We start from the raw sequence: 72,089 nt of genomic DNA, 5'->3' as shown, positions 1-72,089 counted from the left end.
GCCTTGACAGCATCCTTAAGATTGCAAATGGTCCAGGAGTGTTGATATTTTAATTACTTTTGGTTCTTAATTACTTTTGTGCCTCCTCATCTCTGCTGTTACAAGCATCACACGGGAAGGTGCTGGTGAAGGAAATGGGCTGTTCCCAATGCACGTTTCTTCAGTAGTGCTTTTCACCACAATTCCTCTGCACCAAAATCATATCTGCGATACTCCTGTGCTATTCTCTTGGGATGTTTCTAGCAAGAACCCTGCCCCAAGCTGCGTTTTCTGCTTGGATGCAGCAACTCCAATCCCCAAAGGAATGCAAAGGCAAGACTGATCAAGACTGATTTTTGGAAAGGTGTGTTCAAAATACCACAGCAGGTAAGGAAGATGTAGTAAAATCTTATGTTTATCTCACATGCTGCTCTTTGATGCCAAGGACACCTTGAATATTTTCATCTGGCAACTAAAACTTTTTTTTCATTTTTGGAGCCCCAAATTTCAGCTGGCCTTCAGTAGTCGTTCCTAAAGGGAGAAGGGAGGAGTTTCCTCAGCTTGGTCCTCAGTCTCTCCTGGTTAGGCTTTGCCGTGTAGCTACATAGATCTTTTGATGCGGTCCATAACAAAATCAGCCCAGAAGCATTTAAGGCAGGCAAAAAGTACATTATCAAATGCTTTATCAGGAAACCATTTGTCTGATCAAAACTTCCTGAGCACTAAAGAAAAAACACATATGGGGTTTGTAAATCAAAATGAGAAAGGAGAATGCACATTTAACATGGTTTAACCCAGCCTCTAACACGAGCTCTCTTTAGGAGTTGTTTGTTGTTTTGTTTTTTATGCTTATTCAGGGTTGTAAAATTTTCTGTGGATATGCATTACAGAATACTTCCCACCGTGCTGAGTAGTGCTTAATGACTATTAGTCATTACGGTGCTAATAATACTGATTTGCTTTTAATGGGTGCCAAAGTAACTTGAGTGTTTACTTTGTTAAAGATGCTGTGGGCAAGGGGATGAAGTAGACTCAAGAGGATGGCACAAGACGGGGGCTAGTCTGGGCAGGTGCACGGGTGTCATCTCAGATGAAAACAAGTAGGTGACAACTGCACCTCAGAACCATGCTGCTTCTGAGGTAGTGATGGGGAAATCATTTATTAAAAAAACCCAGACCAAACCAACAAACCCTAACTGTCTGGTTGAAACTCAGGCAACAGCCTAGTGTTAAGAGTTGGAAGCCTGAGATGCTTCTGTGGCGTTCCCACCTAGGCTGCCTTTTCCCTCAAAGAGGGTCAGAGCAACCTGGACCACCTGCACACCAGTCACCCCATTGATGACATTTTTCCACCAGCTGTACGAGCGCAGTTTGGTGATAGATGGTGGCGAAAAGGACCAAGACCTACAGCCTAAGATCTGCAGATGCTATCTGGAAAACCCTCAAGGGTGTTTTTAGATCATTAGTCCAGATCAAGATTTGCTGGAAGAATAAACAGGTGACTATGGATGTCTCTTGAACTAGCACTTCACAGAGAAATCTGACAAGAGGCTGCGAGCACGTAAACTAGCAATTTGCAGGGAAGTTTGGGGTTGGGCTGTAACCTCTTATCCTACCAAGGATAACAAGAATATGGTGTTAAAATAATGCAGAAGCTTCTGAAAAATGCTGAGGAGTCAGACTCTGATCTATACTTAGCACTGTGAAATTACAGTACAGCGCCAACAAACCAAAGTTCATTACTTGTAGACCATCTATTTAATGGAAAACTGAGAGTTTGGCTTTGCAATGTCAGGCTTGCAGGAACAGAGCGAGCTGAATGAAGCTAAACAAAAAAGACATTATGATTTAAAGTCCATGAAATGCCACTACTTACTGAAAATGACACATTGTGCAACTAGGTTGGAAAGAAGTGGTCAACAACAGCATTGGTATCACATGAGTCTTCTGAGGCTGTGACCACAGATGGATGTGTACGGTGACTGCCTTCTCCAGCTTCCACAGAGGGTTTGGGGGAGAGCACTGAATTCACCGCTTCCTCAAGGAACTCTGCTTCAAAAGTGCAACTATTATGGGCCCAGATACGTGAGCTCCAGAGTGTTATGCTGCCAGAACAAATCATTGTCTGCTGGCAATAGCAGTATTGGTATTTTAAAGCAGATCTGTAAAACACTAACAGGGCAAGGGGCCACCAGAAAGCAAATGCTGTTGGTAAGTTTTGCTGGTGAGTGCTAGTAGTGTGTTGTCTGGGAAAGGAAGATGCAGAGTTGGAACTGGTGTCTTTAAATGGCTTAGCTTCAGAGATGGGAAGTCTGCCAAGCAGTGGTAGAAGTGTGAGTTCCCTGGGCAGAGCCGCTGGGACCAGTCCCTGAAGAAGAAGAGCTTCTCTGTGCCCAGAGAGACTCCCAACACTGCTCTCTGTGGCCTGTCTTACTTTATCATATAGCCCTTCCTAAAGAAGAAATAGAGATCCTCTGTAATGGAATTGCCCCCCCCAGCAGGGATTGTAATTCCCCATAGTTTACCCTGCTGAGCAATTTCTGTATCCAGTTGATCTCAGTAGGGTGATTTTCCTCTTATTGGAGGAAGGAAAGTGGTGGTGGGGGGAGCTTCTTTTCCTGCTCTGAGCTAGAGGAGTGTATGAAAACATTACTTGTCTTCAAAATGCTGTACCATAAAGAAATCATGGACTGTGGAAAAATTTTCTGTTTGCAAGGTGCTTCACAGGCCATGTCATCACACAGCATCACCCAAGTCAACTGCTTGAAATCTTGGCACCAGTGTGGGGCATTTAAGGCAAAAAACCCAATCCTTTGCAAAAATTCAGTTTGGGAATGCCTCTGACCTCCATTGGGAGGGAGGTTTGAGAAGACTGTTTTGTACCTACGTATTCCCGTATCCAGCTTGCACAAAAGCCACTTCTCTTACATTTGCAGTGTTAATAGTTTGCTTGTGCAATTGCTGCAGAAGTCTTGTTTGCCCAGCCCCCAGCGCACCCCCAGAGCCGCTGGCTTTGCAAAACAAGCACTCCTGTTGATTTACAGCTTTTGTAGACTGGCCAGCTCTAACCCCCAAGCCTGAAGGAATGGGGATCAGAGCTGTTTTCCTATCTTTATGCCTTTTTCTCATAGAAATCTTTTCTCTTTGGTAGTGGGGAAAGGACAGCCCCTGCTTTGGCACTTCTGTAGAGGAGTAAGGGGGGGGATGTGTGATCCCTGTCTTATTGTGCAACCTCTTCCCTGCTTTCCTCCACCCCAACCATGAAGTAACCACACAACCTGACCTGAAGTAAATTCAGGAATCAAGTAATCAGGTTTGATCCTCATATTTAAAAGTAAATGTTTTCTTAAATTAGAATAAATATTTAAGAGGTTTTTTTTTTACTTGTCAGCTTTTCATATTAAAGGACTGCAGCTCCTGGAAGTTCAAAGCAAGCTCGGTTACGGGAAGAGGTAATTTCTTTTTGCCGCAGCCCAGCAATGTTTTGTCAAAATAGGATATTCTATGTATTTTGTTAATATCATGTCTTGTGACTAATACAAAAGGAATTAAAGCCTTGGTTAAAACAAAAGCCAGCAAATAGGCAGTCCCTTCTGCATGATCTTTGTTCTCCCCTCACACCCACACAGCTTAGCATGCCTGGAGTCATCTGATGGCTTATAAAGCAAACAAGGACCCAAATTCATATCACCAGCAGAAAGTGATAAATACAGCTCCACCCCGAAGTCCCCACAAACAATCTGTGGCTATTGAGCTCAGCTGGTACAGTCATATGTAGAAAAGTTCCCTATGTAAGTACGGGTTTCAGGCTTCAATCTCATGGGTATATTATCAAACCTGTCATCACCAAAAATTGAAATAACACGTATTCATGCTTTGGATTGTTATTGTGTGCTCCAAGCAATGATTCGTTTAGTTTTGTTTGGAAGACTCCAGCTTCGGTGACGTGAACCCTAATTTGAAAATGTTTGTGCCTATGAAAGTTAGATGGCTGCAAATCCATACAGTAGTGCTCATATGGGAACATCTGAAAGCTGCTTTCTCCTGATATTTAGAAGAAATGTCTGTGATCTGCTGTGGTCTGGACTAGAAATGTCTCCATCATAATTATTGTTTCTACTGCAACACTTGCATAACATCTTTGAAAAAATGTCAGTGATTCATAAAATAATATGTACTGATGACACTGTATCCTCAACATGGCTGTATTATAATAAGAATGCAAAAGTATAAATAATTGTATTAGAGTAACTCTTAAACAAGCAAACTGAGCATGGGAGAATATTTCACCAGATAAGACATTCTCGTACGGTCATAAACCATCTGTGCAGACCCCACTCTACACAGCCAGCTACTGGGAAGGTGAATGGTGGTGTTGCAAAGTCATTACAAGACTCCCTCGTACAAATATGGGGCAGGGCTATATAACAAACCTGAAAAAAAAAAAGTAATTTCTTGTCAAAACTATAATGAACTAGGCTAATTTAAAAGTTTTAAAAGCATGATTTTGGGTCCACTCATTTGGCAAGCACTGGGTTAGGGAGTGGTTAGGGCAGTAAACAGAGGAGCAGAAGTAGTGTAGGGAAAAAAGGGAGAGATGGGGGAAAAATGGTAACTCCTGCCCAAGAAAGTGATGGTGAATATTTGGGATTTGGCTGGGAGAGCAATCTTTCTACCCAGCTCAGATGCTGGAACATGTGCCGAACAGGACATGTACAGCAGCCCGAACGTGCTTCAAATTGTACTACATCAATTAAAATATCTTACAATGATAACTTGTCGTTAAACATCGGAATTTAGCTTTCCCATGAAGATTTTTTATTTAAAATCTATGTCCTGCTATCTCCTGCCTGTGTAAAGGCCAGAACGGCTACTGTGACTCTGATGTCTGTTCACCAGGAAACATTGCCCAGAAATTTCTACACACAATTCACAGCTCCAGGTTGAGCTGGCATGTACCTGCAGAGAGGACCATGGGTCCTGCCTTGAAGCCTGCAGGGCCTGAGTACCCACCACATCTTTTGGGAAGCTGGTCAGGCATTTATGGTTACCGTTTAACTTTTCCATACAGTTGTCCTTCTTGCTTTGAAGTTGAACAGCTTTTGCTTTCAGTGATACAGTTGGATGACATCTTTATTTACAGATTATCTTTTTTACTGTAATTTTATCCATAGGTATTTACAGGCCATGATCAACTCATCTCTTACCTCTTGCCTTTGACTCAGAGCTAAGAAATGGAAGGAGATTTCTGAGGTCTTCAGTGAGTCTTTCAGTCATTTTCTGTATATTTTCAGTTTCTTAACTGTCTTTTCAGTGTGTGGATCCTGGCATAAGGCACAGAGCACAGCAATGCTTGCCGCCTTCCCTGGAGGCACAGCCAATTCTTCTCTCTCTTGTCATTTCACACTGGGCGTTTCTTACTCAGTAGATTATTTAGTAAGAAGCCTCAGTCTCTTTCAGCATCACTGCTTCCAGGGTACGTTTTCTATCACGTATCTGTGACTTTATTTTTTAATACACTTGATGTTATGGTTTTGCTTTTTTTTATTCCTTCTTCAAGTCTGCTTTGTGTACCCTGAAGTTAGTGATCCATTACTGACATCACTAATGTCAAGAGGTAATGTCATTTGTTAATTTTAAGGATTTCAATTTCATGGCTTTTTGTCATATTCCTTTCATAGTAACAGTGCTTGCCATTCTAGGTTTGAAACTTGTCAAAAGCATCTACGACCATGACAAGCAACTCAACAAATCCAGGAGAAAAATGCAGACATTTTAACGGTGACCATGTTGAACACCATCTTTTGGAAATCTTACGGTAAACTTACCTTGAAATCAGCAGGCAAGAATCTCATTCCTCAACCTGTGTACACTTTATATGCATACACTTTATTTATAAACTCCACATTTTGAGAAAACTTTCTTCTTTGTTTAAATACAAGCCATCTTGTGTGTGTGTAAATGTTTGGGGGGTGTGTTATATACACAGGAGCAAAATGTATTGCATCAGTTCTAAGTAAAAAAACTCTGCTCAGCAGAGTGCTTGAAAGTTTTAAAGATGGGTATTTTTTTTCCACCAAGGAATGTTTTTCTTCTCAAAAGCAAGGTTACTTCTCCTGTTTGCATTGGGAATTTACCACTGACTTCAGTGGAAGCAGGATTGGGTTCAATAGTTTGCTGTGTTGAAAAATTCTGGAAACTTTTATGTGATGGAGTAACTGCAAGCTAATCTTCATAATTCGTTGGGAAGACAGATGCTGCCGTTGTTGTCCAAGGGATGTAGTACATTTGGCACCCTCTTTCTGCTACATTTTTGTTTCATGTGTGTATTTATAACTTTGACTGGCTATGCAGGCTGTTTGCACAGAGGGTAGGGCATGGGGATACTCTCCACTTGTGCAGAACGACACATCCCCCCAGGGCACCAAGTCCCACCTCCTGCTCGCCTTCTCTTTTGTGTTTGTTCTGCTAATTTTGACATTTTAAATAAGAGAGGGAAATTAAACCCAGAGGTAAGTTATGCTCTCTGAACCCATCCGTCCAGTTAGGAAAAAAAGTAGAGATCGTTCATTTAGATTTAGGAAACTGGATGCCTATCGAGCTTTGTGAAGGCTGCACAGGAGGCATGGTCTTCAGCTTCTTGCAAAAGTCATACAGGCTGAAAACCTGTACCCCCCAGTTGGTTTCTGAACTGTATCCAGACAGAGAACAAGGCAGTGAGGGGTAGGGACCGGGAAGCGCCTTCCCTCCCTCCAAGAGCAGCTGTATTGGCTTCCACACAGTCAAATAAATACATAAGGTGCAGAACAGCAGTTATGGGCTTAAATCTCTGCTTCCAAGATTAGCCGCCCAACAGAGCTTTCTAATGGGAAGAATGGTGATGGATCGGAGTCGATTCTATCCAAAGGGAGAAGGAGAGAGGAGAAGAGAAAAAAATCTGCGCTGATGGACATTGTGAAGGGGAGGCTAGACAGACGTCTCTTAGGTCTGACACAGGTAAAAGGTCATCCTGCCCCAGAGTCAGGGTTTGGCTTAGGCGGTCTCAGGAAGTTAATTCTCACCTGGGAAGTGCATTACTTTGATAAAGACTTTCTTTTTTATTTTAGCCAGTCTGTCTTAAGGGGGGGGGGGGGGGAGTCATCAGGTCTATTCTCAATCTGACAATTATTTGACAACCTGCATTATTATTATGGGTTTTTTTGTAAAAGAGACATTAATATTAAATCGTTATTAACCCATTAGCATATACTCTGTCTCTCAGAAATTTAGTATTGTATGGAGATAGTAACAGACAATATTTAATTAACCAATAAAATCTATGATAGCTTTCTACAATCTTGTTATAACCAGCAAAAAAATGAGTTTAATAACCGTGGTTTTCCAGATTTCTACTTGTGTTTGAAATTAAAAAGATACAGCAGAAAGAAGCAGTTTGACTCCATTTTTTTTCACTATTGTCATTGTGGTGAAAGTCCACCCGGCACTGGTTGTTATTCTTCCTTGGGCCGGCTGGCTTCCTGCACTCTGCCTCTACTTCAAATAAATGGATTTATCTGGCCATATGAGAGGCAGAGTATAGGAGGTACTTTGTAGATGAACAAATATTAGAAAAGAGGAACTATTTTATAGTGTTTAATCCAGCCAGGTGTTTTGTGTAATCATCTTTGGGATGGAATTTTTAATGGGACTATGAGACACCAATTTAGAGGTGTACCATAAACCTCCCCAAAACAGAAGCCTCAGATTCCTCATTTGTTTTGGAAAATTAATGTATGCAACTCTAAATTTTGGGTTTTTTTTTTAAATTTTCAGCTATGGTTTGTTTCTTTCTAAAATATATGCTGTTTTCATATTCATTATATATAATGATTTTCTCATTAATTCAGGCCTACACATTACAACTGTAACACCTGTACATAAACTAAATGTGGCAGGTTTTAGTGCTGTGTGGAATACCCAGGTTTAGCAGATGGTAGCGAGTTCTGGGAAATAAGAGATGCACATTCCCTCCTGGTGCTACCCTGTTGAAGATGCTCCTAGGTGTTGACAGGAGCTGGGGAGCTAAGGGCAAAGAGATGATGCCTCTCTATTGTTCCTTAATGAGTCAATTGATTATGAAGATTTAGCCTGATCATGGGTAGTGACCTAACACCTAATTTACCCGTGCTGGTGTGTTGTGGCATTGAGGCATTCTTGCTAGAGAGCAGCCCAGCAAGAGCTGTCTGTTCTGTCCATTTGTAGGCAACAGGATATCCCAGAGACATAAACCAGTTTGTTTCAGCCTGTTTCTAGTATATCCTGTGCTCTGTGGCACACTTTGGGTTAGATGCCTGCTGGCCGTTCTCTTATGCAATTTAGCTTACACGCAGCAAATTAATGAACATTGATAATACATTACTAATTAATGCAAAGTCTTTTATAAACTACCTAGCCAACGGCAACACCATCTTGCTAACAGAGGGCAACAAGAAGTCTGTTCTCACCAGTGAAAATGAAATTAAGCATCTTTTATTTGCCCTTTTAATTTAATGATTTCTATCCCCCATTGGAATGACCTCCATAAATCCAGATTTTGACATCAACATGATGCAAAAGGGTTGGAGAAGTTGCTTGCAGATCCAGCTGGAAGCTTGTTACAGCGGGAGAATACCTAGGCAGAATAAGCCCACCTTCACTGACAATCCTTTTTGTGTTCATTGTAGGTGGGGGACCGAGAGCAAGAAGGTTTGTGGGTTGAACTTGACATTGTCTCCAAAATGCTGAGCCAGCAGGATGGGGTCCTAGAGAACATTACTACCAGCACAAGTAAGAGGAGATGGAAAATGCTTCTGTCTTGTTCCAAGGCCAAGATTGCTTCAAGAAGAGGAAGGTGGAAATGTTCCACCTGTGCCTCTGCCAGCGCCAAACATTCCCTTGGGCACACACGATGATCCAGCTGCTCTTAAACATTTGTTTAAAGTATTTGACTTAGAGAAAAAAAACTTCAAGTTGGGAACAACTGTTTTGTCTTAATCTACTCAATTAAGGCGGGAGAACAGAGCATCGTGCTTATTTTATTGATGTTTATTGAAGCTGCACTTATGAGAACAGCAGCATGGCCACATAAATAGACCAGAAGTTGTGTATTTGCCATTCCTATGCACTCCTGTGTTTTTCTAAAAAGCTATCCAAGGCATTGACTAGCTCTGAGAGGGGAAGTATCTGGCTCCATTGCGTCTTCTGAAAATGGAAGCCCCCTGAAAGCAAGACGTAAGTGAAAGTGGCAATACAATCTCTCCAGCATTTCAGTATATATTTTTTCTGGAATTCGCTCTATTACTTCACCTTTTGGTCTTTAAAGTTTTTTTCCCCCCTTGTCCATTTTCCACCCCATTTCCCAAATACTTGAAAATTATTTTTACATTCTAAAGTGGAAAGTGCCTACAATTTAATTGATCACTGTAAACACAGTAACAGCACGAAGGCTTTTATAAGTCTTTTTAATTCTCTTTTTATACATTTTATGTACTTGGTTTGCATTTTTCTTTTCTTTTGCTGGGGGTAGAAGGTTTTTTTGCTTTCAGATTGGCATACTGGGGACATACAAATTCTCCTTATGAAGTAACATATATTAATCACTGGAGCTGGAAGCAATGTTTGGGACCAGTGAGTACAGAGGTGGACCATTTCTAACTTTCCATTCTTGAAGCAGCCTGACCTTGGCTCGAGTTAGGATAGTTTTGGAGCGCTCCTGTGCTCCCTACAACCTATGTTTTAAATGCTCTGTTAATCTCAAACTAGTATAAATAAAGACTAGGATGCTTTCAGCTATTCTTATGATGAGTTTGCACTCATGTCAGTTGATGTTTTAAATGACTTGCCTGAGGACAGAAAAGTAAAATCAATGTTAGAAAAAAATTATTTTCCTGATCCTGTGCTCAGGGCACTAGCAGAATGATTTAGCTTTCTTTTTCACACTGGCAGGCTGGTTTCTGCAGACGTTGCCAAATTTCCAAATACCTTGACTCAAGTTCATAAAAACTTCTTACTTCTCTTGGGAGAGAAAATTGGAGGGCAAGAGTTTTATTAGACCAGTTGGAAAAGCCAACAGGCTTTACAGCAAAGAGTCTCTCATTTCTCTTGGTTGTGGTTGTTGTCTTTTCCCTTCTTTTACGAGTACCTCTGCGAAAGGAGGCACTTAGCTGCAGTCAGTTGCGCAGTGTAATGCTGGGAGTTGATTCACAGCAAATGCCACAAGGGGATACTTCAGCCACAGCATTTCTACATGGTCATATCTCCTCAGGTGTGGGGAAGACTTCATTCCCTTTTGTTTGAATTTAACCCAATCTCAGGGTTTTTTTACTTTTCACTGAGTGTATCTGTTCTGGCGCAGATGTTCCCTGAAGAGGAATACCTTTTAACATATGTACCTTTAAGTACCATTTTAAAATGGTTACTTATGCTTTATATATCTTTACTAAGTTAATACATGTGTAATTAAAAGTGTACCTGTCTCTCCATCTGTCTGTCACACACAGGGCATACGCAGTTTAAATGCTTTTTGCATAGGTTTCATAGCAGATTTTTTTTTTTTTTACAGTAATTGCTATGTACTGTTCTCCACAGCATTACTCACAGGTACTTGGTGCCATGCTTGTATGTAACGCATTTGCATGCATATCTTGCAGGACCAGAGAAAGTCCTTACGCAGACAGTGTCAAATGTTTCTATACTAATTAGACGAGGGATGTCTGGTGCAGGAGTGTTTTTTAGGTAAGTTAAGTGGTGTGTTCAAGGGATACAGTCATGTTGTTGCTCTGGATGAAACCCAGTGTCACTGTTGGCTCCAAGTGATTTTTAAGGTTTCTCTCTTACACAGCTTAATTAGCTCACTAGCTGAGGGCCAGCTTTCTTCTGGACAGTCAGAGGTTGTTGTTTCAGCTGTGCTGTGTTCTTTCTTTCCTTACAGTTTTGGGAATTGATGGGTGGAGTGTCTCCTACAGCAAAGTGCACTGGTTTGTATCAAAAAGATGTCTACGTTTTTAGTAAGTTTTTAATGCTTCATAGATCTTGTGCTTTTTTTCTCTGGTATTTGTGATATGAACAAGAAGGTGCCATTTTTCAGTCAGTACTTTAATATATGAACCATGCTGTGCAATGGTGCAAGGGAGCAATTGGCAAGATCATCCTAAGTAACGGTAGTAAGAGATTTTAAAAAGAAAACCACTTGCTGAATCTTTCTGTACTTGGTTAGGCAACTGCTTTCCTTGAGAAGAGAACCAGCAGGATTGAGTTCAGGTGGTAATCTGATGTCGCCCTGTGCTTCTGCCAGCAGCATCACTTCTAGGCCAAGGCTCAGATTTAGACTGTGTTTTCTTCATATGTTTGGTCTCTTAACGATGCAAAAAATTTTTGGTGAAGTCACCAAAGTCTCTTAATGTGAGTTTTGGGAATTGTACTACTCTGCCCACAAAGTGCCTCTTCTAACTCTACTAGGAAAGTTTTATTACATGAGTATTGTTCTTGGGATTATAAATAGCAGCAAGTTGAAAAAGGTTGGTTTTGTCACAGTATTTGTAGATCAACTGTGCAACTCTGCAAAGCTGTTCAGATGGTTTGTTTTAATGGAAAAATATCTGCTGGAGGTTGGAAAGCAATACGGCTGCTATTCCTGCACTTCTACTAGTCTAAACGTCGCCAGTGTGATGGGGTGAGCAGTGCTGCTGAGTGCAGTGCCATCGCTGGAAGACAGGTTACCAGCACCCCCAGGTTTTGCTAAAGGGTCACAAGGGCTTTGGGAATAAGGGCTTCAGAGCTGCTGAGAAGCAGCAGACTGACCCTCGAGCTGTGCGGAGGGAAGATCACTCAATCCCACAGGAGATTTCAAGAACTCGAGTATTGTTTCCATTCCAGCTCTCAGCCTCCAAAATGTCATTTTTCCCCGCAAAAGCAAAAAAAGCCCAGGAGCAATCTGGGGTTAGCTCCAGAGCTGCGGAATAGGGAAGCCCTGGCCACAGGCTTTGCTGACACAGGACACTCGCATGCCGGGCTGTGCGGGGGCTGTCCACCCTCCAAGGCCCCTGCAGCTCCCCAGAAACACTGGGCTGTTTCCCATGAGTGTTACCGCTTTACCAGACCCACTACAACCAACCTCTGGCTTGTCTGAGATACTGCAGTTTGTCCAAGTCACCAGATGATCCTGCTGCTTTGGCTTTTGGCTGAATGACTGGAATGATCTCAGCTGACCCCAAGTTTGAGTTCATTGGAGCCTGTTTGTCAGTTTTCTGTCTGTGCCTGTTTGCTGTAAGAGGAGCAGGGAGTTGGCTGGAGGTGCGGGAGCCGGAGGTCGGGCTTTCGTATGGGGAGATGCACAGCTCTTACTGACAACAGCCTCTGCGGTGCACATCTCCCTACAGCTCTGCTTCCCTCATGGCACCCGCATCCAGGCTGGCTGGGGAACCCTATTTCTTCCTGCTGTGCTGGATGGGATATTCCATCATCTTTCCCTAGGTAACAATATCCCCTGTTGTATACAGGCTTCTAAAATGTTGTCAGCACCATCCTTACCAAACTGAGACATGATGGAGTACTTTAAAGTGAGTATTTTCCATTATTTTGAACAAACGCTTATACAATGCATGCTATAGGAAGCGCTAGTTAGACTTCGGTGACCACTGTTGTGGTTGAAAGGCAGCAATTCTACCAGATGTGTAATTCAAGTGTTCTTTCCGAGGGCAAAGTTGTTGTATGAGCTTGCCATGTCCACGTGATTGAAACTTTATCTCAGGGTTTCTGTTGTGTAAAAACATAGTATATGGTCTTATAAGAAAATTAAGAAAAAAACCTACTTTTAAGAAACATTCTTCATTCCTTCTTTGTCCCTGCCCCCAGGAAACATAAACATGTTCTTTTGTAACTGTCCTAAGGACCCCTTCTTTAACACACAGTTTTACAAAGGGTGCATCCCCCCAGTTGAGAGCTGAGGTCACACCTTTGGCCTCGAGAGGTATCGCGCACTTGCAATTTCTCCTTAAATTAATCCGCATCCACTTGTAGGTGTTAGCAATTTTTTAGAAGAGAATCTAAACACTCAGCATCTCACCATTTTCTATTTTGTCAGTCATCTGAGTTTGTACCTTTGAAGTCTCTGCTGTAATTGGAAGAAAGGTCACACCAATCTATTCCCTTTAAAAATTATTTTCTTTCCACCAGTATCTAATTATTGTTTTTCTCTGACTTCTTATGATGTTTTAGGTGAAAGTCATTTTTGGTGCTTAGCATTTTTTAAGCATTTTCTTTTCTAGAAGTTGTTTTGTAGTTTGATGTATTCCTCACATCACAGTAGGTGGTGATATTCTGGAAGTCCCAGTGATACTTGTGAACTATTTTCATGCAAAAGCCTGGAAAGGAAGCATTCCTAACTTCCCTTATGTACTAGTTTGATTGGTTTTTCATAGAATTAATGTTTGATTTCTGTTGAGTGCCAGGTTCTCCCTCTTTTGTTTAAACATGGACAAAACACAATTCAAACAGCGTAACTTCATTTTAAAACTGATTTCATATTGCTTGGAGCTTTCAAGGCCCCCTGTGACTTCTCGTGGACCATGACTTTCCTGTTTTGGGTGCCGTGCTCTTTTTTTCTTTCCATCCAGATTCGCAGGGGGCCGGGGAACATTCCTCCAACCCCTCTTTCGGATCTTTACTTTCCTACCGCCGTGGCGCTGGGGTTGGCGGTGGGTGCAGTTGCTGCTGCCGGGGTGTTGGGGACGGTGTGGCCAGGCCGGCCGAGCCACGGTGGCACCGGGGACGGGGGGCGCCGAGGGACGCGGGTGGGGTTTTGGGCTGTGCTTTTGGAGCCGTCTCGGTGCAAATCACTCGGGGGGGGGGGGGGGGTTCTCGTTTGCCACTCGCGGAGCAAAAGTAACCCTCCCGACGGGGGATCGCCCGCTTGGCCATCCCTCCGCGGCACCGCGCTCCCGCAGTGAGCGAAGAAGCGGCTGAGAGCTGGGAAGCGCTCCTTTGCCTCCGGGCTTCCTCCCGCGGACTCCTTCCACTGGAGTTCAAGCTCCCGCGGGGCCGGCGGTCCCCGGCGAGCAGCGGGGCGGCCCCGTCCGCCGCCTCCTCTCCGCTCCCCCCGTCAGGAGGAGGATTTTTCGCTCGTAAACGCCGGCCCCGAGCGCCTCTTCGGGCAGCCCCCGCGGGAGCCCGGCAGCCGCGGCGAGCGCACGGCAGGTGCCGCCGGCGCGGCGCGGCGGGGGGCTCGGCCCGGCCCGGCCCCGACGGGCGGCGCGGGGGAACCGGGGGGGGCGGCAGCCAGCGGCGGGCCGGGGCGGGGAGCGAACAAAGCGGCTGCCGAGGGCGCGCTGCCCCGACGGGGCCGGCCGGCACGGTGCCGCCCGCAGCGGGGGCGGGGTGACCGGGGCACCCGGCCCCCCTTCTCCGCGCACACACACACACACGCACACGCACAGACAGAGACGGACGCACACGGGCACAGGCAGAGACACCGGCGGCCGCCGGTGCGCGGCGGGAGGATGCGGCGGCTGCGCCCCGGGGCGCTGGTGCTGGCCGGGCTGCTGTGGGCCGCCGCCGCCGGGCCGCCGCCGCGGAGCTACCCGCACAGCGCGGTACTGGACGGCGCGGCCGCTTACCGCCTGCGCTGGGGCCGCCGCGGCAGCTCCCTCGCCTTCCGCCTGGAGGTGCGCACCCGAGGCTACGTGGGCTTCGGGCTCTCGGCCAGCGGCGGCATGGCCTCGGCCGACATCGTGGTGGGGGGCGTGGAGAGGGGCCAGCCCTACCTGCAGGTAAGGCCCGGCTCCTTCCCCTCGCTCGCAAGCCGCCGGCGCCCGCCGGGGGAGAGCGCTCCGGCAGCCCGCGCCCTCCCCGCGCCCGGCACCTCTTTGTCCTCCCCCCTGCCGCGTCTTTCCCGGGACGCCCCTCTTGCCCTGCCCCTCTTCCTTTGGCAGCCTCCTCGCCCCTCATCTGCGCACCTCTTGGCCTCTTCCTTCCAGCTTTCGGGTTATTCCCGTCGTCCGGCGTTCCTCTCCCCCCCGACCCCGACCCCGACCCCGACCCCGGAGGAGCTCTTCCTTTTCGGTCCGCTCCGTGCCAGCCTTCCCGCTAAACTCGTACGTGGGTTTTGTCAAAGGTGTCGGGTTTCCTTCCTTTTTAAGCAGAAAACGCAACAGCCCTGTTCTCTCTCCTTGGGCACTCTCTCTCCTGCCGGCCCTCCGAGCCTGGACCCGAGGAGGAGAGGGGAGGGATGGCGGAGTCTCTCCCGGCGAGGTGCGGCACCTTTCCCCTCACCCTGCCAACGAGTGGCGGAGCTTGGATGATGTCCTGGGGCCGCCTGAGCTTCCTCTTTGTAATCCCAGTGGTGGGAGGGCACGATCCCACCAGCTTCCCAGCCTGCTGACCTCCTCGTCTGCTCGGCGCGGCACAGCCGGTGCTGCTCCCGGCCCTGGTGTTCCTCCTCTCCTCACCGGGAGGTGTTTTGACCCAGATGTTGAGAAGGACTTACAGAGTAACTACTGGGGCTCCTGGTGCTTGGCCTCGTAAAACAACCTTAGAGGAGCCCAGCCGTATCGGTGTAATTCTCTAGGTGTGTTTCTGTCATTGTCTAGATACTGCCAGGGCTACGGCTGGGAACAGGAGTGCGGGGCAGAGGCTCCGCTGGTGCTTCCAGTGAAGCATCCCCTCCAAGAGGCACTGGTGGCCGGTGGGGTAGGAGCCGTGAGAGGGGAAGGGTCCCACACCTTCGGTCCCCTCTCAGCGACCTGAGATCCAGCCTGGAGGAGTTGCCCTGGGGCTGGGGGAGCAGGGACAGCTTGTCCCACGGGTGAGTGAAAGGGGAATCAGGCTCGCCAGGACATCTGGTTTCCCCCGGTTGCCTGAATTAGAACTTTTAGAGAGGCGATTTAAGAGCAGAGTAACACCCAGTTGTTAGAGTACGGTCTAGGAGAAGCTGTCTGTCTTTTCTTCGTTGTGTTAGAGCTAGTTGATCTTTGAAGCTGCTGCTTAAATTTTGACAGCTTTTACTTTAAGGATATGGATTTTTGTTAACATTTCACCATAAGAAAACTAAATGCTTAATATGGTCTCCCTACTCTTTGTCAAGATTTTAGAAAATCAAAACTTTTCCAGAAAAAGGGATCTTTTATCATAAATACTGCCTTTTTTTCCCCCCAATTAGTTTGCTGTATGAACTTCAGGCGAATATTTGTCTTATCTAAGTTCAGGCTAATGATTTTCAGAATATTTTTTTCTCCATATTTCAAAATGAAGACCATTTTCCCAAAAGCCTCAGTCTAAATGAAACACTAATGATAAAATAACCCTATTCTGGTCATCAAGCAATGAGCTCTTAGCTCACAGAATGTAAGGCTTTCTGGAGCCTTACACTTCAGAAGATACATCTATTAACCATTAAAAGAAACCCAAAACTTGTGCTTGGTTAGTTCATAGATCCTGTTAGGGTAAAGCAAGCCTTTTAGAAAGGCATCCAAAGCTAGTGTAAAGACATCCAGTGATGGAGGATCCATCGCTTCCCTTGATAGTTTGTGGCAATGGCGAGTCTGTGTTATTCCCGATTTCCAGTATTAGTTTGTCTGGGTTCAGGTTCCAGTTATGTATTTTCTCTACTATATTAAAAACTCTACTTCCCCCACATCCCGCCTCCATAAAGTTATTTATATGCTGTAATCAAGTCACTCCTCAATTTTCTTTTGCATAAAATAAATAGATTGAGCTTTTTAAGCATCCCACTGCAGAACATTTCCCCCCAACACTCAAAGCACTTTTCTGGCTCTTTTCAGCACCCATCGCTGGTTTTCAGCATAGTTTTAAAATGGCCTATACAAATTCCATTCTTCTTCTGAAGATTTTATTCACTGGCATCCCATGACAAATACAACTGAGACAGAAGAGAGAAGTCCTGTTACAGAACACCTGATGTTTTTCCTGAAACACTAATTTAGCACATAAACATCTGCTGTGCTAAGTGCTGTGAGTTTTGTTGCACTTTTGAGTAGGTAAGGCACAGAAGAAACACTTCTGTTAAGCTTGGTTGTGACATGAGGTTTTCTCCATCCCCATTCTTTCTTCAGTTCTAGGCAGAAAGGTTTCTTTTTAAACTGGACTGCGGTCTTTTAAAAAGTTGCTCTGTTAAAATATTTCTGTACTTGCACCAGAAACAAAGACGATGAGGAAACAGAATTTGTCCAAAGGCTTTTTCTGGCCAGTCAGCAGGGATTGCTATAAAATGAATAACTTGTTCTAGAATGCTATTTCAGTAATATCTAATTCTTCCCTTTACTGGACACACAAATACAGTTAATATTTTAAAAACACGTTCTGTTTTAAGTGTGTATCATCATCATTTACATTATTTACGGCTGAAAAAGAATTTTTCATAGATAGTACCCTTGAAAGTATGTGGTTTTATGCCTAGCTGCACTCTCTAAAATACGTACACCCTATAATGAAAGAACTTACTTTTCTTTTTGGTTTTAGAAATATGTTTTTATTCCATGGTCATCAGTCGGAAAATGTGCATCGTGGTCTAAACTCTTAGAAGGGTCATTTTTTGGTTTCTTTGAAAGTTTTGAGGTGCTTGTTAGTGGCCTGATTTTCACAAGGTGTTCTGAAACACCTTTATAGCCTTTCAAGTGGGCATAGAAATCACTAGTCTTTTGGGAGAATTTAGCGTTTTTTCCTCCCCTTAAATTCTGTTTCCTCCTTTAAAAATAGAAAGTGTTCTTGGAAGGAAGAGTCCTCTTCTGGGAGCAGACATGTAAGTGTAGTTAGACTACAGCCGTCAGTAAAGGTAAAAGCAGATACTCCTTAGTCTGTGGAATGTCCATGTATCAAGGTAGAGGAAAACTTCCAGATAGTTTTCAGAGAAGAGAGAAGACATTTCCACTGGCATTTATTCTTCATCCTCTCAGAGCAAGTAGATGCTACTCCCACCATCAGCCGGCAGTGCTTGCCTTGAAAAAATCTGGTGACTCAAAGTTCTGGATAGCTGAGATTGGGTTTTACTTTCTTAGTTTTTAGGTGTATCCTGAACTTGGGTGTAATGAGTTATTTGTTTTGGTTTGCTTTCCGGTGTTTGAGCTGTATTTAAGCTGAAAGGTTGTCTGACATAAGCAAAGACTAAAATGATTTGAAAGTCTGAGGTTTAGTTCTCTCTAAATACATCAAGTTGAAAAGTGTTACAATGTCGTGAGGGAAGAAGACCAAACCTTCATGGTGTACCAGAGTAGTTTTTTGGAGAGCATTCAAATGATGGGAGAATTATGCATTTACTGTCGTAACATTTCAGAAGTTCAGTATTTGGAATGGGAACCTAGACATATTTTGGGAGGATGTAGAGGACGTAGCGTGAATACATATATACATACATGCATAGCTTTCCTGTATTGTCGTGAGGGAGGCACCTCTACCAAGCAGAAGGAGAAGAAGAGGGAGATCATTGAACAAATTATTCTCGCATGTTACTGAGAGCCCTGTGGTGACAGAATGGCAGATTATGTGTGGTTTGGGTGAGCGTGTTTGAGAACAAGTAGAAGATACCAGTGGGGGCTGGTGTTGGAAAGCTGGGAGCTGCCTTTGTCTCTATAGAGAGGGGGTGGCCTTGGAAGGAGAGTTCATAGTTAGCAAAATGTTACCTTGAGATTTTGCCATGGTCGCTTGCAGCATGTGTTACTCTTTGTAAAAGTTCTTGGGGCAGCCTTAGCTTTTGCGTCTAGTTTTCTTTCTTCCCTTTTTTTTTTTCTTTTCTTTCTTTTTTTTTTTTTTTTAAATGCATCTCTTTTGTGCTTATGAATTGACACAGCATGCATTTTTCATGCTAGACCCATGCCTTTTCCTTGGTCTCCACCCCTGTCTGGAATTGTGCATCCCCACCCACAGCACGTAGCTGCTGAGAGCCCCATTTTGGGGAGAGTAATCCTCCTTGATGAATGCCTATTTTGTGCAAGTTATACAAGAGGGTTGCATTGTTAGAATCTTCTGTTGAACTTGCACAAAAATAGTCCCTACTCAGGGTGAATAGGGACTGTGTGTCACTAAAAAGTGCTTTATTATTCATTACAGCCTTGCTTGTTAACTGTCACCCAAGCTAAAGAATATCTGTTATCAAATGTATCCCATAGAGTTAGCTTAATTGCTCATAGGGAAGTACTTGGAAGAGATTTTAAAGGACAGAAAACAGTGAGCATTCTCTGTACTTAACGATATGCTGCTTTTAAGTGCACTCATGCCAACAGCAACAAAAGAAGTGTTTAGAAAACAACTTGAAAGGCACCAAGAGAGAGATGCAAAGTGAGTGCCACACTGACATATCTCAGTTGGTGCTCTGTTGGAGGTATTTCATGCCTTTGGGCATTGGGGCAAAGTCTCCAGATGACTAATGAGTCCCTCTTGGCTTCGATGTGGGGCATAAAGAGACACTCCAGTGTACATCTCCACTGGCTGGGGGCTTTGTAGTTCCCTTTCAGAGGTACAATAGTTAGGACAAGGAAGCAACAGTTGGTGAACAAAAGATGAGAAGAATTCTGTAGCTCTTGTATTTTGCGGGCTTTGGGGGGCTGTCTTGCAAGGTTTTTTTGTTCTTTATGGTATTTTCTTTGGTATTTTTTAGCGTTGCCCTTTGGATTTTGGGAACACCAAGAAAATGAAATTTTCTTACAGCTCCCCCAAAATAACTACCTGGGGCAGGATGGAAATTTAGCCACCGGGAGTGATGCAAAGGCTTAAAATAATGGGGGAAGGATTTAATTCTTAATATAAATAGAAACAAGTATCTTAGAAATAGGAGAGGGAAGGGGCGAGATTTTCTAAGGCACCTACAGAAATTTTGGGAAAAAGTATCACTAATTAGTTGTGCTTGAAAATCCCTTAAATGTTTTTAAAAATTCCTCATAATTGAAGTAATTAAAGTAATTAAAACAAGAAAACTTGTCCTGGTTAAATGTGGCTCCTGTGTAAGGAATGTTCCTTGTGATAAAGTACAGTTGTGAGATTGGATCATACAGTGTCTCCTACTTACGGGTTTTCTTTCCCTTAAAACATATTGCTACATGTTTTGTCTAGTCTGTTTGTGTTAGGACAGCCTTTAATCTAGCTTTATAGCTTGTGATATAACTGGAATATAACCTCTTAAATCAACATTTATTCTTGATGTAAAGACTCGGATAGGTTCTCGGGACTCTGCTGCAAAGTCAAATTATCCACGCCAATAAGCAATGTCATATTTCAACTTCTAACCACTCGTGCTTCTTACACCTTTGTGTGGTAAGTTAGAGAGCTCTCCACATTTCAGTGTTTTTCATTTGTGCGTGGAGAAAGCAATATTTTTGTATCTCCCAGGAATGCCACAGAAACCAAGGGTTGTTACTGCTGGCTGTAGGCTACCGGGAAGCCGCCCCAGGCAGCATTTAACTAGATACAAGAAATACACTGAAGTGTATTCAATTGACTTACAGTTTGAATGAGGAAAGACATGTCTCTAAGTAAGTAATTGCATTTCATGTGTAAAAAATTGCACACCCTCTTTTTGGAAAGATAATATATGTACATGTACACACACAGAGATGCATTATCTGTTTCTGTAAATACACAAGTGGAAAATGTATGTCTTTTTTTGTGTATATGTGTATGTCTGCATTTAAAATGCAGACACACCCACAGTTATGTGTTAGAGATAAAAATCTTCTGTCCTTGTCAAAGTTAGTAGTACACCTGACGTAAATAATCCATATTTACTCCAGTGTAATTCAGCCAGTTTAATTGGGCTTGTACCAGGAATTGTGCGCAGCTTCTCGGAACTGCCGGTGTGAGTGAGATCCAGGCTTCCTAGCAAGGACTGAATCACTTCATGCTAATCTTCTGCGTAGGTAAAAAAAAAAAAAAATTAAAAAAAAATCAGTACATTAATTACAGACTGCTCATAGGGCAGCAACTGAATTTACCTATCCCAGTTACTTTAGGACCTTCTTGCAACTGCTTGATTGCTGTTGCTGTACGCTTTCTGTGGATATCGTTTCATTTGCGGCCAATCCCAAGATTAGATCGGTCAACTGGAATGCTCTCAAGGTGTTCTTATACAGAGCAGTGATGCTTTCAGACTCCTGCTTCATGTCAGTTTTCTGTGGGTGGGCTCTGCTTTTCCCTAAGAGCATAGTAAGATCTTTGCCTGAAACTCAAGCTGCAGTTTATTTGAGGATGCAAAAAAGTTTGGTTTGCTTATTTGTAAACTCATGCTTTGTTTGCTTCTTGCCAAATACAGTGTAAAACCAGCTTCTTTTTGGTGGTAACATCCAGTGTGTGCTGGAACCATGAGCAGCAGGATTCCATCTAAATTGAATGCAACAATAAAAAAGAGAAATGTTAACCACAGTTATTTTTTTGGAAACCCGGAAAGGCATAGCTTGGTGCTTATTTCAAACAAACGTTTTGGTCAGTTCTTTTGCATACTGTAGCAATTTATCCATCCTATTTATACTCAGATAGATCCTCTCGTGCGCCAACTTTCTTCTTGGTTACAGCTTCCCGCTTCCTTTGCCAAACTTGTCTTTAGCCCTGGTCTTAGACGTCAGTTTGGGTAGTTTGGGGATGTTCAAAACTGCATGGGTTGGCTACAGACCATAGGTGAAGACTAGCTGCAAGACAGCTTGTTTTTCCCTCATTTCCCATTCCTGGCTTGCTGCTTTACTTGCTCGTAAGTGTTAAATCGCTGCTGAAATGGCAGCGACCTCCCAGTTAGAGAAGGGCAGCATGTATAAATCAGGGCGGCAGAGCTGCTCGCAAGCCGAGCCTGCAAGGCGATTGCTGGACGGGGCCGCAGTTCGCGAGTTATTTTATGCTGCCTGAGGTTGAAAGGTACTGTATATAATTTAGGATGGGAAATGGATATCATAAACAAAACAATCTGGTACATTGTAAAGATCTGGGGAGGGAGTCCCATAAACACCTGCTCAAATCTGCGATGACAGCTGGTGGTGCTTTTGGGGTTAGGCTTCCCTCTGCAGCTGTGCTTACATTCTCGAAGGAGAAACCAGCCTCTTTTCACATCCTTAAGAAATTATTCTTCCCGACTGCTTGTAGAGCAGCAATCAGAAACCATATATGCCGCAAAACATTTTTTTTAAGAAAGAGAGAGGTCAGTGGGATCTGAAAAACAGTATAACATGATCGGCTTCACATCTGGAAAAGAACATAAAATAACTTGTATTGTCAGGAAGATTTTTCATTTTCCATATGTTGTTTCAACTTCTAGGTAATGTGAGGAAGGAGATACCCAATTATTTGACTGATTGCACAACTTAGTCCAGAGTTTAAAATGCCATTTTATGCAATATTATCAAAGGGAGGACAGAAAATTTAAATGTTTCACATGTAAACAGTTTACGTAAGCAAATTCTGAAATAAAAATAACATATTTGTTATTATGTAGCATGACCAGTAACACTTCTGAAACTTTTTTAAACACTTACTATTTAAATAACCAAAATAACATACTCATTCTAGAAAAATATAATAGTCTCACCCTTATCTTTTCTTTCTGTAATGGTTGCACTTCTGTAAAGCTGATGTGAAATTTGAAAACTTTATCTTCATTTAATGCATGGTCTATACTTCTGTGTGTATAAGAAACTGAAGAATCTGGATGCAAGTGCCGAATCAGTCCATAAATCTATGTTGTCAGGTTTGTGCTGTGAGAGTTTCAGGAATTCAGTTTGAAGGACTTGATAATTATCGTAGTTCTCTGCTGGGACCCCATGAAATTCAGGGGGACTTGTATCAGTGTAATTTATCCTACAAAAGACACAGGTTTTCTATCTAACTGTATGGGCTGAAAAAAACAAATCTGTGTAAAAGAGGACGCCACATTAGAGCCTTTTCCTACCTGGTAGGAAGGATAAACTGTTCCAATACGAGGCACGTTTCAGACCATCTGTGATAGATATCGAAGCACTGTAATTCTGCTGCTGAAAACGTCACACCCCTTTCTCTACAGAATTAAATGAGTGAAACTTGTGAATTTAGATGAGTTCTGTGTTACAGCAGTCTGGCCCTGAGAGAGTTTTGAACAATGTTTAGATACCCTCAGTTCAGCTGAAGCCCAGCTGCCTCATGTCCTTTCTCTGGTCTCTGGTGGATCCATCCTCTGTACTGTCACTTTTCAAAGGCCTTCAGAGGTAGCCAGCTTTCTCCTTTGACCAGACACAAGGACTTCAGTGGAGTGAAGGCTGTCCAAATGTGGTGGTTTTGATTGCATTTGTACCATGGGAGCAGGACTTTATTCTTATTTTTCTACTCTGAAATGAAGCGTAGGAGATATATAAAGATACAGACATATATCTATGTAGATATATCTGCAACTAACTTCTTACTTTTCCAAGATGCTCCTGAAAAGGATGTGGCATCACAGTTTGTCAGTGTGTCTTCATTTTTGATAACCTCCTTTTGTTCATTACGTTTTGTACACAAACACGTCTTAAAGGTTTTTAAGCTCTGATGAGTAAATTGAGCAAAGTCTGTGTAGTTTGACTTAAAATCTTCTCTTTGAACAGAAATAGATGAGTATGTTTCCTTGGAAATGTGGCCTTATTTTGTTTTAAAGCTGGTAAACAAACCGTTTTCATGTGAGAGTTGAGCAATCAAATTCTGAGCTGTTCAGAAATTTTTTTGTTACATTATTTGATTTTATTTTTGTGATGAACGTCTGGATAATTTTCAACAAAGGAAGTAAAACCAGTAATAGAGGCAGTTCACTAACTCCTAAATAGCTCCTGGCAAGCATACTCACACTTGATTCCTCTAGGGTAGTCCCCCTGCGCCCAGTGGAGTTGTAGGATCTGGGGAATAAATGGACATCTCTGCTTCCTGGGCACTACATAAATTTGCTTCCCAGGTATTCTCAGCACCCCGATATTCAAGGGCTGTTTCAAGGTGGCGCGTATCAGGCAGAGAAAGTAAGTAGAGGCAAGGAATTCATTAATTCACAGAAATTTTCACATGGGAAAGATTAATGTTAGTTGGTCAGATTAGCATCTACCCACAAAATAATTTAAGGTGTGTCACTGAGCGAGGTGTTGTTCTGCATCGACAGCAGGGGTAGGCAGTGAGCGCCTGGGCAGGCAGCACTGCGAGCGCCCGACATGGCTCTCCCAACGCGGTTCTCCCAGCACGGCTCTCCCAACGCGGCATTCCCAGCGCGGTTCTCCCAACACGGCTCTCCCAGCGCGGCTCTCCCAGCGCTGCTCTTCTCCCGCGGAGAGCAGTGTGGTCCTCTCCTGGGACCTGGGATTTGGGGCCACCTTCCCCAAAGCATTCGCCAGCAGCAACAAAATGAGCCCCTGGCAGTGAGCCAGAGCTGTGACCTGTCTTTGACCGTCATCCAGGCGAATGAAATAATTACGCCGACAATCACGTTATCGAGGCACATCTGAGCTAATACCTTAATTACACAACTTCTTTGAGTTATTTTTGCATTTTCCCCGCAGGCTCATGAAAGTCAGGGCTATATCACAAGAGGTATTTTGTTCCAGCTGTGTCCTCTAGACTGGTTGAGAAAAGGTGAAGTTGACCAGCAAAATATTTGAGTGTGCACACCTAACTGTGCTTCACATTTCTGAGCTTTCCTTCACAGCAGTTTCAGGCAGACTTTCAACCTGTTCGCGTGAGGAAAAGCTGTTCTTGAATTTGTATTCCTCAATAATTCAATGTGTGGGTGCTTTTCCTAGTACAAGGGTGCCTGCCTCCAATTTAATGTAACATTTCAGCAAGGATATCTCACTTTAATAAAAGCTGGTGTTCACAAGGTTACATTTCTTGTCCAGACAAGCCCTTACTATTTTTAAGGTGGAAGCAGAGATTCCATAGAGGAGTGTGTTCAGTGCAGAGATGGTATTGCGTATAGACATACACTACCTCTTCCCAAGCTCTGATGCAGGGTTAAAGTGGAGTGTTTGTATCACATAAAGTACCCATCTTCAAGCACCGTCCCAGAACAGGCCCATTATTCCCCTCTGGAAAAGCAAATCCAAGATTCTTCCTCTATACAAACATAACTCATCAGTCCCCTTTCTTTCAGCATACAACTTCAGGTCCCAGACACCTCTTCTGCTCTTTTGTGTGATTATTTTTCCATGTGTGTACCCTTTCACATATGTACTCATTCCTTTGTAGTTGTGAGAAGTGCTGACAGGAGAAGAAGGACTCTTTTCGGTACCTTTCAACATTTTGAGATTTAGATTTATTCCAGAACTGAAAAAAATGCAAACAGTTTCACTAGTTTTGGCAAGTCAGAATTAAATCGGAATATTTCCGTACTGATAAAAAATGGTCAGCTTTTTACCCTTTTCTTCCTTGAAACTGCATCATGACTGAGATAGTTTTATACAAATTTTCATCCAAATTAATGTACCTTAATGAAATGTTTGGGCATGCAGTTATTTGTACATCCATAAAAGGTGGACCAGCTTGTGAACTCTGACTGGTGTGCACGTGGTCTCTTGCACACACACAGATTTCTAGGGTGGGGTTAAGTTTAAGATTACAGCTCCTAAATGATCCTTTGGGGAATTACTAAGATATCAGCTACTTTTACTGGTATCACAATACTTGGACATAACATTTTACAATTTTTCAGCTTGGTAACCTCCACTTTAACAAAAGGGGAAAGCTAGAAATCTCTCTAAAAGTGAATGGAGGTCCAAATAGCTACAGAAGTACACATCTTCCAGGAACAGCCGGCGCTGCACTATTTTGCCAAGGACACCGCACAATTAATGGTGTCTGCCTGTAGCCTGTTGGGCGTAAGAAATATATCTATCAGTTAGAAGCCCCTCTCCCCATCCCAAACCGGGCAGAAACAGCCTAAAACCCCAAGGAGGGCGCCCAGAGGAGGTGCGTCTGAGGCGGCGGCCAGCCCTTTCCAGGTGGCCAGGGTGGGAGGAGAGGGAGGGCTGGCTCCCAGCTGCGCGGGGCCGCAGGAATTCGGGGTGAGGAGGTTAATGGCTCGGCCTCGCTGCAGCCGCTCCTCCATTGTACCGCGCCTCTGCTGAACCCCGGGCGGGGAGCGGCTTTCTTACAAACTGCTCCACCCCCCCCAAAACCCCAACCTAACCCCAGCCCAGCACCTTTTGGATGAACTGAGCACTTTTCGTGCTAGTTAAGCCACAGGGCTTCTGGTTCCGGTCCATGTTCATTCAAGAGGTTTGCTTTTTGTGGGGAAGAGAAAAACAAAGAGAAAGTCGGGAAAAGAGGGAAGGACAATAGTGTTGATGTGAATATTAAGTGAAGTTCGTTCTCTCTGTAATTTCTCCCCAAGTTCACAACATCCCAGTTAAGATAAATTGGGCTTCTTGGTTGTCGGGTACAGCCTTTATTTCTGCAGTTACGTACAAGCAGTGTGTTGTTAAAGTTGCTCAAGACATTCTTTAAGCTGCTTATCAAGGAGACTTGCTTTCTTGGAGACTTCTAATAAAAAGAGTTCAGTGCTGCCTCAAATTTATCATTTGATACAAAACTCTGGTACTTCAGCATTTTACATAAAGATGTGTTTTAAGGGGCTTCAGAATTGGGCATAAAGTTTCATTTTTAATTTAATATTAGATTTTAATAACGGGCCACCTTTTCTTTTCAACAGGATTATTTTACGGATGAAAACAGAGTACTAAAAAAGGACCCTCAACAGGATTACCATCTGGAATATGCCATGGAAAACAGTACACATACAATATTGGCTTTTAGCAGAGAACTGCACACTTGTGACGCAAATGACAAGAGCATAACGGTAAGAGGCTCTGTCTATATGTAAAGAGATGAAGTAATTAATATAGGCCAAATGCATACGTGGTTACAAAGCTGTTTATTAAAACCTCATCTTAGTAAAAGAACAGAATTAGAGAAATTCACTTTCCAAAACATGTTTGGTCAACTTAAGTTAACCAGGTAAAATATTTGTGCTAGTTTTATTAGGCTCTTCTATTTTAATTTCAGCTTTCTTTGTCCTTCTACTTTAATGCATTATGTTCTCTAATTTCTAACACACCAAGTGAACACAGGATTGAAACAGGTACTTCTGGGCCATAAAGTCCCATATCCCACAGTTGCCAGCTTGAGAAACACTTTTTATGTCTGACACTAACTTGTAATTCAACTTAAAGATAGACTTTTAAAAAAGTTTGGAGCAGATAGATATATTCAAAGTATATATTTGTTTTGTTTCTTTATTCAAAATTGAGGAGTTGAAGTGTTTTATCATAAAACTCTTTCCATGGTAGCGTACTTTTAACAGTAAATTCTTGTATTGCCCTAAGGACTGCTGTACTGTTTCCTAAGCATAATTTTAAATTATATGAAGTTGATGTCTTCTGTATTGGAAATGACAGATAGGTTAGAGAGATTTGCAAGGCTTTCTATGCTTTGGGTTGTTTACTACTCACTTTGTAAGCATTGCTACAGTAGTTCAAAATTATTTTCATTGTCTATGTTTTCACAATTTACACAATAATAACAACATGAGGACCTGAAAGATGCAGGAAGCAAACCACAGCTGTATAAACCGCCAGATTTTCAGGCAGTCAATGGATCTATGGTTTTCGCACCTGCTCCAAATTCTCAGTATAATTTAACATTCTGGGACACTTCAGGATTTATTAGAGTACTTTGTCTGAAGGGTGATCATTGCAATCTGAGAATGGTTTACAGAGAATTGATCTGTGCTGTGGCTGTAGATTGATTTTTAAGATGTAAATCTGTTCTGTAATTGAATGTCTATCTTCCCTAGCATGTAAGGACAGCAGTTCACAGAAGTATTCATATCTTTACAGAGCTGAGCCTGGAAAAGGTTTTGGGGGGAAACCTTCTGTTTGCTGGCCAAATAAGTGATATGTCTGGAAGAAAAATTTTCATGCATTTAGTTGGTTACTTCTTTATGGCTCTGTTCTGCTATTTGCAGATATGATTTAAATTCACGACTTTAGTGAAGGAATCCATCAGAGACAGATTCAACTTCTGCATATCTCCAATGAACCCTATGAGTATAAAACATTATTAATTTTATAGGCAAAATTGTGTCAGTAGGTGACTGCTCCTCTGGTATACATTGTCGTTGTTCAAATACAGCAACACCTACATCATATCTATAATAGGATTTATGTGAACTATGTAAGGAAGATATTATTCCTATTCCTTATGGACTTTTTGGTTTGTGGTTTGTTTTGGTTTTTGTTTTAGGAGAGCACGGTGCGAGTAATATGGGCCTACCACCACAAAGACATGGGAGAAGCAGGTCAAAATTACCATGGGTCTAATCGTGGTACAAAGAGTCTACGTTTACTGAATCCTGAGAAAGAAGAAGTCTTATCTGCCTCTTTGCCATACTTTGACTTGACAAACAAAGACGTAAGTTACTCCGGGTTTTGGGTTTATGTGGAGTTGGGGATAAGGTGGCAGCCAAAGCTTTGGGCTTCCACAGCAAGGTAATGTGACTTTTATAATATGGTGTTCTTGCCCTTTTTATTAAGACAGGTGCCTGTACCAGATAAGGATACAACATATTGGTGCCAAATGTTTAAGATTCCTGTACAACATGAAAAGCATCATGTGACGAAGGTGAGTGATTCAGACCGAGCAAATTTAGAGGAGCTCAGATAACGATTATGCTTCAAATCAATTCTTGCACTTTCGAAATTTGTTTCACTGCTTAGTGGAATGAAAGCAAGACCTCTTGTCTGTCTTCACAAACATGGGTCAGGTGTATGTGTGTGTGTGCCCAGGACCCAATTCTGGTGTGCCCTGACAACCAGCACGTGCGGTGACAGAGCTTCTTCCTTTCTCTTGCCCTATGTCCTCTCTCCCTTAAGAAGATGAGGTTGAAAATTGTTTCTGTCTGTAAACATTTCTGGCAAAGACTTAAGTAAAATTGTCTAAAAGCATGTTCCATCAAGTTTCTGCTTTTATATAGGAATTTAATGAATTTCTTTTAACAGACAGTAATTTTAGATTAAAAAATAATTAAATGGTGAAGTTTGTTCAAATAAAGGGCCAAGTTCTTATTTGATTCCAGTGACCTCTCTTGTGATGACCACAGTGGAGTTATGCCACACTACATCACGTGAGCACAGACTCCGTTATCTTCGCTGTGTAAAAGCCAAATATTATGAAAAAAGAGATGGATGTTGTAGTTTATTTAAACATTAAGATGAAACCTGTAAACATCCACACAAGGTTCAGTGGGATCCAAGGTGATTTCAAAACCCACATGCATAAAAATGTTTTCCTATAACACATTTTCTAACGTTTCTTTCAGTTTGGAATGGAAAGCTTAAGAGTGCTGGGGAAAAGACAGTTCTCGCATTCCTTCCAAGGAGCAATATACTGAAAACCTCCTAAAAGAACAACTTATTATTATTGTTCTAAACTGCTTAAGATAGCACAGTGAGATAGCTCTGGCCCTCATTTTTACCTTTCTTTGAACCCATGAATTAAGTATACATATCTGTTCCATTTTTTGGATTATTGTCAGTCATATTTCTCCAATGCATTCAGTAAGACTGAAATTTTAAATTAACTCAGAGAACTTAACATGTGATCTCCAGTGTATGTCTGAGAAATACCTATAGTTATCCTGAAGTACTGTGCATTTCTGCACTTTATCAGAATGAAGAATTGCAAGGTCCAAATTTCTGCCTTCAGGTACTGGATCTTTAATCACATTTGAAATTTGTGACAGTTACTTTCACAGATCTGTATGAAAAGCAGAATTTGCTTGTAATACAGTATGTTTGTTGGGATTCCTAGCTTTCTGCTTTCAAGTGAGAGAGCTTCAAAATGGTAGTATCAGAATCGTGCTTTCCATGTTAAGTTTGGTGGAAGTTGTAGATACATGCTGTTTTGCTAAAAAGTTCTCTGGAACTATTTATTATTTATAGTTTCTGAATTTAGTTTTTAAATGTTTTGCCTGACTGCACATGCAGTTACTCATTTAAAAAAAAATTGTGGTTGATTGAAGCTGAAACATGATTTTAGCTCAGAAATACACTGACTAGTGTACTTTCAGAATAGTTTTATATTCTTTATTTTTATGATGATGTATAAAGAATATTATAATTTTAGAAATCATATTTTGAAACCAGCAATTTATTTGTTTTTTGTAAAGTTAAACATTAGAGTAGAATCCTTAGCAATTTTCCACCTTCAGAAAAGCAAACAAATTTCATCTTGCCACTTAAAAAAAGTTTAGAGAGAGAAAAAAGATTATAAAAAGAGAGAAGAATTATGTAGGAACACTTCCTTAGCATTTCTTTTCAGGGGCACAACTTATATTTTCATATATGTGACTTTTGTAGGTGACACATAGAGGGTTGTTGTGGAATTGTATCTATGCACTCCCACAAACTGATTAAACATTTCCTAAAGCCTACTGATACACAAAGGATGGGGCTTATGGCTACTCAGGAGGATATTAGCTATGCAAACAAAGATTGAATTTCACAAAAGGAGGACAGATGAATTAGTTGCCCTGATCAAACTGTCTGTGTTATTTAAATACTTACACAGATGTTGATTCTGGATTCCTTCTGTAGCACTATTTTCATACAAACCTACACATCTCATTTTTACAGACAGAAAAAAAGTTTAGAAAATGGTGCAGATTTGTCTCTGGTATAATTCAGTCTACTTAAGTAGCGTACATGTGAGCTGACTTTGGCCATTTCTGTCCTCCTGTATGATTTTGTGGAGCACTTAAGAGCAGTTCAGCCCTTGTTGGACAATATGTGCCATCAGCACCATGGAAGTGTGTGCTAAGGTGTGCATTATGTGTAAATCTGCTGATGATCTGGAGTCTCAAGTAGGTGCAATGGCCACAATAAGAATTTTTTTCATACTGTTCAGCTGTTCTCTGTCATTCCTTTCTTCCTGAAAATTGCTCTGAGTGTTTTGTAATAACGTATTTTTTTATATATCAGTTTCATCAGGAAAGCACATTTTAATGAAGGAGACAGTGTGCAAAAAAATTAGACCTATCATTAAAGGTAGAGACCAAGATTTTTAATCATCTCTGGTTAATGAATGCCAGATTCTGAATCTAGATTCCGAATTAAAAAGGATTTTTTAACTTCCATTGACCGTGCATTATTTTTAAAAAAGAGTAACTATATGCTGTCAGGCAGAACATATTCAAAGCATTTACAAATATATTTTGTAAATACAATCTAGTGGTGCAACAGCTGGGTAAGTGAGAACACTTGGTCTTAGGGTGCATCTACTTTAGTGTTTTAGTTTGGATGAGAAGCATGCTTCTGAAGTGAATCTTCACGTTTTTCTTGCTTACTTTGGCGTGGTGACTGCCATGGAGCAGCCATGGAGCTCGTGAACTGAATCCCTTTCGGTGAAACTCAACCAGAGGGTGCGTGCCAGGAGCACACCAGAAGTCCCCCAGGTGGAAACGAGCCATCAGTCCATGGGACGAGACTGGCGCTTATACAAATAAAACTTTTCTGATGCTGCATAGTGAGAGTGCCCAGAACACGTCCTTTTCCTCTTTTGTGCTTTTTCTTCTCATGGAAAAAGAAGTCCCCCAAATTGAATGACTGTCTGGCAATGAGAAACTTTTTTTGCGGATGTCCCAATAATGCTGCCTTTGCCTTCCAGGTAGCTCAGGTGCAGTCCTCCACCTGATTGCTTGCATGAGCAAGCTTGTGATTTGAAGTGAATCAAAAGCCTTGTCTGGGTAGCGATTGCAAGGCCTGGGTTCTTCTGTTAGCACAAGATAAAGAAATAACTAGCATAAGAGATCTCAAAACCAGTCGAAGGTAAATTATATAAGGCCTTATGTCTTTTCTTTCACTTTACATAATATTCATGCTACTTTCCAAGAACCTCAGGTAATGAGAAACAGCATATTTTCATTGACTGTTCTTGATCAAGCTGCACTACATGACATGTAAATTGTGCAAGAGATAAGATTGTAATCTTGTGTTAATCTCATAGGTAGAATAAGGACATGGATAAGTAATTTCTCGTTATGCTGCATTTACTAATGAAGAGCAGAGCTTCACTGTGATAACAGGGCATCCAGCCAGGGTTAGGACTTCTCTGTTTAATCTTCCTTTGTTTCATATCTTTTGCAGCTTCTTCCCTAGGGAAGAGATTGTGTCTTCCTACATGTTCCTACAATGCCTTCTGTTACGAGATCTTCTCTGATGCCTCTGGGAACTCCCAAAGAAATAACTCATAGTAACATTATGCCTGCTAAGAAATAAAACAAAATAAGATGATTTCTCAATAGCTGGGCATAATAGTGATAAGAGTTACCCAAATTACAAGCCATACCAGGCACCGAGCTGGTTTTGTGCATCACTCAGCTTCAAGCTGTCTACCTGGCTGCGTGGTGGCTGCTTGAAAATGTGCTAAACTTCTTCAGGTTTTCCCTCCCATATGTTTTTTGTTAACAGAACCAATTATCGGGGTAATAGGTCAATTTTGAAAGTAACAATATGCAGAACAGATGAAAGGGATTGCTGGGAGGTAATAGCAGGCAATCGCCTATCTTCAAATCAGCTGTTTGCAGGACGGCTCTGTGGTGGTCCTGGAGCGATGGACCCTGGCTGCTCCTCCCATGGGAGAGTGCCCGTTGCTGCCTGGCTGCAAACTTCTCCTGCAGCTACGTGTGCCTTGGCCTCTTTTGCTGCTTTGAGCTTCAGGCCGTGGTATGTACCTCAGGCTCGCTACCCTAGGGATTTTTATTTTTCTCACATACGGAAGTTAGCCAGCAGCTTTCTCAGAAGTAGCTTGCTTAGAAAAAAAAGCATTCCATTTATTAGCCCAGACTTTCTGGAGATGGGTTTAAGGTTTTTTCTTGCTAGGATTTTTGCAGTTCTTTGTAAATATCGTTACTCTGGCTGGTCCTGAACGTGCCTCTTAATCACATCCCTAGAGCAAGTTCTCTGGTTTCACTGGCTGCACCTGGGGAAGGACCTCTGCTCTGGCAGGACCTCTCAGCGGGAGGGAGGGGGGACCCGCTGGTGGAGCAGACACGCAGGCATGTCCGTGCACCGACCTCTGCATGAAAAGGTTTCTGTCTCCCAGCTGAAGCCACGCTGAGGGCAGCTCCCTGGGTGTGGAGAGCCCTCGCGGGCAGAGTCCCTGCCGCGCCAGGGCTGGCAGAGCAGAGGGGCTGGCAGAGCAGAGGGGCTTACCCGGAGGAGCTACACGCCGAAAAGGGGTGTCTCTGCAGCAACCCCCCTCTTGCCAATTGCCCACTTTAAAAGTCTGTTTCTTATTGCTCTTTCAGTTTAAAATCAAAAAAAGCAAGTTATTCAGTGGCAGCACACTGCCTCTTCTGAAATCCTTTAATTCTTGTACCGCCGAGAGGTCTGATTTTCATGGTTTTCAATGTGTGTGCTGACATGCCTCTCTGTACTTTCACAGTTTGTAAGGCTGTTTGTTGATGATTGTTTTTTCCTGCCTATTTGCTGAATTTATTTCTCGCTTACTGTGAGCTGGCATCATGCAGACGTTTAGCAGCAGCATGAAAGTGAAAATTTGTTTCACATTCATAAGAAATACTTCCCACTATTTCAGTAAATACAGCTTTTGCTTTAAGTCCAAAGCTTGTTTTTACTGCTCTTTCTACTTGTGGTTCTACAGATACAGCTTTTTTTAATTACTGTCTTTAGCTTAGGTTTCAATACTCTGGCTTCTGTTAGTTTAATTTAATTGTATTGCTTATTAATATAACTGCATCTGCTAAAGATTCATTATTTTGGCTTCACATTAACCGCAGGTCTCCCATGTGCTCCACTGTTTTTTCTGCTGCAATTAAAAACCTTGAGATAGAGTATTTCCTCTACTGTCTCTAGACTTTTCTGTGAATTCTCTATACCTGTGGTCTCCCACTACACCTGACAAATTGTTTAATGCTGTGTGTAAACTTCTGAAAATTTACAGTATATACGGGTGAAGGAGTGGTATGTATATTCTACATGCCAGGCGTGCCATAATCGAGTTGTGTGAAGCTTTTCAGCTTCAGTGTATAGCATGTCTGTGCTAGTTTCAACACTCCATAAATTTTCCCTCTATATTTTCTTAATTTCTTTGAAATACACTGTGTTTTCCTCAGGGAAAGTAGTTCCCATGCTTCAGTAGTAATAATCCCATAGGCAAAAACATGTCAGACACTGAATTTCACTATTAAGAGTAGGAAAAACAGTTTATGTAAAATAACAAATACAATTGGGTAGTAGGGTCATTTAGCTCTTTCTACATGTCTTTTCTTGAAGAGTTACTCATTTTCCTGCAGTTCTGGGTTTTTTTGAATCTAGTATAGTCAGAGGAAGTACTGGCAGAAGGGCTGCGATGTGGCTGTGCTCAAGAGCATAAAGTACCTCAGATTCTGTAAGAGAACTTTTTTAGTGGGACACCCAGTTTTAGAGGGCATTTGGCATTGGAAAGGAGGATAGTAGGTTGCATTTTTGTAAGCTCTTAAACATTTGGATTCCTGTATAAAGCACTGCTTTTGTGTGCATTGTTTGAACCTGCTTATGAGACTGGAGTGAGCAGGTTTAGCGCTGCTGAAATGGGGAAGAAGCCCCACGCTGAGGATTAGGCTAGGTGGTCAAAATACAGTAGCTCTTAAGTACAATAAATTAAACTTGGGCAACACATTAAAGACAGTAAATTTCCAACCGCAACGATGGGCTTCCTCTCATCTAAGTGGGCTTATCTACAGGTCTGAGCCAGCTGCTTAAATGACCTTACAGTGGCAAAAATAGGCATTTGTATCATCTTAGAAGACGTGTCTGAAATATGTGAGCTCAGTCATCCCCTGTTATGGCTCAGTCTCTCTCTATTGACAGATGAGAGAACCCAGATAACCAGCCTGTATTAGATACGTAGCTCTTGGATGGATGAAGCAAGGGAGACAGGTCCCACCACAATGGTCAGGGGAGAGAAGAGATTGTGATAGGTAGGAGCAAAATTTGCAAATAATACTTTTCTTTTAATTTGCCTTTGGGAAAAATGGATTTTTCTCAACCACAACCTTGTGTAATTTTTTGGCACTGAACTTAAGATGTGACTAGTGAAAACAGGCCAAGCATATTTCCAGGAAAAACTTAATTATTTAGCATTAAATGAGAAGCGTTACGTTGGGCATGTTTTTATATAAGCACCGAAGTTTTCCATTGTTGATCTCCTTAGGAAAGGGAGCCTCTTTTCAATTGAAGAAAGGCCTGTATTGGAGCACACCAGCAGCTGCTAGTTAATCTTCATGTTCAGTTTCAGGGCAATCTCTGATAAGGAAGTAAAAACTCAGAAAAAACTTGTTGCCAAGGGTAACTCTGCTTTTTGACAGTGGAATGCTTTAGTAATACCAAAGACCCCAGTGTGAAAATACAAAGGGACTCCAGTTTAAGAGACCGATTGATTGAAAGCCAGAAGGGCAGCTTGTAGCCTTCAGTACCTAAATGAGGGCACTGATTTTTAACTTGAGGGATACCAGACAGTAACTGCTTGTCATTCTCTGGCTTGAACTTTTATGTTTTGCTAAATGTGATAACTCTAGCAAATTGCATCATGCAGCCTGACATAAACAAATGTTCTGTATTTTCCTGTATGTTCCCCAGCAAAGCAATTTCGGCCTCGGTAAATTAGATTGGCAACCGAATGATATCTTATGCTGCAGAGCTTGTAAGCTATCTGCCCTTTGATCTGAAGGGCTGTCTCTTCAGTGCAAGCCTGAATTGACCCATTAGGCTTTGCAGTGTTAAAGAATCGTATAACTGAACTGGCTGGAAATTAAGTTTCTGAAGCAACTGTCTTGGGAAATAACTGAAATACTGTCTTCTCTCATGTTCTGCTAAACTATTTCGTATGTAAAATTATTTCATGTATTATTTCATTCTGTGATCAAAGATGAAAATACATATGACCACAGATTTTACTGTCACACCAAACTTTATATTTTTTAGTGAAACATATTCTTATTTTGCGGTAGTCTTCTTTCGTTTCACTTGTAATTCTTTACAATAAGAATGTATAAGAATAATAATGCTATTGCTGCATTATTTATTCCATACTTAGTATGCAAAAATAATTTACTTCACTTCTGTCATCAGCAAACTTGAACATCTAATTAATTTAATCCAGTTTCTTTGATTTTTCTTTTTTAAATTAAAACATCCGTCCATTATGGCAATGTATTGACTATGCCAGCATGTGGTTGGAAAATATGTATTTTATGTGATTTTTCTGGTTAAATGAAAGTCAGAAGTTATGTAATTTCTAGTTACATACAAGTGTGAGGTGACAGGAGCTTTAACTTAAAATATGACCAATAGTGAGCATGGAGAAGGGGAGGGTACAGTTTTTGTGAAGCTCTCTGTGTTTCACCTTCCAGTTCTGAGATGATTTGTGGGGTGATCTTCAGGAGAGGATTGCTATTGATTAACCCCATGTTGTCTTGTATCATGTCTCTGTTTCTTCTTCCTCATCCTTAGCTTTGTGTCTGGTTTTAGAGTAAGCCTGTGATTAGGTAGTGCACTGAAAAGATAAGAAAATTATGTCTAGGAATTGTCTGCAGCCAACTGATAAACGCTTCTTATCATAGCAGGTAGTAAAATATTTCAGAGTAGAATTGGGCCTTAGATGAGCCATTATAAAGCATCTTCTGTGCAAATAGCAGAACAGCAGGTTCATAGGTAGTAAAATCTGACTTGATGGGGCTTGCATGGTGTGAGGTGAGTGTCTGGATGGATCACAGAACAGACCTGCCTTGGTCCTGCTAGTGTCTTGGCATTGCTTCTTAAGATCAACTTTATAATTCAGACAAGTCACGTAGTGGCAGCATCTTAAGCAAACTTTCTGTAAGGCTACATTTAACTGCTGCAACGTAATTTAAATGGAGAAGAAATTTCATTTCTGATCGAACTGTTTAAAGTGTTTCTGTTCTGTACTGACCTCTCATTCTGCAACCCCAGCATTAGCTAGCGGGGTTAGTTCTTACCGAATGACGTTGTGATACCCTCTCCATCTCTGCTTCCACTTGCAATGCACAGTAGTCACAGCTATGTCCAGAGCATAGATTCATTGACTCCCAGGGGTAAAATAGAAAGAAAGAACATTAATAACAGTGGAAAAATAGACAGACAATAGTCAGACAATACCACTCCACCACATCCACACATAGCATGCGTGACATCGAAATCCACGCAGATGACAGCTGAACCACAGGTAGATGGTGAATAGTTTTGCTTTGCACCAAGACTGAGGTGAAGATTCACCTGGTATGAAAATAATTTGCATCTTAAATCTAACTAAAATACACAACCCCCAAACAACCCTAACCTGAGAAAACATAAGTATCTAAGCAGATTATTATAAATTGCAAACTAATGCTCTTTAGTCTCCTTTCTCCATCCTCTCATTTCAGTGACCTTTCTATTACTATCTCTTAAATTGCTTGGACTGAAACTGTGTCTTTCTGTTTTATGAAGTGCCAATTACACTTTTGGTTTCTAGAGAATTAATATAGTATGATTTTAATACAGTATTCTCAAGTGACTTCAAAGAATCAGGTCATCTGAAAATGGCCCTTGTTGTGTGACTTCACGGGTGCCGCTGAGGGGTGTTGAAGCACTGCACAAGGGTACCAGGATCTGGCTTGGGGTGAGAAAATGTGGAAATCGTAGTATTAATGTAGGCATTACCTAACTGCACTTATTCTGTAAGCCATCTCATGTTTGTATGTTAAGCCTGTAAATATAAGTTTTTAGAGGGTTATGAGCAATAGCTCCTGAGATTTGGTCTGCTGACTCAGGAGGCTGCGTCATGTCAAAATCATGAGACTTGTGCTTATTTTACCCCATGCTTTCCTTTCAGCTTTATGTGCCAGAGTGCCCAGGTTGGTGACTCCTGTATAAGCTCAGTATCTCAATGCCTAAGGTCTTTCTCATGTGTGTTCCCTTTCGGTAGTCCTTCACAGAAGTCAGCATTTCCTTGTCAGGAAACATGTTTCCTATCAGTATACCCCAATATGTGTAAAACAAGAAATGGACACGCTGTAAATTCTTATGTGCTCTGTCATCAGGCAAAGCTGCACATTCACTCCCAAGCAGGAGGAGAAAAAGTACGATGCTATTAAGCTATACTATTGAAGAGAATGTTTTGCAGTCGTACAATAAAATTAAAGCCTCTTCCATTGTCATCTCGAAGAAATAGATAGACATCGCTGTGCATGAATGGTGATTTCATGAACAAAAGGGAGTACCTTTGTTGACTTTAGACTATTAAAGTTACATGTTCCTCTTGATATATATAAACTCTTTATAGACTACCCATTTTGGCTTTAGATCTGAAACGTATTTGGTTACATATTACTTTATTGTGATGTTGTTTTCACAAGAAAGTAATGATGTTGCTGATTAATTGCTGATTAATTCTGCTTGGAGTGTGTCAACTGTGTTGAGAGACTATGGCCACACTCAATACCGCAACCACTCTGCCGGTGTTTCTGCTGCTTAAGAGTGCAATGAGTGTATTGCCAGGAAGCATAACTGAATGAAACATGTTTTTTCTTGACCTGGGCTTTTTATCAGATTGCTCCTCAGGGTTATACTTTTTAACTGTTACTAAACGAGTTATCTTAAATCTTCAGACATACCTCAGGCAGAAAAAAATGTTTTATGAATATTTCTTTGAGGTATACTTCTTTTGGATTTAGTTTAAATTACTGCATGCCTTTAAGGACTGAAACTCTTTGAGTGGCGGAGTTCCAGGTGATTAATTAGGAATAAGAATTTGGGCATGGACTTGATGGCAGAGAGAACAAGAAACCCTAAATCCATCTCTAGTTCTCATTTGTAAATGTTTGGGTTTATTGGTTATTGTGTTGTTTGATTCCTCTCTCCTACTTAAAATAGTTAAGTTGTTCTGCACACGGACCTGTAGAAATTCTGGACGTACAGGGTAATCATTAACAGTGGTATGTGGGGACAGAAAGACTTGTGTGAATTTAGATATATAGCCTCCTCTCCAGGCTAACAGCACAGCAACAGTAACTTTTACCTGAAAGTATGTATTCTTTTCCAACAAAAATTCAGCAGCTTAAAACGGAGGTATGGTAATTACTTCTTAATGTGGTATACTAATAAAACTTAAATAAGAGCCCTCATTGAACAATGCACTCACTGTGTTAACAAATCCTTTCTTCTTTACACCAAGAACAGGAAATATCTGTGCTTTGAATAAGTTTTTCCATTCATGTGGTAAGGACTCCACAGTGATGTTAGAATTTTTGTTATGCTTTTTAAAGTGTACCCAAAGCCAGTTAAACCTAAATGCCTACAATACAGCTTAAATAAATAAATAAGTCAGCACTGTTATTTCGACTTGGGATTATGTCCTGTATTTGAATCTCACTTTGGAAAAAAAACCTCCACACATATTAAGGAGGAATCATGCAAATTTCAATGCCTTAAGTTGTATGGAACCTCTGTTTTTGGTCTGGGAAATTTCCATTGTCCAAAGAAACCTTACCTAATCACATTATGGGGTTGGGGGTAGGGATGGTTGCTGTTGCTGGGCCTTTTTCTCATCTCCATCTCTTTTTTTATTAAAATATGAGAATCAAGATATGTCACTAACTATACAGGTTATATTTTCCTCCAGCTGGAAGATGTGAAAAATGTGTATGAAAACAATTTGGGTGAATATTTTGACATTTGAAGGACAACTCAAGTCGAGCAGTAATGCTCCCTGTTGTACATAGATGACCACCGGTGAACCAGGAACAGTGGCTTTACTCCGCCTCCTGCAATTCGGTCACCAAAAAATACACCTTTCTAAGTAGGCGGCACAGTATAAACTCTGAAGCACTTGGGACAGAGGGCGAGTTAAAGGGCTTTGTTAGTAATGATGGCTGAATTTAGGATCTGGATTGTACAGTGGGGAAAACAAATGGGCACTTAGCTGTGTATGTGCAAATGATACCGCTGATCTTGGGAAAGATTATGGCAGCTAGTCCATGCTAGGCTGCAGCCGGTTGAGCATTGGAGGTATCTCTTTCAGCTGTAACTATTCTGTGGCATTAATTTAATGCTTTCTGACAGATGGGGTGGGGTGGGGGCACTGGGAGGGTGGTCCCCGCTTGACCCCAGGATGCCTGAACTCCAGGCTGAAAGTCTGCAGCAGATTAGTGTCCCAGATGTGATGCTGGCCTAGGCAGGCTTTTCTACTGATGTGAAATAGCTGTTAGGTTGTTAGGGTTAAAATTCGGGTCTGCCCTGGAGTCATGGACTTAGACGCCTACCCCAGCTCAGAGGCATATTTCCAGCTCTTGAGTTTTTGCTCAGCACACCTCTGGGTTGTGTGCAAGAAGCAATGTTAGTCAGCAAACGACTGGTGTTTTTCTTTCAGAACGTTCATATGAAAATAAAACGGTATTATTATTGAGTTTTTTCTGGAATACATGGAGTTTTTTTCTGAAAAAGACCCAACTTTATTAAGCCAAGTATTCTAAGTATTTGCTTTTCTGAAGAAAAAATCTGAAACCTTAAAAGAGTTGGTTTAGATAAATATTTGTTCATTCCACAACTACACATTTGAAAAGCAGAAAAAACAAAATCAGAAAAAATCCTTGATGCTTCTTAATAAGAAGACATCATATCTACCTTTGGAGAGCTTTTCTAAATCAGACAAATATTTCAATATATGTGCATGGTACACATTTGTGAAAGAAGTACAAAGACTGGAGTAATCAGTAAGAAGGTAATAGTTCTTCCTGAGGATGAGTATAGAAAGCAGAGACCCTATAACTTTGTCTTCTGCTACAAAAATTCTCTCAGGTAAACTCAGCCAGTACTCGGTTTCACAACCATCACTTTTTGGTCTGAGTTAATCAGAGACATGGCAAGCTTGTGTAAATAAAATAACCAACCACAGGCTAGAACCTCGCTTAGATGCAGCAGCGTCAGGACAAAAATACTGTGTCAAATTTTTATTCTCAATTTTGAGACTACAGAATAATGTTTTTTCCCAGCGTCATCACCAGCTACGTACACAAGGTATTGTGTAAGGCTGTGGCCTTATTCAGAGTCATTTATATGCCAATATACCATCCCATAGTGTCTTTAAACTGTAAGATTAAGTTGAAGCTACCTTTTGAGCCAGAAAAAATAAAATCATATTTTTCATTTGACATTTCAGTGTAGAAGCATCACTGCAACAAGATCAAAAACCTGTTGCCATTTTCATATATAAAAATAAAGTCAGCCCACATGCAGTGGGCTATATTTTCTAACAGGAACACTATGGGGAGACTATGGATATAGTTTACTAACTTTCATCATTCTCCCAAGCAAGCATGAAGAACAAACCACAGCTGTTAACATCAAAGAGAGCCAAGCAAATAAAAAGGGAGATAAACAGGAATAAGTAAGAAAGACTTCCAGGTTTCTGGAGATGTTTTTCCCTTGTAGGGAATCTAAATTCTTGGACCATTTAAGCTGTTTGCATTTTCATCCTTTTTAATACATCGTACATTAGTATCTTGACCGAGCTTATCAGCAGCTTGAGATGCAAGGCTCTACTATGTTACAATTTTGGCTTGTTTTTTTTTTTAAGAAAGAATGACATGTGGTAGGCTCAGTTGTGCAGTAGGTAAAGGGATAATAGGAAATATTGAAGAGAGGAAGACAAATTGAAGCCAAATAACCTGGCAGTGGCAAATGTAAGCATGTTCATGTTTCTCTGTTCATGTGATGTCAGCCTGTTGACTAGAATAGGATTTCTGTTAAATTAACAGGTGGAAAGCCCATGTCTTATCTGTTTTAACTTGATAATAAATTGAAAACTTGTTATTTTCTTTTCTTTGAAAGTCAGGAGTTTCAGAAGTGCTAAGAGATTCAGTATGACGAAAGGAGCTCTGTAAAACCTCTCAACCTGCCCGAGGAGTACAGGTCATGCTAACCAAACACCATAACTATAACCCATGCTTTTGGCTGAAGAAGGCAGTGTCTTCATTTTGCATTTGAGTGCAGTGTATTTTAAATATCTCCTTCTTTGGAAAACCTGATTTGATGTGGTGGGGAATTACAGTACATCTATTATTTTTTTATCTCTGTTAGTGCGAGTCAGATGGGTTCATATATGTCAGTGTGCTCGGTTAGAAAGATCTTTTGCCCAAGCTTTCAAGAAAGGTAGAGAGGACGCAGAAAGCAAATCATCATGAATAATAAAACAGGAGCTTCTTTCTGCAGGTTTCATGAAAAAGCAGGAGAGAACATGTCTTGTTGCATGCACTTATGTTTTGTGGTCCCAAATGCTTTCGGCATTTTGATGGAGGGTGGATATAGAGCTTTTGTTCTCTGAGCCTCTGGCAGTTAGGAAATGTCAAGCAGAAAATGCACTTTGCCTGCAGGGGAAGAAGTCACCGAGGTGCCCTGGTGGTGCAGTATCTCTGCAGGCTTATTCACAACATGGGAAAGAGATGAACCCTGACAGCTGGGTCTTCCTGGCATGTCAGCAGCAGTGAAAGCACCACAGATGAGCCTCAAAGAATGATGTGAAATGGGGAAAAGCAGTAGTTATATGCATATTCCCTTTCAGTCTCCTTTCAGCCTCTTTCTTGACTCCCTTGGCTAGCAAGAGGTGGGTAGGAATTAGCAAGGAAAGGGGAAGGAACTATGTTTCAAAGTCACAGGTTTCCCCATAATTATTGAAAGGCAGATTTCCATTTTCACTGCAGCCCATCTAAATTACTCAGTTACCGGTGGCTGAAAGTGTCATTTGAGAGTTCCCTTACACTACGAGAACAGAGTTAAAAGTGCTATGTATAAATATGAATCCAAATAAAAATGAATTGTTCTTTTAAATCTGCAGAGTTTTTTGACTATTATGTGCTATGCCTATTTTTATCACTTTTTCTGTATTTCATTCCTTTGCCCTAATTTACCACAGTAAATTATTATCTTTTCATAAGTATTCTAAAAGTTGCACTGTTTCCTGAGACAAATTAACAAGACAGTCAGGGTGACTTTTCAGGGTTGGTCCCCTATTATTGTGACTGGAGACCTACAAAAGTAAACCTTAGCTTAGTTTAGCATTCTGTTGTGTGATTTGGGGATTAAAGACTATCAAAGAACCAAAAACTTTATGCTTAAAAAAATTAAAAGAACTGGAAACTTTGAATGTGTTCGTTAAACAGCCCATGTTTTAAAAATGAATGCCTATAGTTAAGGGTCAAGACTGATCAAGATCTGTTAACACAGGAATAACCTTGTAGGAGATGAGCCCTGCAAATTGTGTTATCATTCATTGAGGCTGCAAGCACTCTGGAAACCGGGCCACCCTGATCTGCATATTTAATTATAGATGCCTGCTCTAGCAACTAATTTTACACCTGGGACTACTTATGTGCACTTTTAAATGCATTAGTGATTTGCTGAATTTGGCCCCATATTTGAGAAAGTCAGTTATTGTTCATCATTGTCTGTAAGGCTGGCCAGAAAACAAGAATTTTGTTTATCTGGAGGAAAAAAAAAAAAAAAGGTTTTGGAATTTCTTTTCAGCTTGGAGCAAACTAAGTTGTACAGATGCTCTTAGTGGAAAGTGAGAGAGGAAGAGGGAGGCAGCCTAAATAACCGACTTATTCTATAAGCTAAAATAACAAATGGCTGAGTAAATAGGGCAGCACTCACCTGGGATGTAGAATGGCATGGTTAAATCCCTTCTCCAGTTAATCACTACAGTAGAGAATGAGATCATATTTTTTAATTTTCTTTTCTGCTGAAGTTATTCTAGTAAGTAAATACAGTTAGCTATTCATCGAATCAGAGAAAGGGAATCCAACGTGTCTAGGGGGTCTGCTCCTCTTCCTTCTCTTGTTTCAATCAGAAATGATGCTGTGATCCTTAGGGAGCTGGCCATTAAAATATTTCCATACATTTCTGGGAAATGAACAATTTGTGATTAATAAGATTTTCCTAATATTTTTGTTGATAGATTATTAACCACTCCTAATAGTTTCTTTTTTTCTCTATTTATTTAAAAGGGGAGAGAGAAAGGTGGCACCTCTTTAACCAAATTGTAATAAAAATGTGTAAAAAGTGTAACTTTGCTGCTGCTTTTCATTATCTATTTGTTCATCTGAAGAATGTAAGTTGTCCTACAAGATGCATCTGAAAGATGCTTAAGGGTTTGTTCTAGTTTTTTTTCTTTTCTTCACTGAAGAAAGCTGAACCAAACTACTTTTTGAAGTGCTGTTATTGTTTAGGTAACCGCCACTAAAAACTGATGACAGGATGTGAGTTTCTAATTTTGGTGATGTCCCATTGTTTTGAGGGGAAGTTGGTTTTGAAGTAGCGATTGTAAGCACAGCAGGTGCTGGGATCATGTAGCAGCAGGCAGAACTATCATATGTTGGGACAAAAATACTCTTTTTTTTTTTCTTGGTAGATACAGGGATAATATTCCCATAACCATTTGACTGGCTTACCTGTATATTATGTGGAGCTTCAGAATTCTTGAGATATATATACTGCTACTTAATGTATAAGCTGCCATGATATGAGCGTGTTTTGGTTCTGCAGTATTTGGATAAGTATGCAGGTATATGACAGAGCAGAGGGAAGAAGCAACATCAAGCTGAAATGGATTTCTGAATCTTTGTCAGTCAGTCTGATGTATTTGGGAATAAATTCTTATCTGATGGGAAAACTGACTCTCTTCTCCTTCAAAAATACCTTTTGCTTCCATAGTACAGTAATTCATGATGACGGTAACACTAACTGAAATAGGGATTACTGAGAACAGTACAGAAGATCTCTTGTGAAGTGTTTCAGTCTTGCCATCAGAACAAAACTTTGGTGCTTCCGTGTAAATTGGCATCGTTCCATTGACTTCTAAGCACAGTGAAGTGGGTGGTTTTGGGTTGTGCACTTCTTGGACAGACATGCAGGTACTCAGCAGCAGCTGGACTCCCCGAGAGCCTAACTTCAATGGTATTTTGCAGATTCATATCAACGAGGGTGGTCTTGATATGCATGGGCTCTGGTTGCTTCTTCCTGCCCTTCCTCTTTTGTAATTGGTTTAGTGGTTTGAACAAAGTGCAGAGAGATAAATTTCTGGTAACAATACTGTGCTGACAATATTTTAATAATGTAATAAACTGTTCTTGCATACCCTGTTCTGGTCCTCTGGTAGCTAGGGTTCATGTGCTTGCAAAACAAATGGATGCAAATTTAGGATATATATACATTTTTTCCTGTTTAAAATACCGTCTCTTTCCCAAAATTAAAAGGCAATACTGCATGGCACCCTACGTTTTAAGAGTTGCATTGCTAAAGCTTTACGTTTCTTGTGAAAACATTAGTGTGTATCTTATTCAGCTTGAAGGTAGATATGATAGAACGGGATGCAATCTTTGAAAGCAAAAGCAAAGGAAAAACTCCTTTCATTTTAATACTGTTTTCTATATGCTGATATTTTGTGGAATATGATCTTTCTGAAAAACAAAATAATCTTTTTCAGAAGTATTCATGTTTGCCCCAGGGTTGTCATCTCTGACAGAGATGATTTAACATCATCCATCCAAATAGAGTGAGCACTGTTATATGGGAATGAAATCATTTCAGCCTACCCTGAAGTTTGGTGGCCAAATTATACTGGGGGCACCCGGGCACCCTTGAGAGCCCTCCAGCTCATCACTGCCATAAACAGGCTGGAGCACCCGACCTCTCAGGAATGACTTCATGTTAATAAAGTCTTTACAACTGAGCAGATTGTAAAATAATTCTAGTTTCTTGTAGATGTCAAAAAAATTTGAAAGTCCATCTTGAGGTGCTGAGTAATGTGGGGTATGCCTCCAGGCTCACCCTAGATGTACAGAATCTATGGGCAGCTCTAGTTTGAAATAGTACAAAAGAGGCAGAAACAGGGATGAAAAGTTCTGAGTAGTTCAGATACCAAGCTGGTTTAGCTGAACAGACTTTCAGCTGGTTTATATTCCTTTTGTACTGGAATGATAGATGGCAACAGAGTTTTCGTCAAGGCACAGAATTTTCTTCTTGTCCCCTGTTGATACACTTGGGCAATGAAGTTTTCAATGCTTGGGGGTGCAGAGCACTGAAGTAACATCTCAACCTAATGTTAAGGCTCCTCTTTTAAAAAAAAAATGTACCTTGTAATTTTTAGTTCTGTCTCCATACCTGCGTTGAAATAGTCACATTTGAGATGTATTTTCTTTCTTTTTCATTTTAACATTGACAGGTTGAGCCATTGATCCAGAAAGGCCATGAGAATCTGGTGCACCATATCCTGCTCTACCAGTGCAGCAGCAATTTGAATGACAGTGTGCTAGACTACGGGCATGAGTGTTACCACCCCAACATGCCAGACTCTTTTCTCACATGTGAGACAGTCATTTTCGCATGGGCCATTGGAGGAGAGGTAGGATGAATGGCTGTCCTGCATAGTTCATCAATGGGGCTTTAGGAGGGTGTGTATTATAATGAAGCTTCTTCCTAGTATATTAGTGATTAATTAATCTGTCTGGTTTTAAGGGTACACAATCACAGTCCGTAAATGCCTCACCAGTAAATCCTCAACTTCTTGTTGGTCTTTGAAGTATGAAATGCAATGATCATCCAGGGTCATAAGCTAAAAGTAATGAAAAGTATAGAGAGAGTTGATGCCTTAGGGGAAGAAAGATGGCTTGGGAGCATGGACGTCTGTCACTGTATCAGCTTGTCCCATCTGATATGGAAATACACTGTCTCCAGCAATGACCAGTATCTGCTACCTGTGGAGAATGACAGAAAGAAAAGCAGTCTCTGTAGGTGACTGCATAAAAGACGTGGAAGCAAGATTTTCCAAATGAAGTTAGATGTACATTTAATGCATTTTTTGCCTCACTAGGACCTGGTTACAGTGTCGCCCCATTCAGGCATATTGTGCTGAAGTTTCCCAACCCTGTCCAAAGAGATGTCATTTCAGTGTAGGAGTGATCCTGTGTCAGTGCAGTGCCAGCACAAGGACCACTTTGCTCATGGCAATGGGGCATATCTACAGAAAACACAGTCTCTGATGCCCTGTTAACCCCAGGCTCTGTTTTCAGCTTGTTTCATATGTTAATTTAGGCTTCAGTTAATGCTTTCAGCTGACATAAGGCAGCATTACTGCCAAAAGAATCCCCTCCCCTCTTTACCCCCTTGATTCAGTGTGTGCCCACACAAACCATGGTGTGGGCACAGAGAGGGACTGGGGTGGTGATAGTTTCTGGAGCCTTCATTTGCCATCCTGCAGTCCAAAACCGTCTTTGAGTGCTGCAGTGTGACGAAGCCAGAGCTGCCACACGGACCCATCAAAAGAAGTTTAATCCACTATGAGCATTTTTTCCCTGATGTATGCTTTGTGCATTTTTGCCATCAGCTATGCTCTGACCTAGTATTTGTACTTTCAACTGTCTTAATCTAAGTGAAATAAAAAACTCATATAAATAAGTTATCATTTGACAACTACTATGGAGGCTTTTGCAAGGTTGATCCTGTTGTTAAAGATCTATAGAGAGGAATCTGACAGATCTGGGTTACATCCAGGTTTACTGGAGTGCTTGCTTCACTTACTTCAGTTTACCCTTACATAGAATGGAGGTGATAATATTTATTACTGTATTCTACGACTAATTCATTAATGTTCATCAAGCATCAGAAAGTTGGGATCTCAAATTGAGCATTTCAAAAAGTTAGAATCTCAAATTGCGTATTAAAGTATTAGCTATATACTATAAAACGATGCAGAATAATTCCTATAAAACTGAATTTGGTAAATAAGTTCACTTAGGAGATAGTGGTATTTCGGTTTGAATCAGGAGTGAGCTTTTGAAGTAAATCTCCTGGTTATCCCCACTTACCAAGCTCCGTTTATCATCATGAGTGGTTTGAGAACTTGCACAGCCCCCTTTGGGATGAAATTAAACTGAACATGCAGGGGTGAACCCAGCATCTCCCAACAATAAATGGGGTTCAGTACATGGGGTCTGACCAGAGCTTGTCCAAAGGAGCGTCACCTGGGGACAGCAGGTCCAGCACAATCTGTGGCACTGTACGGAACTATTTCTTTTGCACTACATGGCTTGCTAATGTAAATGTAGCCATGAAGATCATCTTTATGTACTTATATACTTAGAATGCAGTGATTTGTGCAGGAAAACCAATCTAATTATGTACAACCTCAGTATTTCCTGGAAATTACTGCTTTTAGAAACTGGGAACATTTAAAATGTAGATTCACTTTTTCATAAGGGTTTATTGTCAGACTAACTACTTGATGATGCAATGTTTATACGTTTAAAATGGAATTTTCCTTTTCTGCTCATGCAATAAATACAGGATAAATAATTGTAAGATCGCAGGATAATGCAGGTTGGAAGGGATCTCAGGAAGTCCCTAGTCCAGCCTCCTACTCAAAGCAGGGTCAGAGGTGAGGTCCGACCAGTTTGCTCAGGGCTTTCTCCTCTAGCAAGCACAGGATCTACTCGTTTATATTTGACATAGTTATTTAGCGTATTGAGTATATAATAAATATATTATGCTACAATGCCATGTTCAGAAAGTTTTAGAAGAAGTTACCTTTGTAAATTTTATCATTAATATGATCGTATCATTGCAAAAAAAAGTCGATGTATTTATAAAAAGAAATTAACTCCTAACCATAGCAAAAATACCTTAACTCTGTATGCGTGTGTTGATTTCCAGGGCTTCACCTACCCTCCTCACGTTGGCTTATCCATTGGCACAGCAGCTGACCCTCAGTTCGTTCTTATGGAGGTGCATTATGACAATCCATCATACACAGAAGGTTTGTACCCTCGCACTCTTTAAAACATGCAAGATTGGAAAATGTATTGTACTCCACTGTTTCTTGTTGCATTGCATGGCAAACAGAGTAAATGCAAAGCTGAGGCTTGTTTTTCCCTGGTCAATAGTTCCTGGTTCCCAGTGTTTTTCTCACTGCACTCAAAAGCTTAACCTGAAGTCAGTGGGAGATTCAGATATACAAAGAATTGTGGATGGGGTGAATATATCTCCTTTTATCACTACATTCTTCATGTTATATCTCTCTCCTTTCCTTTTGCTGGGAAATCCAATGACTGAGAGCGAGCAGCACAGCACCCAGACTGTGAGACAGCAACACAGGGAATGAGCCTTTTATTAATTTTTTTTAGTATTTTTTTTTAAGACATCTACCTGAACTGTGGACAGTTTCTGAAGATGAAGTATAGACTCAGGTTGCTAGACCATTCACTGGCTTAAAGAAATTCATCTTAAAAGATAAGCTTTTAATTTATAATGGTGTATTTTTTAATCTTCTTTCTAAAATTCATTTCTATTTAGAAGAAGCGAAATAAAGAAACCAGGGAGCCCCAGAAACTCTAGGAAACTTTGAAGCTGACTTTTGGAAAGATACTTTTTTGTTCTGAAACAAAAGTTCATTGAGCTACTGTACCTGAGAATATTCTGGTGATTGCTTTATAGGAACTGAGTAAAATCCAGTGCAGCACAGTGTACTTGTACTGGCCTTTCTTTACACACCCATGTGTTAAAATAAAATCCTCTGTGTGGGTTATGGTGTTCTGTCTTACTGTTATTTGCCCTCTGTGTTGTACTAGATGAACTATCTCAAAATTGTTTTATTTAATGACAGACTCCCTCCCTTCAGTGTGCGCATCTGTATGGGATAGAGCAAACTTCATTTGCATCCTTGATGTTGCATGCTTTTCCATCAAATGTTACCTGAAAGCCTGAGAAGTCACATGCGGAAAAACTGTTTCTGAATTGGTTGTGTCCCTAAATTCACTATTATATTTTAATCGACTGCGCTGTACGATACCATTGTTTTTGGTTCAAGTGGCACATACAAAAACTGGGAATCAATAATGTTTCATTTTCTTTTTAAGCAATGGGGACAATTATGCCTTGCTGGGAGAGTCCCGGGTGAACACAGGGTCTCGCCCAAGACCTGTGAAAATTTGGAAAGCGTAGGCAGAGCAGGGTGCCTGTAATGCAGGTCATGTTTCTCTCCTCCCTGACAAACTATATGGTATAACATCGTGCCAGGAGTGTGAGGGAGTAGACCTGGGCGCTCCATCTCCATCTGCTTCAGGTGGGGGCATGTGAGTCCTCCTGACACAGCACCAAACCTGCAACCAGGTCACCTTCGTTTTCATGTTTTGGCACCTGCATTTTCCCAGCTTGGGTCTTGTGGTTAAAGGCTGCATTGTTAGCCTCACATTGTGACCTGGGGTAATGTTTTCCTAAGTGACTCAGATTTGGTAGTCAGCCTTGGCTCTTGGCTCCCAGTCAGACTCAAAAATGTTTGAACTGCTCCTAACATGGCTGGTTTTGAATGTTTCTGTTTCTAATATCCTTAATGTTCACTTTTCATTTGAAAGGTGGCATCAAAAACTCTTGGATATCATAAAAATTTCTGGCAGTTAGATGTTAGCAACAAGCCTGAAGGGGAAGTACCACAAGGGAAAAATTCAGGTTGATGAGACTGTACAAATAGCTTCAGAAAGGGAATGAGTATGGATTCCCATTTAAAGTTGGGATGTTGTGGGACAGTATATATCACCTGAAATGTCATGATTTGTATACTGCAGAATGCCTCATAGTTGATTACCACTCTTAATTGTCTATGCATAGTTCGTACCCTTTGCTCCTTAATAATTACATACTACTCTGTCTTAGGTATTTTAGTGACTGGGTAACTTGGTCCCTGCTCTGTCTCTCCATCATTTGCTTATCTTAAAATAGCCTGCTGATTTCATATTGATGTCAAACTTGGTTTCAGGCACTGTTATTTCTGTTATGTTTTTTAGAAGACTAATATAGGTCACTAGGAAGCCTCTTACCTTCTCTACTTGGTATGTTTTTTGCATTTTTAATTTTCAAAATTGAAATTTGAAAAGGGACAACAAAGAAGGTAACAGATGAACTAACAGAATGTAGGCCTTGTGCAACACAAATTAATCTTTGGTTTTTGTGCATCTTGCCTAATAAAATGGCTAATAGAAGAGAAATAATTATAAGCATTTAGATGATGAAGGCAACATAAGTTATGAACAGATACAGAAATACACATATATGGCTAAACATGTAAGTGAAAAAACAGTTTCATATCATTTTGACTCTTAAAAACTCAACCTTTTCCCAGCAGGCTTTGGTTCTTTAAACTGCTTTTTGAAATCAAGAGAAGTCCTTGAGTGAGTGAAGCATTAAAATCCTCTGGAGTTCTCTTGCCTACTTTACTCAGGGTGCTGATATTACCTTCAAGTTTGGGGTTTAGGAGGCCAATTTTCATGTTTAGTTGATGCTCTCTTAATTGGGGAGATTGTAAAAAGGATGTATTTGGTCATCTTAGGTGTGCTGTAATGTGACAGGCAATGCAAAACAAAGGAAAATTATAATTAATGCTAGGGCTTAAGGTGAAGGAATAGATAAATTCACAAGTAGAAGACAACACATGGCTTGAAAATTTTAAAGAAAAAACCCAATAACTTTAAGCTGTGCTTCCAATATTTCATTTGAAAATCATACATGGAACCTTTTGAGGTCTTATTATTTCCTTGTATTGTTTGCTCTGCCTGTGATCTAACTTCTTTTCTCTGAGGTCTGTGTTGGATAACTTAGTGGAAGGGACACAAGGGCTACAGACAGCACATATTTTTCATTCACATCTGAATGCCACAGATATCAAAATACCATGTTTAACAACCCTCCTGTGGGCTGCCCCTATTTATTACTTCCTGCATATGGTTTGACTCATTTCCAGATTATTGCGGTTGATTACTTGATTTTCATGTAGAAAACTTAGGACAAGTCTTGAAAAATGTGAAACAATTGGATTTTTTTTTCTTTTTTTTTTCTTTAAAATACTGATTTACACCCACGGCTGACTGTGTTCTTTTGTTGCAGGCTTGATAGATAACTCTGGTCTGAGGTTAATTTATACTCCAGTTTTAAGGAAATATGATGCTGGGGTTATAGAAGCTGGTCTTTGGGTCAGCCTCTTCCACAATATCCCACCAGGCATGCCTGAATTTGTGTCAGAGGGTCACTGCACACTGGAATGTCTGGAAGAGGTATGTCTCTTGCCTGAACCCATTGGTTTTTATTCTTAGAAATAGTTTTGGACAGCCACTTTAACTTCTTGGGCAGATTGATAGTTACCAGTTAAAGATATGTGAGCAAAGGCATCTGCTACATGTTGCCCTCCAGAATGTTGAGTCTTTTTGATCTTGGTATTTGGGCTGCTCAGTATTCAGACTGCTTTACTGATATGAGTAATACTTGCAATGCTTTAATTGTGTGTTCAACATATAAGCGTACATTGCTTTCCATGGCAAAGCTATTAATAGCCTGGAATAGCTAGCCCAGAAAAAATGTTAAGAGAGGTTAATTAAGACCTGTGCATGTGCAAAAGGCTCCTAACAGTGAAGTGGAAGCCTGAAAAGTATTCTTAGAGCAACCACAGAAACTAAAGACCTGAACAGGTTTTGTTGTATGGCCCAAAGTACAAAATTATGCGTTCATTAAAGACTTGGTTACATCAAGATAATTTAAATATCTCTACAGATAATGGAAGCATTGTCTGAAATCCGTGATTAATGTGCCATGGGAGATTCTCATATAAATTGTCATTTATAGGCAAAGCTTGAGTCAATGCTTGTTATGATGTGGTTTAGAGTGAAAAGCCAATTAGATATGGAATTTAGATTCCTTCTTGGTGATGTTAAATGTTGCATATTGTTATAGCATTTTTCAGCCTAAAAACACTTGAATAATCTATTATTGTGAGGCTGTACTGTACCTGAAAGGTATTGCGATAACAGATTATTTCTAGTGTGGGCTCTGAACAAGGATCAAAGTTTGGCATACCAGAAGTTTGGATCCGTAGATCTCAGCTAGAATGGGATTGATGTCAGATTTATGTCAATTTGGGAAAGTTAATTTTAAAATGTTTTTGACCTGGAAAAAAGTTTCAGATGTAAACTTACAGTATTTCACTACCAGTTTACTTGAAGATGGGAAGTAGAGCATATTATAATTACAGCCTCTTAATTTAAAGTCCTTGTTTTGGCACAATATTGCTAACATGGTTCATAACTGCATAGAAATTCTTTCTCACGTAAGCATCCACATTCATCAGTATCGACCATTAACACTAAAATAATGTGCAGGTTCTAGTATAATTCCCTTGAAAGTCTTAAGCTATTGAGAATTATTGGCAGTTTGGTTGCTTTTCATAAAAGGTGTGTGCATTAGGAGTAAAAAGACATTTTTATTAAAAAAAAAAAAAAAAAACAACACAGAAAAAGACCTAGCCTTTTTTGCATATAAAACCTTAATTTCACATACGGATTTGTTGTGGCACCAGACTGAATTTTGCTGTAAACTGAGGGAATGTAAAATGCATTTATTAATATATTTTCACTCTGTTTGTACATTGCATCACATGATGTTACATTGCATCTGGGCACAGATGGTGTTGGTTTCCCCTGGCCAGGCTCTAGGTGCTGAGAGACCTGCTGGGATTCATGTGTTTGCGGTACTTCTTCATGCTCATCTTGCTGGCAGAGCTATCAGGATGCGCCACTTCCACAACGGCGAGGAGCAGAAGCTGCTTGCTTATGATGATGAGTTTGACTTCAACTTCCAGGAGTTTCAGTATCTGAAAGAAGAACGAACCATCTTGCCAGTATGACACTCTTAATTCTTTCCCTGAAAGTGCTTAAGAGATCGTGTGCCTAACATTTACTCACATTTAGGATTAATTTTGCTACAGAATTTCTTATCATAGAATCATAGAATTCTTGAATGTTTTGTTAATTTTTCCACTTATCGCAGAGTGACTAATGTATTAAAGTTGCAGTCTCAGGAGTGTCCACCCAATTCAATACAGAACTGGCTTGGCCCATCAATTCAAGCTATTCTTTGGGTGTGTTTGGTGTCCACAGTTACTTGATTTGAACTTTACTATCATAAATGTTTGAACAAAGCAGATTATAAAATCACATGTGTGCCTGGCTGTGCATCCAGCCAGCTGAAGAATGGGAATGCCACCACATGGCTTTATGGAGCTTTATGGAGCAGTTGGAACCAAGTAGCACATCCTGAGTATTTGCACACAAGAAGTATCCAGCCTTGCAAATATGTCTACAAATCAGCCAAGTCTTCTGTTTCACATTTTTATTTGTTGTTGGGAGTAAAACTCCATGCTCATATTCCACATGAGGTTTCACTAGTAAACAAAACTCTTTGGAAGAAGAAATCATGCTATTCTGTCTTCTGTTCTTGTGAGAATAATGTGATATAACTTTTAGAAAAATCCCAGCTACAATTATATTGTAAAGCAGTAGCTATCCATAGGTACTGCATGAAAAGAGTCGGTATTTTTCTGGATGAGTCGCTCATTTAAAATTATCCACTCATCTTTTGCTAGTTCCAGCCGGCATCTGTTTTTGAAGCTTTGGCCTCAGGACAGGAAGTTTAGTGCTGCAAAGGTTGGGTGCTCCAGATCTGGCCAGCAGAGCAGCTGGGGATGTGCTTGTCCTGGTGCATGTGAGCAAGCCCGTTGTTACTTGATGGAACTGGTCAGATGCAAAATATCAAACAACTGGATTTTGTTTATGATTGGAGCCAGTAAGGGAAAGGGAGATGAAAAGATCATCGCAATGACTGAACTTCAAGTATGGTTAGGACCCCCATGGTTTAAACTTCCAGGCTTCTCTTCAAGTCCCTTTCTCTCTTACGTCTCTTCTCCCACACCGGGAGACTTTGATATTTGTTCTTTAAAGGCAAGAATCTAAAATGCTAACTTTCTAATTTAATTTCTACAGCAAAACCTGGATGTTCAGGTGCTCTTTGAAGTCCAACAGCCTGTACTCCACAGGGACTTCAAAGACAAACTGGTGTTACCTCCTCCAGGAAAGAAGTGTTGAAGGGTTTAGGAAGAGGGCTGGCAGAAGATGACAGGCTTGCAAAGAAAGCCTGTAAAATTTTTAGGAAAATCCATGCAGATTATAGAGAAAGGCCTCTTAAAATTCAAGAACAAAAGGGAGCAGACAGCAGAAAGACTGAAAGAGGTATTTGATAGTATCAGTAACTTAAAAAAGACTGCTTGAGAAGAAGCTGGAATTCTATCTCTGAAGTGAGCCCTTTTCATGCCTTTTATTGTTTTCATCTTATGCAAAACTACCTGTACAGCTTTACATATATCATCTGGTGTAGTTCAGACCACAGTCTAATCAATTAACTAATATTAAAAATTTTCATATAAGTTCTTGTTATTCTCTCCTTCTGCAAGCTCTTCCAAAGGTGTATCCTTCTTTCTGCTTGTGGAGTCCAGGTTATTTTTTTTCTTCACATACTGGCACTCTCTTCTGAATTTGGAAACAAAAGATCTAATCTCACAGAAGGAACACTTTTAGTGAATGTTACCCAGTCCATAAGCCACGAGAACCAGGGATCTCACTGGTGGGAACCAGCATATTCCCACTGGGAGCAGCGAAGCTGTGCCAGTTCACGCTGCTTCAGAAACCTCTGTCTCCATTTGGCCAGCGCAAGGCTGACGCACCTTCTTCCAGCAGCCCAGAGTACAGTTAGTGCTAGCATTGATCTGGCAATGAGACAGCCTGCAGGAAAGGAGAAATTCTCAACCTTTGAAGGGTGATCTGATTTTTTCAGGGAATATTAATACAATGAGTGATAAGGGAAGATGATGATACAAAAAAGTGAACCAAAGCAAATAAATCTCTGGCATCCCTGTGATAAGAAGTTGCCCCAAGTATCAGATTTTTAACGTCTGGCTATGTTTTTCAATATTTTAATTTCCACTTGATTATCATGGTGATTTCGAGATTTGTATTTGATTAGGTGCAGGGAATAAAGGTAGTACGAAACTGTTAGATCAGTATAAGACAGCAAAAAGTTAATTGTATGTATTTGAGAAGGTAAGTATTCAGCCTTTCCCATACATATCTGTCAATGTAGTTAAGTCTTTGCCTGCCACTGCCACTCCTCTACTCCCAGGCTTGGCAGATAAATAGTTGTTATTGTGATGTGGAAAACCTTCTTTTCCTCATTTGGCAAGTATTTCTGTTGAAGTTGGCAGGATAAATTAGCCTGGGGAAAGCTATCCAAAGTAGCACTGGATGAATTTTGGAGCAAGAATCATGTGTATACATCATCTACATATAAAATTTTCCTGAAAACAGGATTATAACTGGGCACCTCCACTGCTATTTGAAAAAGAAAGACAAGACTTTTATTAAGACTCCGTTTAAATCCACGGGGGATCCCTGAGGATCTGGGATAATATGAATGCTAAGTGCCAAGGCCTTATCATATGCCAATTACCTAATCCTTTGCTCTTTCAAAAAGTCGTATCCACTCCTCTGATCTTTATTTCTTAAGTGTTTGCTGTCATCTGTGGTTACCTGAAGCTGGTGTTGATAAACTTCAGAACTGTGAACTTCCTAAATCTTGTGTTTCAGGGGGATAATTTAATCACAGAATGTCACTACAGTACTGTGGACCGAATTCGCATGACATGGGTAAGAAAAGTTTTAATGGATCAAAATAAGTACACAGATAATATTGGGGACTAAAATCTTTTTCATAAAATGCTATTAAAAAGTGTGAACTTACTTGCTAATGCCTGTGTGCATGTAATTACATATTATCTTTCCTCTCATAGATTCTTAGGTTTAAAAGTCATCAGGACTATTAGGATCATAGTCTGATCTCTTGCATAAGGCATTCGTATGACTAGTTTATAAAAATAAGCAAGGCAGCTAATAAAAGACCTTTAAAAATCAGAATTTGGTAGTATAAGGAGTGCTTTCTTCATAACATGTATTAACATGCAAGTTCTGCATATTCTAATCAATTATTTTTATAAACTTGCTAGGCATTTTTCCCCAAACTTGTAATTACCAGTTCTTATGTATTGATTTTTACTTATGCCATGACCAAGATGGGACCACTTGCTTTTCTGCCTAACATAGAATCCAGGCAGCATGCAGGTCCTTTGGGCTGGGAGGAGGAGGAGGCTGGGCACAGGGAGCCTCTGCACATTACCTTTCTTTCATGCGGTGGGTTTTCCAGCGGCAGGGACCCTCCCGAAGAGCTGCCGCCCCGGGGCGGTGCAGGAGGAGCCCGCGCCGTACCTGTGCGCCTTTGCCAAAGGCACGAGGAGTGGCTGTGCCACAGCCCCGAGTGCGTGTCCGTGGCAGCGGACAAGGCAGGGCCACGACCAGGGGGTGAGCGTCCCCTTCGGACCGCAGCGCGTGGTCTCCCAGATGCAGCTTTGTGGGCTGGCAGAGGCCATTGCAACATGGCCACTGCGTTTTGGAGGTGAAGCAGATTTGGTTGTTGGGACATGAGCCGGACTGTGCCAGCTGGCTACGAAACCAGAGAGCGATGCCAGACCCACTATGTTTATGGGAGGGATGTAGCTGCCGGCACCCAGCCTTCGCCAGGGGCTGATTCCGCTTCCTCAGGAGGGGCTGGGTCCAGACCTCTGGGAGGTGAGACCTGAGGGGTTTCTGTTTGGCAGGGAAGACCTGTTGCCGGCATCCAGAGAGCACAGGGATACCTCTCCCTGAATCCTCCCCTTGCGTGTAGGCGCATGCAGTAGGTATATAAAGAAAAGCAAAAGAGTGACAATGAAGGCTTTTGTGTTTTCATCCTATTTTCCTGCGTGGGGACGCCACTAGGTCTTGGCCCTTGGTTCATGTGTTTTGTCTTCTCCATTCCTATTCCTGTGGTTCTGTGAGATTTGTGTAACTGTTCCCACATGGGATTTAGGACTGTGCAGCTCATAATCCTGTCCATATTTATCAAGATTAATTCTAAATTAGTTGTTTGCCCCATGGCTCTCAACATCTGTTTCTTCTGCTAGCTAAAAATCTTACTCTAATTAATTATTTTACAGTTAGTGCTCATTTGTTCTTGAGTCAATGTTATCTGTTAACTTAAATAACACTTTTCTTTCTTACTCTTTCCCTGCATATGTACTTACAAGGAGAGTCCATACAGATACATATTCCATCCTGGCCTCTGTTTTACTAGACAAAGCTCATGTAATTTCTTATTAAACAGACTAATTATCCTACCAGATTTTTTCTACATCTGCTCCAGTTTGAAGCCCTTTTTCTGAAACATGGTAGATATACGTACTTTGGAGACAACTGAAAATAAACTGGAACTTCTCAGATAGTACCCTTCAACATAATAGGAGTCTTATTTTATTGATGTTCTTTCTGACATCTTTTAAACTTGGGAGCTATTGCTTGAGCTTGCAGTGTATTTTGTAATTAATTATGTAATAACTTCTTGCTACTTGATAACCTAATGTGGAAGATAAACCTGTTGAGTTGGGCCTCCTGATATACGTTTCATTAGCATATAAATGCTAATCAGTGTTTTTTATCTGTGGGATTCCAATGCTATCTTGATTAAAAGAAAAATCCCATTTTCAGGGTGGTCTGAGCACCAGGAATGAAATGTGCCTGTCGTATCTGCTCTATTACCCAAGAATCAACCTTACCCGATGTGCAAGTATTCCAGATATAATGGAACAGCTCCAGTTCATTGGTGTTAAGGAAATCTATAGACCAGTCAGGCAAGTAAAATGTTTATGAACATGTGTAGCACCTCTGTTTCTGTCTGTGGGATTATAGGGTCATTTTTATACGACTTTTATTTCTTTCTGGTAGTGCAACATGTTGCAGGGTCACTCATGCTACTTCTTTTTGGTCAATATGCTGTGCTGCTACTTATTTCTCCCGCCAAATTTTTTTGCCCTTTTTTTTTTTTTTTAATAAAAAAGCAGTTTCTTCTGTTAAAGAAATAATATTTCTCACAGCAGGTTTTTTTTCACCACAACCTTCTGTAAAAAGACTATGTATCAATGGCATATCAATGTTTCAAATCTATCAATTTATTAAAATATATCAGTGTTTCACATATATAGAGATACTTTTGAAAAAGGAGTTTGGGAGCATGGGTAGATTTGTTGTCAGTAATTCTGCTGAAGTCGCTCAGTGCAACAAGATCCTAGAACTGTTGCTCACATGTAGACCTTAACGCTGTCTTGGTGACACTGACAAAAATGCGCAAAGGGGGAAGAAGTTGTACATTAGAAAGGAAATTGAGGGATTGAGAGAATATTAAATTATTCATAGTAAAAGATAAATGGTAGGTAAGCACCATGATAGAGAGAAATGAGAGGATGGAGTCTTTGAAAGAATAACAGGTCAGAGGATGACATGCAAGGTAAGTAGAGAGAAAAACATGGAACCAGTAGTGGGAATCTAGCCAAGAGGAAGAAAAGAGCTTTTTAGGTGAACTGTTAGCTGCAGGGGCTTGCAATTTTGTGCAAAGACACTCTCCTGAGTCTTGGACTCCTACTGTTCAGAGAAGCAGGACACTGCACGTTTTTGAGATATAAATCCATGTCAGAAAGAAAACCCCCTAGCTCATTCATCCGTTTTTCCTCCTAATAAAAATAATCCATAAGTATCTGAACGCTCAGCTCAAAAGGGGTAATATCGTTTTGTTGTAAGATCTGTCTGCTTCAGTGCTCCACAAACATTAAATATCCCCTCTGTGAATGGCGAGGGTAGGGGCTGTTATCATTTAGGCAAATCGGGATCTATAATAACTACCATGAAGATCCATGCAATTCAGCTGGCATCTGACTGCTGGGGTAAACCACAGGCTAGTGAATTTTAAACAAGGTATTAGAGTTTTCCAGTAAGTCAACAGAAGTCTTGCTGTCCTTCATCATGAGAGTCCTTGGCAAGAACAAAATGCTTCCCAGTGTGTTGTTGGATCTGGCTTTTCTGCCCTTTAATGTCAGTGGGATGACCTGTACAGCGATAATGCTTACTAAGAGCAAGACTGATTTCCAGGATCCAACATAAAATTTAAATTTTGGTAGGAGGTGGGAGGAAGCCCACTATAGACAGGATAAATGTGTGTGAATATATAAAAATCAATAAATAGCGTATTTCAGTTTTTAAGTGTTCCTTATAGTGATTAAAATTAAAGCATCTCAATAGCAGATCAGCAGTGGAAGTGATTGTAAACAGAGTGAGAATAGTCTAAAGAGGAAAGTTCCCAAATGAATGAAATGCAGAAAAATAATCAAACAATAGAAAGTAGAATGCACTATTAGTGGTGAAAGTTAAATTACATTTGTATTGTTAGTTGCACTAAACTAAGGTAATAGTAAGATTTTTAAATAAAATGGATAGCTTAATAGTGTGTCATCACATTTACATTTTAAAAGTTGTCTTTCCATATACAGTTTATCTTAACAAAGCCATATAAAACTATTATTGCAAAGTAAATTGATGTACAGGCTTACTGGTCTTAGTTCTGAAATTTATATCCAAGACAGAAGAGCTTGAAGAAAGTCACAATGCAATCAATGTCTACTTCATTTTCCACACTATTTCTATTTACAATCTTTTTTAATACAGAGAGAACACAGTTTCTAAATCAGTCCTAGCTAAAAGAGTCTTTCTGAGCTTAGAAAGAAAATATTCTAACAAACGTATGCTCTCTTGAGTGTTCATTCATGATAACTGTACTTAAGGAAAAAATGCACATTTGGCCTGGGGAAATAAAGATGTTTTGAATAGAGTAAGTATGCAGACTGTCTGCCGCAAATGGAATAGTAATTAGAAGAAGAGATTATTAATGCCTCTAGTATTTATGACCTAATCCACAATTCTTGTTTCATTAAGCTCTGTCAGCCTAAGGATATGTGACCTGATACTCGTCTCTCGTGTCAGTCTTACACTGGAATTGCTTCACTGACTCCTCTAAAGTCTCTCGACTTACACATGAAGGCAAACTGGAAGCAGGATCAAGGCACTGTGGCTTACTTTAAAACTCCTTTAAAACTCTTTTCTTTTTTTTCCCCAGCCTAGTGGCACAAACAGTGGTATAAATCATGAGGTGCTGAGATGAAAGCGATTGGGCCACAATAGTGCAAAATAGGTGCTTGACTAAAATTACGTCCTCCGTGCCTAGATGTTGAGTAGAGCAGAACTTTGGCATAGGCAGCACTTTACCCAGAGCAAGTGGGAGACAGTCTACTGCAGGCTAAGACAGATCTGTCTAAAGTGCTTTGAAAAGGTAACTCATGCTCTCCAACCAAAGTATTAATCAGGTTACTTACATAAAGTTTTAGCTACTTTCCTTCTTCCACTAGCTGTACTGGACTTTCTGTTTTTAAAAACTTGATCCATCCACCATGTTGTTTCCATTCATACCCATATAGTCAAACAAGGAGAAAGCAAAAACAATGGAAAAAGTTTTCTTTAGCTGGGTTTTTGGGTTGGTATTTTTTGTTGGTTTTTGTTTTGTTTTCCTTCATGGTTTTTTTTGCGTTTTCTGTACTAAATGAAAGACAAGAAATCTCATTCCTTCCCTTTCCACATTTTTGGCTAGTAGGAAATGGGATTGGACCCACTTGTTCATGGGGAGGAGTCCCCAGATGCAGGCAAATAGTCAGCTGTCTCATAGTAACGCAACAGGTCTCTATCCCACCCCTGGCCAAAAGTCCCCTTGCAGCCAGCATGTAGGGACATGCCAAAAGGCAATGTCCACACCACCAGTTATTCTCATTTGATCTTTTGGCGCTGCTCCCAGCCAATGCATGTTAGAGCAGCTCCTGTGCTAGGCAGAGTTTTGACCTATTATCCCAGTTATGACCAGAGCTTGGCAGCGCCATCTGGAAGCAGCTTTCTAATGGCAAATGTTTCTTTGCAACACTGCCTGCCAAGCCTAGTAGAGGGTGTGGCTTTTGTTTTGGTTTGGATTTTGAAAAGTTACAACACAAGATCTGTTTTGTATTGCCTGTGTATTCAGTTTGTAGATCAGAGAACAGCAATGTAATTCTTTTTCTTAACTTAAAATCTTTCATTTCTAAAAGCATCTGGCAGCAAGTCCTAAACTGCTGACAAACTTTCGTAAGCCTGTTAAAATCAATGAAACTGCATCAGTTTTCAGTAGCAGAGAACTTAGCTGAGAATGTGAGTTAGGCATAATATACATTATTAATAGTACATTTGTTTTTCAGAGTAGAGTCTTCAAAAGCTTTTCCTTATCAGTTCCAACTTGATGGTATTTAGCTATTTTTTAAAAATCTTTATCTATTTATTTTTCTTTAGGACTTGGCCTTTCATTATCAAGAGTCCTAAGCAGTATAAAAACCTGTCTTTTATGGATGCAATGAACAAATTCAAATGGTCCAGATCGGAGGGTCTCTCCTATAATGAACTTGTGCTTAAACTACCAGTGAATGTGAGATGTTCAAAAACAGACAATGCAGAATGGTCGGTAAGTCTAAGTGCTGAAAAGGAGGCAACAATGCCATGAAATAAATGTGATTTACTGTGCTTCATTGCCAATGAGTAAGTACTTGGTTATATGTCTTCAGACTGTTTACGTGGCTATATTACATTTACATACAATAACAAATGATGAGAATGTTTTATCAATGCTTTCACCTAACTCGAGTTCTGGAAATATTTAAAAAGAACAGAAAAGTTGGAGCTTTGATCAGCACTTGGGATCAGTAATAGGAATATGGGGTCTTTCAGTGTGTCTGAGATTGATTAGACAGTAACCCTATGTGTCCAGATTAGGTGGCCAAGTTAGAAAGCTGTTTTCCCTTGGCTGCCTCCATTGTCAAGGACTTACGTTAGGGTATTGTGATGGATGATTCAAAATCCCTAAATCAGATTTCTTCTCTGAGTCACTCTGTAGGGGGAAGCTTATTGACTGCACAAGGAAGCCTTGAATCTAGCTTAACTCAGGCATCTAGACTACCTGAAGTTATATAAGTACTCTTCCAATATCTCTTGGTTTTTTGTTGGTCTTGTGTCTTCAAGATGTCTATAGTATTGGGCCAAAAAAAGTGCATTTGGATCAGCTGTTTTCTTTGTGCACCTTCAGAAGATTTTATCTTCTATAGTTTTCCTTTCCCAATTCTCTTGATGAAAAAAACTGTAAGATAAAAATAATTCCCCAGTAAGTTGTTATTTATTCTAAATGTCTACTGGTATTTCAGCAGGACTGCTGGGAAAAGCTGTCATCTTTAGTGTTGGTGTGTGTTTATAAAGAACTATTAGTGCATGTAGTATCATTCCTGAAGGAGATGCTGAAAAATATATATTGCTTCTTGAATTCCTTTACAGGGTCCAAATTCAAGACTTCATTTTACTTTTTTGAGGTTTTCTGCTCAGAAGGGTACATTGTCTCATTGTACTGGCTTATATCCTACTGTGATTTTAAGCCAGCCTAACAGAGCTGATACAAGATACTACTGGTGAAACACTTCCTAGGAAAGGACCTTTGCCTCATTCTTCTCACCCCACAAAACAGCCCACACTGCCTTGTAGCAGGTCACACAGTGCTTTCAGGTGGTGGAGAAATTGCCCTTCTTGCAGCAGCATTCTCGGGTCTTTCCAACATTGATCAGACTGTTCTGCCTATGGGATGTCAATGAAATACTGAGTGCTATAAGTAATCAAAGAGGTTCTGGTTTTTTTTCTAATATTTGTCCCACTGCAGACCTTCTGTGACAAGTAGTTATTCACATTACATGTGACTATTCACCAGTTTTAGTTAAACTTCTTGACCTTTGCAACTCCTGGCCAGTAGCAGCTGCGTAGCCACTCTTTCACTGACTGTTTGTCCAAGGACAAGTTAAGATGATGAAAAGCACACAGAAATTTTATTAAGAGGGCTTAGGCTTCTTTCTTTCTCTCCTTTATTTATTTTTTTTTTAAAGGTACACTTTCTGGAAAATGCTGTTCCCCTTTATCTTACAGGATGAAGGAACAATACTTATGACTTAAAGAACGTAGTCAAAGAGTGAGCTCACTGGAACTGGGAGTGCTTAGTTTTTCCTTTTAATCATACTTTCCTATTTCAAATGACTAGGGCATATTCATCAAAGCTAAGATTAGGACTCTTTCCTTTCCCTTCCCTTATTAGTGATACTACATTAAATTGGCCATCCTCATCAAAATCAAGAACAGATTTAACCCGAATGACCAAACAATCAGTGAGTTGTTACAAGAAGGAAAAAACTTGAAGCAGAGGAAGTGAGTTGAAAATACTTTCATCCTTCTGTAGGGATGGTCCCTTGATCAGTTTTAGCTTTGTGTTGTTTGCTAAGATTAAGTCAATATTTAGATTATTTTTTTCTGCAGTGCAGGATAATTGGAACATGGAAAAAAAAAATCAAAGTAAGCACATGCTGTGCACGTGGGCATTCAAAAATGTTTGTGCCCAGGAGCTTGCTTTTTGCAGAGCTTCTTTTCTTTAACAAGTAGGGAGTACATTTAGGAAAAGCATAGCCAAGCAGTGTACCCAGATCTCTCTAATTTCACATCAAAACTATGACAGGCAGGTACTTATGTCTAACTCCATAAAAATTGCACTGAGTTCTAAGGGAAGAGTAAAAAATGCTCAATATATAGAAATATGACACTGCTGTGGGTGACCTTGCTTGAGCAGGGACATTGGACCAGATTACCTCAAGAGATCCCTTCCAACTTCAACCATTCTCTGATTCCATGAAATAATGTGTACACAATTAACTGCCTTGTACATGCAAGTGTAAGCCCTGTATGTACAAATGAATACATTCAAGTACCATCCAATATCCCTATAGCACTGCACCACTGTAAACTTCCATTTTTATCTGCCAGAAAGATGAAAACAAAACCCAAAATCCCACAAAGCAAAATAAGGTCGTACAAATCAACAAACAAAAGCCTAACCTTGCTTTACTGGAGAGGATGCCAGTGTGTATGGCTGTTCCCGAGCTGAGAACAATGGCTGTGCACACTGGCTGATCATTTGGCGTGCAATACATTAATATTTTTACTAAGCCTGATGTCTTCACAGTAAGAGTCACAACCCCAGTACAAAACTAACAATAGATTCTCATGCAAGCTGCCAACTAGTTAAAGAACAAAATACAGATTTCTAATCTTATGTGACGAAACTCTAATCATTTTTATTATTTTAATTGCAGATCCAAGGCATGACAGCTTTACCCCCTGAAATAGAGAGACCGTACAAGACAGAACCAGTAATATGCAGCTCATCTTCCTGTTTACATTGCAGTTTATTCCTCACCCTGTTGTTTGTTGTATGTGTCACAGCCAGTACCATAGGAAACATTGGGCCCTTTGTATAATAATTTTTATTAATTTGTGTTCTCTATGCCATGCAAGTTCTGATGTGTTTGCACTGTTGCTATTGTAGATTTATTTTTTTACATATTAATAAACTAAATTTGCCAGTTCAAAATAAAATGTGTACTTCCTCTGAAAACTGTGGGTGTTTTGGTTTTCAATGTAAAGTATGTATAAAACACAGTAGGTACACTGGCACATTGCATATTGAAATCTTTTCCCATACCATTTTGTTATACTTTGTCCTGGCTCTTTCACATGGTGTTTTCAAAATCAGCTATGTATATGGGTAAAATTAATAAACTAAAAGCAACTTAGTTAACCACATTCAATCTGGTGCGTGCTTTATTATTTTGTCTTGGTTCTTGACATCTGCAGGTTATGTAATTATTGCTGTATGGACAGGCCTTGTGAACGTGTATTTGGGCATGTCTGACTGACACATGCCACAAAGCTACAGGAAGGATTCAGTCACGAAGGACATTTCTGGGAGCAACACACTGCAAACCATCTCAGCTCCTGAGAAGCAGCAGGTGCTGTAGGTGTCAAAGGGATGAAAACACAGACAGAACCCCAACTCTCCCCATAGCAATTCCTGTACAAGTCCTTTGACTTGGCAGGAATTTTTCTTCCCCAGTCCCTGGTAATTCAGTGTGTTTCTTTTGTCTTCAGGTATTTGTACAGCAAGTAGAGCTTTGGCAAGGGCTAGGCACACCTTTGCTAGATTTGATCTGGATAGCACTAGCAATAAAGATCTATCTTGCAGCCAGGCTCTGGCATGCACAGGGAACCAGAGTACAAGCCTGCCAGGAGCTATTGTTAGCACACGCCGAGCATCATGATAGGCCAAACTGTTGATTAAGAGGTTATTTTTGCATCTCGTGTACAATTTTTTATTTATTTGGAAACCTGCAGCTTTTTTACTCAAATTGTGTTGGGCAGGGAAGATTCCCAAAATATACCTGATCTATTGCTCCCCAATAAAATTATGCAATGCAGTAGAAAAGGACTTTGAACATCCAAAAACCCCCTTACTTCCATAGCTACGCTGCAGTTACAATAAACTATAATTTTTCCACAGTGCTGCATAAATTTTACTGGAGTACAGCTATAAAAATAAGTTGTTTTGGATGTTGAGAGTCCTTCCCTGACCACTGCAGCACCTGCACTACAACTAACCTCTGTAAACTTAGTTATATACAGACTTTGTTACGTATGTTTTATGTCGCTGAGCACTCTTGTGCAGTGTGGTGAGTCCAGAGCAGGTCAAGAACCTGACTGAGCTGAGATGAACTGGTTTTCTGTACATTTTTGTTCTTTGACTGTTAACAACTGATACCTGTCTGTGCAGTTGCACCTCTTAATGAGGGCAGGCTGTTCTGATGCAAAGAAATACCACATAAGAAGAAAAATAAGGAGAGGATTTTGGAACTGTCTTCTCTGTATTTGAGAAGTGAGACTGAAAGCATCACAAAGCTGGTAAGGCTCCTTTGTGGGTAGCCAAAATGACAACGTGTGTGCTAATCGACACAGAAGAGAGGCACTGAAGCAGCTAATGCCTCAAGTAGAGATGAGAGAATTAATAAAGTATATAGATTAATCTTATAGGAGCTAAAACAATCTCATTACAAAATTTATGCATAAAGAAAGTTTAAAATAAGCTGTGAAGACAGAGGTTCACAGTGCCTACTAAATCCTCCTGAGGCTCCAGTCTGCACTTGGGTAAGAGCAACTCCCACCAAATCCTGGGAAATTTCTTCACTGTTGATGGGCAGCTGCTTGCTCTAAATATACCTGGACAGTGGTATGTTCTGCCATGCTTCCTACTGGTGCTGGGTAAGGTGAGGAAAAGGTGTATGCCAAATAGCATATTGATTTTTTTTTCTGGTCAAAACCCTGAAGTTTCAATAAAGAAATGTTAACTGTTTAGGTGTCTCCTTCCTCCCAGCAGCAGAACTATGCTTTTCTGTTTAATGTTCCTGAATAGAACTGCTTAAAAATGAAAAACAAATAACAGTCATGGTGAATTATAGGCAGGAAAAAAATGTTCTGAGTGATTATTTGTACAGATCTGTTCTGAATGTGAAAAGCTACGGCATCCTCCAGCCAAGATACCACGGAGTCCAGGATGCATCAATGGTAAAAGCAGTCAGCGGGAGCCTTGGCCTTTCTTACACTTAAACCCATCCCTATAGTGGGCATGTTTGAACAGCTTTTTGTCAGGGAACGAGGGGAAAAATAATAGGGAATGAAATGAGAAAAGAGCATTTGTGTTGGACAGGGGAGCCCTTTCACGTGCAATGCTGTCTCTCGTTTGCCAATAGATGTGGGCTGCTGGCATCACTCCTATGTTGACTTGGTTTGCAACAAAGATAAAGCAGATCCAGGGTTATTTTCCATTCACTTGGCTGTTCTCTGATTTGATGCATTTTCTTATCTATGGGGATTTCCTTTCCATGGCACCCGTCCTAGGAACATGTGAACAGATGGGTGTTTGTTGTTGCCATCCAGAATGCCATGAGATGATGTAAAGCAAAGCCAGCTCAGAAAGGATGTCTGAGAGACATAACTGCCAGTATATCAGGAAGACCTGCCGTATACACTAAAAGCTCATTTTTGTTTAACCTGCAACTGTTTTATGGCTTTTGGAGGAATGGAAAGGAAAATTTTGCTTCACAGGTAAATAAAAAGAGACTGGTGATACAGTTCTGGGATGCTTCCAACTAAAAGGATCCAAACCAAATGTGAGCACATTACATTATTAAAGAAACTTAAAATAAGAAAATAAATAAAAGAGGAAAGGCTGAAATTGTCAAAAATTCAAAGCAAGGATAAAGGTGAGAAATGCCATGAGCTAACTCTATGCCACTGAAGAAAAAACAGGTAAGGCAAACAGATACCTAGTCACACTGCACATGAAAAAGCTCTCAGGCACAGATTTCTGTGGTTTTCTTTCAATATTGTGCTATGCTAAAGCATATACTCTTGCATTGTATTGCTACCCAAAGGTTTCATAATAGTTACAGTTAAAAGTATATACAGTAAATACTATTTTCAAGCAAACCATGGTCAAGATGTTGAGTATACACTGGAAAAAATCAGTGAGTTAGGGATGTTGAGCACAAAATGACTAAATGTAATACCTCCTTTTAACGATTTTGTCATTCAAAGCTTTTCTGTGTGAAGAAATGTGTTAAGAGTTCCTAGTGAGAAGCTAAATGTATAAATATTTTAGTGGGATAAGGAGCTGCACTCTGCAATAGCAGTTAAAAAATCCATTCTCCTTAAATCAGATTCCCCACACAATGGTCCAGCTGCCTGTCACTTGTAGACTATCTATAGATATACTATTAATACCATTTAATCCCTTTTTGTTTTGTTATTTCTTCATTATGAAGCTTTCATTTAATAAACACATGGCCCTCCTCAAATATTCACAGTATCTAAATCAACTAATCATTTGGGATTTTGCCTGTGTCTCGTAAAACCAGGACGCAGGAAGGCTGAGAAGGGAGCATTGGAGTTTATGTAGCTCTTCAATTTGCCCCTATAGAGGAGGGTGTCATTCTCTGTTCGCATATCCCATCCACGAGACCCATCGTACGACCCCGTGTCAGCCCATCTGTGCCCGCATCGCAGTGACATCTGGGCTGGGTGCAGGTGTGGACCGATGCAAGGGTGGGCAGCAGAGCTGCAGCCAGTGGGAGTGCAACTGTGCTGGGCTTAAGCCCTTTCACTGGGGAGGTCTTGCTTCGTAACCGGACTGGCCGGTTAAAAGAGGAACTGTGTGGCCATAGTATGCCAGTTGCTAAAGAGGCACAAATTTAATAAATAAAACCTAGCAGAAACACTGGCCTCATTCTCCTCTTTCCTCCCTTCATGCAGAAAGTGGTCTATTTTTAGACCAATTATTACTTCTGGAATGTTTAAGAATTTCCACTCCTTCCGCTCTCTGCCTCTTATTTCTGATTTTCAGTACATCCCTGCCTTTGCATGAGAGAGAGATAACAAACTTATCCCAAACCTTTTAGCAGAGGGGAAAGCTGGGAGAAGAAAATGACAGCTGTGACACAGAGAGCTCTTCTGGGCTGCTTCCTCCATCCCCACAGAAGTTTCCTTGGGCCATGGGTACCCCAGGAGCATCGGACACCCAGAGACCAGCGTCCTGCAGGTGCACCAAGCCTGGCACAAGGCTGACCAAAAGGGTGGGGGCAGCCGTGCTGTCTCCCTTCTTCAGCCCCTGCAAAGTGCTTGCGGTGCAGATGCCCGTCCCCAGCTACCAAAACCTAAAGCCTGGTGCTCACCTACTATAGAGGTATGAACATGATTTATGTTTGTACATCAAAACTGGAAAAGTAGAGCGTTTTCCCAGATTGAGTTTTTAGTTTTGTGGTAACTCCAGTTTGCAAGAGAACTGTAAGATAGCAGGCAAACATAAGATGATTTAAGATGTCTAAAGACATGACATAGTCTGCTTCTGAGAGCTGGCCATTTTAGGATGAGTTATTGCATCCTGCTCAAAAGAAGACACACTAAAATTCAGTACAAGCCCTTCCAAACCACTGAGCAAGAATCACACCCATCACCACTTGAACGATCTCACATAATCAGATGTGGCTCTTCCTATTACCTGCTTGGTTGGCATTGTATCCACTGGCTTTGATGTTGAAAAGCATTTTCAACAGGTACAGTTACACTGCATTTCTTTTACAGGTACAAATGTGTTTCTCTGCTAAATTTGTGATTGTTTCTCCTACTCATCCTGCCCTTCTTCAAGGTAAGATAATGTATTACCTGTATGAGGTAATGCCCATGGAGGGCCATTTTCTTCTACATAGTGTGTAAACACCAACATTAAAAGGTGCAAAATTATTTTTAAATGCTGTCATTAACATAATTGTTCTATAATCTACTTTGCCCTGGTTTATGTAACTGCAGAAGGCAGAGGAGAATAGTAACTCCTGCTTCCAGTACCTATGCTAAATCTGACTACCTTCAAGACAACCTGTAAAAGCTTTCAAGACTACATGTACCACAGCTGTAAAAATATGCAGGGAACAGGAAGCTTTTCCCAGGCAACTGCAGTGAGCAAGCTATTGACTCCAGCAACATTTGTTTGCTCCATGTGTCCTGCCTTTCCAGTCTTTGTAGCACGGATGGGGACCCATTGTTTATAACTTCAGTGCTGGCTGTGCCTGACAAAGTTCAGAGGCTCTGCTGCTCTTTGTCCCTTCACCATGGAGAGGAGGCCTGGGACTGACTGTGGCCACCAGGTTTGTCATGGCTGCCCTGCAAATTTCCTTGGGTCTCAATGAAATGGATAAGGAGAAGGTGAAATACGTTTCCTTGTTTTTAAAATACACTCACAAAATTGGATAAAACTGTATTTTAATATATGACAGGAACCCTGAACTGAAAAAAACTGTGTAGTTGGATTGTATATATACTACATGGGTTTTAAATATGCATGGCTGATGAACATAAAGGTATAAAGAAAGTGGGACATTTTAACAGTGCAAAGGAGGATAGTTGCTCTGATATACAGGGAAAATGTTCAGTACCCTGTGAATACCTGCCTTAGAAGCAAAATATTAATTATAAAGTATAACCATTGTGCACGGTTAGGAAGGTGGATGAATGGTGTAGAGGGGGCCGATTAAATACTCATTGGAGTGTCCTTTTAAAATTGCTGAAGTTTAAACTGTATTGTTAAGATTTTTAAGAAGGTCTTTTGAATTAAATATCCACCTTTTTAGTCAAATGCAAACAAATGCTAAAATGTAAACAAATTACTTCAGAAAGAGGAAGGGTGATATGCTGGGAGTTTGTAAGTGATACTGTTACAGAGTCAGATGGTAGCAACTGCCTTATCAGCACTTACTCAGAATAAAATCATTGTGCAATTCTTTGCTTGCTCCCTTGACTGAAAGAGTCCAGGACAGACAGAGCAGGGCTTGTGTTAGCTAGGACAGGCAACAGCTTTCATCTCCCAGACTTATTAGGTTTAAACTATTTCTATTTAATTCTATTTGAGTTAAATTCTATTATGTTTTTAATTATTAAGATCATGTCCAGATCATACTGCAGGAATCAACTTTATGTTGGAAGCAGCATATAGATAACTAACTAACTATATATATATATATTACAGCAGTTCTTGGCTTGCAGAGCATGCTCATTGGGAGAGGGATGACCATCTATCTTGAAATATCACAACCTTTTAATAATTGAAAAAATACAGAATATGCAGTGGGACATATTTTTCATTTAACTTATACCTTTTCCTTGTATTTTAAGCCTCAGATGCTAAAAGCACATGTAGCCTGGGGGTTTTTTTTATACCTACTGTAAAAAAGGCAGCCCTTTTTCCCTAGCTGCCATGCATGCCTACATACCATTTTACCTGGGATATACCAGAGCCCCTTAAATGACACCAAGTGTTACTCCCTCTACCTAGCTTCAAGCCAACTGAGGCCTCTAGTTGCTCTTCATAGCAGAGGCAGATGGTGCAGAACACGGGTCCTCCTGGAGGGCCAACTCTCCCCTGACAGTATTTCATGTGAAGTAACGCTTTGCACAAGACCATACTAACAAAGTATTTACATTAAGCAAATATCTTTTTACACATGCTACCTACTCTGTATGCAGCAGACTCACGTAACAGTGAATCTGGGGCATTGGATCTGACTTAGGACAACATATTGCAATTTCACTGCTGATGACAACTAACAATGTGGTGCTGAGGTGAGCTCTGAGAGACAGAAAACACTTATTGTAAAACACAAACACATTGTACAAATACTCCCAGAGATTCAGAGAGTTACTG

The 72,089-nt window shown here is 40.7% G+C and overlaps 1 protein-coding gene across 3 annotated transcripts; it reads left to right on the top strand.

Annotated features, from left to right (window-relative positions):
• The first annotated feature begins 12,524 nt into the window (after positions 1 to 12,524).
• MOXD1 (monooxygenase DBH like 1) lies at positions 12,525 to 65,584 on the top strand. Of its 3 annotated transcripts, none has more exons than XM_075035724.1 (12): positions 12,525 to 12,554; positions 26,615 to 26,761; positions 28,207 to 28,374; positions 28,501 to 28,584; positions 46,240 to 46,419; positions 48,726 to 48,828; positions 51,948 to 52,114; positions 53,539 to 53,730; positions 56,528 to 56,587; positions 58,517 to 58,659; positions 62,222 to 62,390; positions 65,101 to 65,584. In XM_075035724.1, the coding sequence occupies exons 1-12, from the start codon at positions 12,537 to 12,539 to the stop codon at positions 65,263 to 65,265; spliced, it is 1,596 nt and encodes a 531-aa protein (XP_074891825.1). In that variant the 5' UTR covers positions 12,525 to 12,536; the 3' UTR covers positions 65,266 to 65,584. The 3 variants fall into 3 exon arrangements, with proteins under 3 accessions (XP_074891825.1, XP_074891824.1, XP_074891826.1); XM_075035723.1 differs by lacking the exon at positions 12,525 to 12,554 and adding an exon at positions 14,327 to 14,762; XM_075035725.1 differs by lacking the exon at positions 12,525 to 12,554 and adding an exon at positions 21,825 to 21,840.
• Positions 65,585 to 72,089: the final 6,505 nt, after the last annotated feature.

This window comes from Buteo buteo, chromosome 9 (assembly GCF_964188355.1).
Source record: "Buteo buteo chromosome 9, bButBut1.hap1.1, whole genome shotgun sequence".
In the NCBI taxonomy this organism is placed as follows: Eukaryota; Metazoa; Chordata; class Aves; order Accipitriformes; family Accipitridae; genus Buteo; species Buteo buteo.
The sequence above is the reverse complement of the archived record's forward strand: the minus strand, read 5'-3'. Positions and strand labels throughout refer to the sequence as shown.

Coding starts and splice junctions, on each gene's coding strand:
- MOXD1 (XM_075035723.1), top strand. CDS start 14,493: ATGCGGCGGCTGCGCCCCGGGGCGCTGGTGCTGGCCGGGCTGCTGTGG. Junction 28,375..28,500: donor TTGACTTGACAAACAAAGAC/GTAAGTTACTCC, acceptor TTATTAAGACAG/GTGCCTGTACCAGATAAGGA. Junction 56,588..58,516: donor ACCGAATTCGCATGACATGG/GTAAGAAAAGTT, acceptor TCCCATTTTCAG/GGTGGTCTGAGCACCAGGAA.